Source organism: Aedes albopictus, chromosome 2 (genome assembly GCF_035046485.1).
Source record: "Aedes albopictus strain Foshan chromosome 2, AalbF5, whole genome shotgun sequence".
NCBI lineage: Eukaryota > Metazoa > Arthropoda > Insecta > Diptera > Culicidae > Aedes > Aedes albopictus.
In genome coordinates this window covers 277,168,654-277,240,742 of record NC_085137.1, presented here as the reverse complement: position 1 = coordinate 277,240,742, position 72,089 = coordinate 277,168,654, and the positions used below count along the sequence as shown (strand labels likewise).

Below are 72,089 nucleotides of genomic sequence, written 5' to 3'. Positions count from 1 at the left end.
TTTTCTAGGAGTTTCTCTAGGAATTCCCCAAAGAGCTCTCTTGAGATTGCCTCTAAGAGTTCCTCCAGAAGTTTCTCTAGGAACCTTCAAAAGTTCAAATGCATATTTTCTAAGAGTTTGTTCTGGAATTCTTCGAGAGGTTCTTCCGGATATGCCTATAGGAATTTCTCCGGGAATTCCTGAACGAGTTCCCACCCTTAGTAATTTGTCCAGCAGTTTCTGCGGGGCTTCCTTCAGAAGTTTCTCCAAGAGTTCCTATAGTCTCGCCGGGAATTCTATTAGGATTTGCTCCAAGAATTACTCTAGGAGTTCATCCAGGAATTTCTGTACAAGTTCTTCTAGGAGTTTCTCCGGAAACTCTTTCAGAAGTACCGATTGGATTTTTTATGAGATCATCCGACAATTTCTCTAGAATTTCTCTGAGAGATTCTCCGAGGATTCCTCAAGGAATTCCTCGAGGAGTTTCTCCGGTTAATCCGCTAGGTGGTCTTCTGGGAATTGCTATAGAAGTTCCAAGAGGAAATTTTTTCTAGAAGTCTCCCCGAAAATTACTCTAGGAGTTCCAATAATTTCGCTAGGAGTCCTTCCGGGAGTTTTCTTGGGAGTTCCATCAAAAATTCCTCTAGGAGTTCATCCGGAAATTACTCTTCGAGCTCCTATCGGATTTCTTTCTAAGAGCTGCTCCGGGAATTCCTCTAGGAGTTTCAATTTGATTTTATTCTAGGAGTTCCTCCAGGAATTTTCCTAGGAGTTCTTTTGGAAATTTTTCAAATGTGATTTTTTTCTAAGTGTTCGTACATAAATTTCTCGAGAAGTTCTCCAGGAAATGCCTATGGGAGTTTAACCGGGAATTCCTGAAGGAGTTCCTACCCCAGTATTTTCTCGATGGGTTTCTCTGGAAATCTAGATCCTAGATTCCTCTAGGATTTCCTCCAAAAATTCCTCTAGGAGTTCCTCCGGAAATTCTTCAAAAAGTTCATCAGAATCTCGTCTAGGAATTCTTCCAGGAATTTATCTAGACATTCTTCTATAAATTCTTCAGGTAGCTCCTCCGGAAATTGATCTTCGAGTTTTTATAAGATTTCTTTCTGGGAGTTCTTCAGGGAATTCCTCAAGATTTCCCTAGTCAGTCCTCCGGAAATTCCTCTAGGAGTTTCAATCGGATTTTTTTAGGGGGTCCTCCAGGAATTCCCCAAAAAGTTTTCTCGAGATTTCTTATAGAGGATCCTCCAGCAATTTATAAGGAGGCCTCAGCGAAATTCTTCTAGAAATTCAAATGGGATGTTTTCTAAGAGTTCGTACGTTCGTATCTCTGAGAATTCCTGTAGTTTTGCCGGGATTTCTACTAGAATTCCTTCAAGAATTCCTCTAGAAGTTCCTCCAGGAATACCTCAAGAAGTTCCTGCAGAAATTCTTCCAGGAATTTCTCTATAAGTTCTCCCGGGAATTCTTCTAGGAGTGTCTCCGGGAGTTCTTCTTGGTGGTCAACCAGCAATTTCTTCAGACGTTCCTCCAAAAAATCCTTAAGAAATATCTCCTGGAATTCCTCTAGGAGTGTCTCTCCCGAGAATTCCTCTACTCAACTTAGGATTCCACTTGGAAATCCTCTAGGAATTCATGCTAGGATTCCACCTAGACTTCCTTCATTGATTTCTCTCTTTCTTCCTGGCATTCCTACTGACATTCCTCCAGGAATTTCTCTTGGCATTCCTCTAGGAATCTTCTGGGATTCTTCCAGGGATTCTTCCTGGAATTCCTCCAAGGATTCCTCCAGGAATTCCTCTTGGAATTCCTCATGGAATTCCTGCGTGAATTTCTCCTCAGATTCCTCCATGAAATCTTCCTTGGATCCTTCTTGGAATTCCTCCTAGGACTCCTCCAAGAAATCCTCCTCGGGATTCCTAGAGGAACTCTTCCTAGGATTATTACATAGCTTCCTTTTGGTATTCCACCAATAATTCTTCCTGGGATTTTTCCAGGAATTTCTCTTCGGATGCCTTCAGATACTACTCTAAGGAATCCTCTAGGAATTCTTTCAAGAATATCTCCAGGAATTCCTTCTATGATACTCACAGGTTTTTTTCTGAGATTTTACCAGCAATTCTTCCTGGGATTCCAAGAATCCCAATCCAAGAATTCCTCTTGGAGTTTCTCCAGAAAATTCTCCTATGATTCCCCCAGGAAATCCTCCTGGGAATCCTTTTGGAATTCATCTTCGTCAATCTTCCTGAGCTTCCTATAGCAATTCCTCCTGATATTTCTCTAGGAATTCCTCCTGAGGTTTCTCCAAAAAGGCCTTCAAGAATTTCTCCAGAAATTCATCCAAGCCATTCCTCTTGGGAATCCTCCGGGAATGTCTTCGGAAATCCTTCAGGAATTCCACAAATATATCTTCTGAAACTCCTACTAGGATTCCTCCTAGTATCAATACAGGAATTATTTCTTGGATTCCTTCAGCCATTTTTCTCTGAATTTTGCAAGGCTTCCACCACGAAATTTTACAGGAATTGCTCCAAGGATTCTTACATGAGTTTTTTTTTCTGGGGTTCCTTCTACAATTCGTCCTAGAATTCCTCTAGGAATTCATCCTAGGATTCCACTTGGAAGTCCTTTGGGAGTTCGTCGTAGGATTCAACTTGGAATTCCAACATGGATTGCTCCAAAAATGCCTCCAAGTATTCCTTCAGGGGATCCTCCAGGAATTCCTCTAGGCATTCTTCTGGGAGTACCTCGTGGGATTGTTCCAGGCATTCCTGCTGGGATTCTTCCAGGAATTCCAGGTATTCCTATTGGCATTCATCCAGGTATTCCTCTTGGCATTCCTCATGGGATTCCTCCAGGAATTCCTCCTGGCATTCATCCGTGAATTCCTCCTTGAATTTCTCCAGGAAATCCTCCTAGGATTCCTCCAGGAAATCCTCCTGGGATTCTTCCAGGAAATCCTCCTGGAATTCCTCCAGGAAATCCTGGGAGGTTTTCTATAAATTTCTCCTAAGATTCCTCTAAATTTTGTTGCGGACTCTTCCTTGTATTATAACTCTGGAATTTCAGAATCAATTCTTCCAGGGATTTGTTCAGGAATTTCTCCAGAATTTTTTTTGGATTCCACTAAGAATTCCTCCAGTAGCAACGCTTATGAGAAATCTCAGTAGGATTTGCTGGAGAAATCTCAGTAGGATTTCCTGGAGAAATCTCAGTAGGATTTCCTGGAGAAATCTCAAGAGGAATTCCTGGAGAAATCTCAATAGGAATTCCTGAAGGAATCCCAAGAGGAATTTTAGGAGGAATAGAAAAATTGGGAGAAATATCTGGTGGAATCCAAGGAAAAATTCCTAGAAGAATTCTAGAACGATTTTCTGGAAGAATCTTACGAGGAATTTCTGGAAGATCACCAGAAGGAATTTCTAGAGGAACCCCATGGGAAATTCCTTCAGGAACTCCAGGATGAATTCCTGGAGATATCTTGGGAGGAATTTCTGCAATAATCCAAGAAGTAATTTCTGAAAAAAACCTAGAAGGAACTCCTGAAAAAATCCCAAGAAAAATGCTTTTAAGAATCGTAGGTAAAATTTCTGAGAAAATCCCAGGAGGAATTTCTGGATGAGTCCTTGAAGGAAATCCTGTAGGAATCCAAGGAAGAATTCCTAGAGGAATCCCGGGAGGAAACCCTGGAGGAATCTCAGAAGAAATTCGTGGAATTTCTCAAGGAATCACGGTTAAAACTGTTGTGGGGATCCCAGGAGGAATTCCTCGAAACATCCCGGAAAGTATTCCTCGAGAATGCTTAGGAAAAATTCCAAGAGGAATTTCTATAGAGGAATCTCAAGATGAATTCCTGGAGGAACCCCAATAGAAACGCCTGCAGGAAATCCAGGAGGAATTCCAGTAGAAACCCCGGGAGGAATTCCTCGAAGATTACAAGAAGAAATTCATGGAAAAACCTTGGAAGGAATTCCTGGAAAATTTGTTGAAGGAATTCCTGAAAGTGTATCGTGGGAGGAATCCAAGGAGAAATTCCTGGAGGGATGCCAGGAAAAATCTCGCAGAAATCCCAGGAGGAATTCCTGGAGGAATCCCAGGAGGAATTTTAGGAGGAATTCATGGAGGAATGTATAGTTTATTGCATTGCTAACTGGGCTGCGACGAAGTGCGGAATCTCAAATAAATGTGCGATATTGCATCAAATCGTTCCGGTGTCTTCACCGCACTCATTCATCACGAGCTAATGAATAAGTGCGGAGAAGACACCGAAACGATCTGACACAAATTTGCACTTTTATTTGAGATTCCGCATTTCATTGTCGCACTTATAACCGCGCAATGCGCAATTTAAAAAATAATCCTGGAGGGATTCATGGAGGAATTTTATGAGGAATTTATCAAAAAAAAAAATCCTGAGAGAAATTCATGGAAGAATCTCAAAATGAATTTGTGGAGAAATTCTTGGAGAAATGCTTGGGAGAATCAAAGGCAGAAATACTGGAAGAAGCCAGGAAGAAACTCCTGGGGGAATCCCAGGAGTAAGTCTTGAAGGTATCCCAGAAGGAACGTCTGGAAGAATCTAAGGAGGAATTGCTGGACGAGTTCTAGGAGGAATTTCGCAAAGATGACCCGCAGGATTTCCTGAAGGAATCGCAGGACGAATGCTAGGAAGACTCCAAGGAGGGATTCCTGAAAGAGTTCCAGAAGAAGTTCCTGGAAGGAAATCAGAAAGAATCTCCGCAGCAATTTCAAAAGAACTTCATAAAGGAATCTCAGGAGGAATTTCTGGAAGAATCCCAGGAGGAATTTCTGGAAGAATCCGAGAAGAAATTCCTGGAGGAATCGCAATAAGAATCCCTGAAGTCCTAAAGGAATCTAAGACAAAATTCCAGTAAGAATTCAATAATTAATTCATGGAGAAATCCCAGGAGAAATTCGTGAAAGAATTCCTGGAGGAATCCTTGAAACAATCACTTTTGAAATTCCAAGAGAAATTCCTGGAGGAATCCCAGTAAGAATCCTAGGAGGATCCTTGAGTACTTCGGGAATTCTTATTGCGATTTCTCCGGGAATACTACCTACGATTCCTTCAGGAATTGCTTCTTGGATTTTTCCGGAAATTCCTCCTGGAATTCCTATACGAAGCTCTCCTGGGATTGCTGCATTTCTCCAAGAATTCCTCCACAAATTCATTTTGGGATTCCTCAGGAAGTCCGTAAGGAATTCTTCCAGGAATTCCTCTTAAGATTAATCCAAGAATGCTTCCTAGAATTTCTCTAGGAATTCCTCCCATAATTTCTCAAGAAATTTCGCCTGGGATTCTTCCAGGAATTTCTCTCAGGATTTTTATTTTTGATAAATTCCTCCTAAAATTCCTCCTAAAATTCCTCCATGAATTCCTCCTGGGATTCCTCCAGGAATTCCTCCTGAGATTTCCGCCAGATTTTTCCTTGGATCCCTCCAGGAATTTCTCCTTGGATTCCTCCCACGATATACTTTCAGGAATTCCTTCAACAAATTTTCCAGGAATTCCTTCCAGGGTTTTTCCATGAATTTCTTCTTGTAATCTTCGAGGAATTCCTCCCGGGGTTTCTACTGGAATTCCTCCTGGATTTCCTGCAGGCATTTCTCTTGGGATTCCTCCAGGAATTCATCTTGGGATTCCTCTAGGAATTCGTCTTGGAATTTCTCAAGGAATTTCTCCTAAGCATTCTCAAGGAATACTTTCCGGGATGTTTCGAGGAATTCCTCCTGGGATTCCCACAGCAGTTTTAACCGTGATTCCTTGAGAAATTCCTCACGAATTTCTTCTGAGATTCCTCCAGGGTTTCCTCCCGGGATTCCTCTAGGAATTCTTCTTCGGATTCCTACAGGATTTCCTTCAAGGACTCATCCAGAAATTCCTTCTGGGATTTTCTCAGAAATTCTACCTAGGATTCTTCCAAGCATTTTTCTTGGGATTTTTCCAAGAGTTTTTCCTGGGATTCCTCCAGGAGTTCCTTCTAGGTTTTTTTTTCAGGAATTACTCATTGGATTCTTGCAGAAATTCCTCCCGGGATATCTCCAGGAATTCATCCTGGAGTTCCTGCAGAAATTTCCCTTGGGGTTCCTCCAGAAATTCCTTGTGGTGATCCTCTAGAAATTCCTCATAAGATTCTTCCAGAAAATCGTTCTAGAATTCTTCTAGGAATTTTTCCTTCGATTCCACCAGATATTTCTCCCAATTTTTTTATACCTCCTAAAATTCCTCTTGGGATTCCTTCAGGAATTCCTATTGAGTTTCCTCCAGAAACTCCTACTGAGATTCCTCCAGGAATTCCTCTTGAGATTTCTCCAGGAAATCTTACTGAGATTTCTCATAAGAGTTGCTACAGGAGGAATTCTTAGTGGAATCAAAAAAAATCTGGAGGAATTCCTGAACAAATCCCTGGAAGAATTGATTCAGAAATTCCAGAATAAATTCCTGTTATAATGCAAGGAAGAATTCCTGGAGGAATCCCAGGAAGATTTCCTGAAGGAATCGCAGGAGGATTTAATGGAGGAGTCCCAGGTGGAGCTTCTGGAAGAATTCCTGAAGATTTTCCGAAGGTATGCCTGGAGAATTCCCAAAAGAAATTCCTGGAGAAATCACCTAAAGAAACCTTAGGAGGAATTTCTTTAGGACACCCCGCAGCAAAATTTAGAGGAATCCTAGGAGAAATTTATAGAAAACCTCCCAGGATTTCCTGGAGGAATACTAGGAGGATTTCCTGGAGGAATCCTAGGAGGAATTGTAACCAGTGGTGTGTCTGTCTGTCCGAGATTTGTGAGATTTTCGCGGTGTAGTGTTTCGTTTCAATGTTAAAAATACCAAGAAGATGTTTGAATGTCCTCTGAGCATCACCAAATACCACCCACCGCCCACGGGACAGCTAGCAGCCGCACCACATAGTTCCGCTACTCGCCACCAGACATCGCAGGCTCAAGGATAAGGCGGCCATGAGGGGTGGCGTATAAGGAGCCATGATGGGGCGAATTTCGTCATAGCGGGAAACCTTCGGTCGGGGAGTCTGGATTGGGAAAGCGCCATTGCTCTACATCATTGGCAAGCCAAAACTCGAAGAGTATAGACGAGATTAAGGAAACTATTCGCAAACTAAAAGTGTATATAAACGAAAGTTGAAGAAATTAGCAGAAGTCGGAAGGAGTTGAAAAGAGCAAGTTTTGTGTGAAAGATTGTGGAAGAAGCAGAGCAATAGAAATATCCAGGTAAGAACCCCCGACCAGAGTCCCAATCGTCCCCAACAGTAATGCGCCACCTACTCGTTTTCAAACTGCCCGCAGGACCCCTTGTGTTTTACCTTGGTGTAGTCCGAAGAGTGCGCGTAGTCGACCGAGACCCTTGCGTGGTCCTACCGCCTCTCAGTCAACCGCAGTTCTCGAATCCTACACCCGAGACTGCAGAAGTAGGTCGCCTATCCTGCTGGATAGAACCGCCCATCATCGTGCCGTTACCCGACGGTGAGTGAGTGCCGCCATTTTGTCTGGAGCTTCGCGGCATCGTCAAGCCAAAGACCGCGAACGCTCGGCACCGTGAAGCCAACGGAAGGGGATCAAGCGAGAGAGGAGGAAGTGAAGCCGACGTAGCGTCGCCGGTCGAGAGGAGCGAGCCAGCGACGAAGAAGGAAGGTGGAAAGGAGTGGCTGCGGAACGGAGTAGGGGCCCCGCCAGAAGAAGAAGAAAGTGATAGATAAGGTAGGAGATAGGCTGTAAGGAAGTGGGAAGGACGAATAAAGGTACCTGTGTGCACAAAGTAGGAAATAAAGTGGGAAAGTGTATTGCAATCCGGAGTTCAGGCGTTTTCTTGGTCGCGGTGAGTCAAGCGCGTATGCCGACCCTGAGGCAGTTGTAGAAGGGGGTCTCATTGATGCCGGATAAGGGGAGGCCCCATTAGTTACACTTGGCGCCCAACTGAAATTTTGCGCAGATTCAGTGCCCGGGTACACTTGAATGCCGATTGCGTGTCTTTGCGGAGGTCTCTGGGAACGTCCAGACTTCGTCGACAAACTTTTCTAAAAGCACACAAAACAGGTAACCAACTGAAGATTAAGTATCAATACAGCTAATTCACCAAGAGGGGTCTTGGATGTGAGTGGACGGTCTAATTAGCCGCCAACACTTGATCAAAACTTACTAAAATAGTACAAGTTCTTAGTTGGAGTATTTTCGCGGTTGAATTCCGGAAAGGCTCAATGTAGTGTGATTTTCAGACTGAACAATAAAACACCAAACAAAACGAAACGTTTATTGACCATAAACTTGCTAAAACTAGGATTTTTAAATTGATTGCTCCATAGGAGAGCGTGAACAAATTTTAGGTTTTTTTTTTTAATTTCATTTTTCAGCTTTCAAGCAACGAAAGTGTTTACACATTTAGGATTTTCAAATTGGTTCGAGAGGAAGTTCCTCTGAACAACATTATTAGTTTCTTTTTAAATTTTATTTTTCGATTTTTTCTGGTTGAATGTCGGCGGCAACTATGGAAATGTCCCATGTGTTGTCGAAGTACCATGCGATGAATCCAGGTCATCTCACTATCGATGAGCTGGAGCATGAGCTGAAGATCCGCGGTGCGCCGCACATTGGAGTAAATCGCATCAAAACCTGATCATAAGTGGAAAAACTCAAAATGAAGTAATTGGGTTTTCCGTTGTGTTTTTGCCAAGTGTAGTTATCGTGTAATCGTTTGACAGCTAAGCAGTGTACAAATGTTTTGTTTACGCTTATCAGAAGAGGTTAAGTGAAGCTGAAGTTTAACCGTTTTCTTTGATATAATTCACAGCGCGTGCTAGTTTTGACCGTACAAAGTGAATGAAATTGATAGTTAATCAATTCAACAATGCAGTTTGTTAAAGATGGTTAATGTTGTTATTCTGTTACTTTGAAACCCAAACAAATTGACGTTGAATTTACATACAATATATAAAAATATTGAAAAAAAAAATGATGGAATCCTTTACCGTACATTCAAAATGAAATAAGTTGATTTTCCGGCTGTTTCCGGAAAATCTGCGTTTAGTGTATGTTCCTCTTTCAAATGCAGAAAGAAAACCTTCCGGATGTTTCCGATTTCAAAAGTTGCAACACTTTGAAAAAATCGTGATAATTTTATTAATATAAAATATTAGTTGCCTTAAAACACTATTTGGCCCTCTGGACGTATTTTTGCTGAAAACTAGAACTCAACAGCTTTCAAGCAAAAAAAAGAAGTTTAAAATCGGTCAACTGGTTCAAAAGTTGTGATTTTTTGAAAAATTTTAGTTTCGAAAAATCTTGACTTTTACAATCATAAAATTGGTCACCCTAATGACGAAATAAAAAAATACGAAAACTATGAAATACGTTTCATTACTAATTTGGGTTGCATTTGGGATGTGAAAATGCGTCAAAATAATTTTGATCAGTTTTGATGTACTAGGTGCTCCACTGTGCGCCGTTGGAAGCTTCACGGAGTGCGTCTGAGAGAACCCTGAGATGTTTGCTGAAAGAGGAGAAAAATAAACCGCAATTAGAATTTCCATTTGTTAGCGAATCTGTAGTAGAAGAGTTGGAAGTGTGTGACGATAAGTTGAACGGAATTAAAAACCATTTGATGAAGCGAGGTTGGAAAAGAGCGCCGGAACAGTTGTACAAAACTCGACTAATTCATATCCTGTTACGGATGCATCGTTTAAAAACCGTCGCGAAAGAAGAGGAGGATTTAAATAGTCTAGCCGTAATCGCCGGGGAATGTGTCAAGCTTCTTAGCGTGTACTTCTCAGCTACCTCTCACCTCCCCGAAGTGGAGAGAGGCCGAGCTGGCAATCATCAATGAAAGCTTGCATCAAATGCGAAATGCCCGAATAAAAAATACAGTAGAAAAACCGAACGTTGTATTGTAACAGTACTATTTAGAACCATATTTTTACAATAGACACCACTGTAAAAATAAAAATACAAAAACAATAAGATGTAATGTAGACACCCATACCGTGAATTGTAAATAAGATTTTTACAATATATTATACAGGTTGTTAAGTATCGTAACAATATAAAAAAAATATTTTTCCCCATATATATTTTTTTGCAAAACCATACATTTTATTGTTAATGAATTGTTCAAAATACTGATACATGGGTTTAAATATACCATACATTGTATGGTACATGAATGGTTTCAAACAATAAAATGTACCGTAAATAAATTGTTTTTAATTGTAATTTCACTACTGGTTATAAATTTAATCAAATGGGTTTGGAATGGTTCTCTTTTGTTATGTTGTATTGTTTTACATTACATAAGCCATATATAGTTATATTATCTTGTCATTTTCCTTCTCTTAATGGCATCTTAGGCTTACTAGATTTATTAGAATGCGCTTTGGGAATTCTCCAGAGTGTTTTGGATAACCCTTCATATATAGGATCGCCCACGTCTAAGTCAGAGTAGTCTCTGATTGCATTAGCAGTTGAAGCTTAGGCTTCAACTTTGCCCCACCTGCCAGATAACCGAGTTTTGCAATCTAAGCATTATTTGTGGCAACACTTTGAGCGGCATGATGGAACTATGCCGAGCGCGCTAAGTGTTATTAGACCACTAATGTAGTTGCATGAAGTGGGTGACGAGGTACATAAGTATCATTACAGCGTGCTTAACCGTTATTGCAATATTGAGGCACCAGTTTGACTAAAGTTTGAAATACATAACAACTCATGAGAAAACTGTCAAGTTCGATTCAAATATAAGTTATACAAAATACGAATACAAAAAGAATAGTGTTGAACTCATCCACTGATTTACGGTAATCTGACCTGCATCTTTCCGGGTTGGCCTACATCCGTATTTCTCTCATCGCACTCTACACACCTAGCCCGCCATATCTCTTGGACCCCTGCTTGGACCTGCAGTTCTTAGGACATCTGGTTTACCACTGATTTAAACATCTTATTGCCTTTAAATTGATGTTTATACTTATTCACTTTTTTCTCTTTCCTTTCCTTTGCAACAAAAAACTGATAAACATCAACAAAACAAAGCACGGAAAAAATCTTAAACTGAATAAATAATTAAAAATTCACGGAAAAATAATGTTTCGGAAAAGTGAATGGCTCAAACGTAAGAAAAACAGTATAATATATTGTTACATAAAAATCCAATGCAAATGTATAGTATAGCGAACCATTTCATTACAATACACTTTATTGTAGCTGGTACACTGTATAGTGCAGGAATGGTTTTCACCAAACACCCTATGGTTAGTTTTTATCCGGGTGAAGAGGTTGACGAACATGCTGTTCAGGTGGAGAAGGGAAACGAGAATGAGAAGGGATCTACTGAGGAAAATCTGAATGCAGCGAGTGACGAAAATGGAGAGAATGACGAGCAGGGTGCTGATGGTGGCGAGAAAACAGTAGCGGTAGAGAGTGAGAAACTAGCTGCAGAGGTTGCAAAACTGACTGCGGTTGTAGGCGTACTACTGCAGCGCATCACGGTGTTAGAGGCTAATCAAGCAACTTGCCAGCCTGTGGATACGCATACTAAGACCACTAACAGTACTAGGATCGAAGAACAAGTTAAGGACGGTGTAGACTCAGAACAGATTCAGACTCATTCAGGAGATTTTCTGGACTGGTTGAAGAAAAGGAATGACTCGTTAGAAACCTTGAAAGTTTCAGAGGAAGCTAGGAAAGTAGATCTGAAAGGGGTTGGAAAAGTTCAGAATGTGGAAGCAAGAAATAGGTTTGAGAACAGGTTTCCCATTCACAAATGGACAGTTAAATACGATGGAATGGACAATGGACGTAGGTTGAATGAGTTCCTAAAAGAGGTTGAGTTTAACGCTAGGTCAGAAGGTTTTTCGGAATCTGAGCTGTTCCAGGGTGCTCACCATCTGTTTACGCAGAAGGCGAGATCCTGGTACATGGAAGTCTGCTGTGAGATAGGTTCGTGGAGAGAGTTGGTTAGAGAGTTGAAGAGAGAGTTTTTACCTGTCGATATAGACTTTATCTACGAGCGGCAAGCTGGAAACCGGAAGCAAGGTGCCAGGGAGAAGTTCCAGGACTTTTACTTGGACATGGTCCGGATCTTCCGTAGCATGTCTACCCCATGGGATGAAAAACGGAAATTCGATGTTCTCTTCCGTAACACCCGGGATGACTGTCGTATAGCGATGCTTGCGGCGAACGTTGACTCGATTCCTAAAATGAGAGATTTTGGGAAACGTTTCGACTCAATTAATTGGCACATGTACCAGAAAAGAGAGAATAGGTTTGCACGGAAAGAAACGATACAGATAGATGAGGTTAGACAGCAGTCGTCGTATAGAGAGGGTGGAGATAGATTTCAAAATGTAGAACACCGAAAATCGAACATGAATCAACCTTTCAGGTCAGACACCCGCCAGTCACAGAAACGTGAATGGAAACAGCAGCAACTGAACGAACATAAACACCAGAATGAGAAACCATTTCAGAAACCTAAGCCACATAATGCACCACAAGGAAGTTCCGTTCCTGGCACTAGTGGAACTAATGCCCTCGAGAGGATAGTTAGAGCCTACATTCCATTGAAGAAAAATGTTTGCTTCAACTGTCACGAGGGAGGCCATAGCTTCAGTGAGTGCAACCAGGAACGCAAGGTCTTCTGTGAGCGATGTGGATTCCCAGGTTTCTACACGAAAGATTGTCCGTATTGCCAATCAAAAAACGGGCAGAAGGCTGTCTAAAGAGGCAAGTCAGTCTTCCATACCACTCCACAAGACCTCACACTGAGCCAGCAGTTGCAGAGACCCTTGAACAGCTTGGCTATTCGCGAGTGAGTGGAGATCCACACGAAGAGGTAGAAGTAGCCACTATGATAGTCACTCTCAGCGATGATCCCAGACCATTCGTGAGAGTAGAAATGCTGGAAATTTCTCTCTTAGGTCTGCTAGATAGTGGAGCAGCTAGAACAGTGTTAGGGACAGGTAGTAGAAAGCTGATGAGTGCGTTAAATTTGAAACTGAGACCCACCACGTTGAGCCTAAAAACAGCCGGAGGAGAGCAGTTAGAAGTGTTAGGTACCACCGATATCCCCATTACATTCAACGGAGAGACCAAAATCATACCTGTGGTAGTAGCTCCGAGTCTTAATCGTCGTTGTATTTTGGGATACGATTTTTGGCAATCGTTTGGGATTCGTCCAACAATCTCTCAGTCCGTTGATTTGATCGATGAGGCTGAAATAGAAATGAGAGACTGTGTTAATGAGCTGAATGAAAACCAAAAACGGCAGCTGGAGGAGGTGAAGCGACTCTTCTTGGTAGCCACTCCAGGCCACTTAGGGAAAACCAGTCTCATCGAGCATAAAATCGAGATGAAGGACGAATTCTTGAATGCGGATCCAGTTCGTAAGAATCCGTACCCTTGGAGTCCCGAAATCCAAAAGAAGATTCACCGAGCGCTGGATGGGATGATTAGGGACGGCGTTGTAGAACCATCGGAATCAGACTGGGCTTTACCAGTGGTTCCCGTGAAGAAACGTGACAGTGAGGAGGTGCGACTTTGTCTCGACGCAAGAAAGCTCATATGCATATCCTCTCCCCCATCAGAACAGGATTCTGAGTCAGCTCGGACCGTTCAAATTCTTAACGACAATCAATCTGTCACAAGCCTTTTTGCAGGTGCCCTTGAATCGGCAGTCCAGGAGGTTCACTGCTTTTTCGGTGCCAGGAAAGGGACTTTTTCAGTTCACGAGGCTACCTTTTGGCCTGGTGAACAGCCCGGCGACACTGAGCAAGCTGATGGACAGAGTTTTGGGCTACGGTGAACTTGAACCAGCTATTTTCGTCTATTTAGATGATATAGTGGTGGCGAGTCACACATTCGAGGAGCATATAGGGCAGTGCATGAAATTATTTCTTTCTCTTTCACTCTTACAGAAATTTTGTAAACAACAAGGCCACGAAACGTCAAAATCCCATACAAAATCAAAACAGTGCAGTGCCCTATACAAAAGTTGAGAGATTTAGCGAGACGGTTGAAGGAGGCCAATTTGTACATAAATTTAGAAAAATCCAAATTCTGCTGCTATGAACTGCCCTACCTCGGATACATCCTTTCTGAGAAAGGACTGCGGCCTAACCCGGATCGGGTCCAAGCGATCCTGGGATTTGAGGCCCCAAAATCCGTGAGGTCACTGAGAAGATTCCTCGGTATGGTAAACTACTACCGACGGTTTATCAATAATTTCAGCGAACTCACCGCACCTCTAACGGATTTGTTGAAAAACAAACCGAAAAAGGTGCGGTGGAACGAGGCAGCAGAACGGGCGTTTAGAGCAATCAAGGAGAGGCTCATAACAGCTCCGGTGATGGCAAATCCCGATTTCACCTTACCGTTTTCGGTGCAAACTGACGCGAGTGATACTGCTTTGGATGGTGTGCTCACCCAGGTACAAAACGGGGTCGAGAGAGTCATCGCGTATCACTCCGAGAAATTGAAAGGTGCTGAGGTCAACTATCATGCAGCAGAGAAGGAAGGCTTAGCTGCCCTTCGCTGCATTGAGAAGTTCCGATGCTACATAGAAGGCACTCACTTCACACTAGTGACTGACTCGTCGGCTCTTTTCTTCATCATGCGAGCCAAATGGAGATCCTCATCACGCTTGAGCCGCTGGAGTATCACGCTTCAACACTACGACATGGACATCAGACATCGAAAAGGGAAGGAGAATGTGGTCCCGGACGCGCTGTCGCGGTCTGTCGAAGCGTTGGACGTGGTAGAAGCGGATAAATGGTATCGCGATCTCTTCGACGCTGTTGAAGGAACCCCAGAAAAATATATGGACTTTCGCATCCAAGATGGGAAACTCTACAAGTTCGTGGCAGCTCAATCTGATGTCCTCGATTACAGGTTCGAATGGAAGAAGTGCGTTCCCGAAGCCGAACGTCCCAGGATAATACGCGAGGAACACGACGGCATGATGCACATCGGCTTCGAGAAATGTATCGAACAGATCAAACGCAGATTCTATTGGCCGAGAATGAGCTCGGATGTGAAGAAATACATTGCTAAATGCGAAATCTGCAAAATGAGCAAACATTCCACAACATCAAAAGCTCCTGAGATGGGAAACCAGCGAATCGCGACCCGTCCCTTTCAGATTGTGTGCATGGATTACATACAATCTCTGCCCCGAAGCAAGCAGGGCAATGCTCACTTGTTAGTTGTCTTAGACATTTTTTCTAAGTACTGCCTGCTTGCTCCGGTAAAGAAAATTGTTTCAGATAATCTTTGCACAATCTTGGAGTTACGATGGTTTCGGCGATTGGCAGTTCCACAGTACGTCATCACGGACAACGCCACGACGTTCATGTCCAAAGAGTTTCAGGAGCTACTGAAGAAATATGACATCCAGCACTGGGCGAATGCACGACATCGTAGCCAGGCTAATCCAACGGAAAGGTTAAATAGGACCATTAACTCGATGATCCGCACTTACGTCCGACAAGATCAAAGGCTCTGGACACTAAGATCTCAGAAATTGAATTCGTGTTGAACAACACCGTTCATGGATCGACGAAACTTACCCCTCACAGAGTGATCTTCGGAAGTGAGATGGCAACCCGAGGATCGGACCATCGGTTGGAGGATGAGAGTGAGATCTCGGAAGAAGACCGAGCGGAGAGGATGAAGGTCGTCAGCAAGAAGAACCTGGAGTTGGTGAGACAGAACCTAAAAAAAAGCATACGATAATACGAAACGGCAATATGATCTACGTCACAAACGGTACTCAACATCTTTCACTGTCGGACAACGTGTATTTAAACGAAGTTTCGCTCTATCAGCCGCAGGGAAAAACTTCAATGCGAAGCTGGGTCCACAGTACACCCCGTGTGTCATCGTGGCGAAGAAAGGCAGCAGTTCGTACGAGGTCGCGGACCTGAACGGCCGGTCGCTGGGAGTCTTCTCTGTAGCGGACCTGAAGGCCTAGAAGATCACTGAAAATCCATGGTACAACCGATTAGTATCAACTCTGGTTCTTGAGTGATAGAAGGTCAGTAGTGAGGACGAGATCCAATCCGTCAAAACATTTTTTGGATGGATTTTCCGAATCACACTGCGTAATTCTGAATCGAGGATGGAATCAGAAGTTGAAAATGGAGTGTCTAATGCACTTAGCACCCATCAATGAATGCATTCAACCAAAGAAATCGAATTGTTTTAATTACTATGTAAATTATAATTGTTTTTTAATTTGTTATTTTCTGTTGTGTAAAGTTCAACATTTTCAAAACTAATTAAACTCAATTATGCACCTATGCAATGGGCTGACTTGAATGCAATCTTGTTAACAAGTTTCTAAGTCTGCATTTCATTCAGCAAATGGAAGCTGTGCATAATTTGAGTATGCGAGCGTGCAAAATTGCTGTGAATGGCCACTATCGGGTGATATTCAATAACACATCACTAGGTTTCGACATTTTTGGATCACACTTTCTCAAATGTCTGTAATCAATTTTTCACCATCGTAGTTCAGGTATTTCACAATACACTGTTACACCATACTTACCCTATTGTATAGAAGCATTCAATCCTCATAGGGTGAATTTTCATCAAAATCCATCGAATAAAGGGATCTTATGGAAGAAATACCAATCAAATGATCACTGGGCCCAAATATTAGACACAATGTCACGAAATCGATAAATATTCTTCCTAAGCGCGCACTTTATCCTAGTTTTTAGATGAAAATCACTTTCGCAGGTCAGCCACGTTTCACAATAGCCACGAAATAATAGAAAGGCATTTGACAGTTTGGTTGTTCACAGTAGACCGCACGTACACACTGATAAGCCGATAACGTTATCAAAAATTGCCACAGTTGATTTGACTGATATTGGCTAACTCCGACAATGCATTGTATTTTAAAAGGGTGAAGACATTGTTCTTACCGTACTCATGAGTAAATCTGTACAATTTTTGTAAATATTTGTTATTCGGGAATTCATTTAGTTGTTGTAGATAGCAATGTTTTTTTAAATTGTTGCATGTCTAAAAGTTTGATTTTGCATGTTTTAATATATAATAAGTTTTAATTTGTTCAATGTAGTTCAACTTGTACATATTTTATTTTGTTTTGTTTCAATGTTGGTTAATGTTGAAAATAGTTTAATGGGTTTGCTGGAGACCGGAATCGAAAGATGTTGATGGTCAGTAGAAAGTAATTACTTTGAAACAGAGTGGAGTTGGAATTCCAACAATGACACCTTATGACCCCAAACCATGTTTTTACTAAATTTCATAAAAGGCTATTTTTCCCTAAGCTTACAGCCGTGATTCGTTATTTCTGAATGTGTTTGAGATGTTTATGATTTGGTTTGTGTTAAAAAAAGAGTGTGTTAGTAAGTTTAGTTCTGTTGGTGAAAATTCTGGTTCAGAGGTACGCGTCACAAAGTTGAAGTTTAAGTGTATGAAAATAAAAAAAAATCAGCTTCTCTGATTTTTTTTAACCCGAGCGGGGGGAGAGTGTAACCAGTGGTGTGTCTGTCTGTCCGAGATTTGTGAGATTTTCGCGGTGTAGTGTTTCGTTTCAATGTTAAAAATACCAAGAAGATGTTTGAATGTCCTCTGAGCATCACCAAATACCACCCACCGCCCACGGGACAGCTAGCAGCCGCACCACATAGTTCCGCTACTCGCCACCAGACATCGCAGGCTCAAGGATAAGGCGGCCATGAGGGGTGGCGTATAAGGAGCCATGAGGGGTGGCGTATAAGGAGCCATGATGGGGCGAATTTCTTCATAGCGGGAAACCTTCGGTCGGGGAGTCTGGATTGGGAAAGCGCCATTGCTCTACATCATTGGCAAGCCAAAACTCGAAGAGTATAGACGAGATTAAGGAAACTATTCGCAAACTAAAAGTGTATATAAACGAAAGTTGAAGAAATTAGCAGAAGTCGGAAGGAGTTGAAAAGAGCAAGTTTTGTGTGAAAGATTGTGGAAGAAGCAGAGCAATAGAAATATCCAGGTAAGAATCCCCGACCAGAGTCCCAATCGTCCCCAACAGTAATGCGCCACCTACTCGTTTTCAAACCGCCCGCAGGACCCCTTGTGTTTTATCTAGGTGTAGTCCGAAGAGTGCGCGTAGTCGACCGAGACCCTTGCGTGGTCCTACCGCCTCTCAGTCAACCGCAGTTCTCGAATCCTACACCCGAGACTGCAGAAGTAGGTCGCCTATCCTGCTGTATAGAACCGCCCATCATCGTGCCGTTACCCGACGGTGAGTGAGTGCCGCCATTTTGCCTGGAGCTTCGCGGCATTGTCAAGCCAAAGACCGCGAACGCTCGGCACCGTGAAGCCAACGGAAGGGAATCAAGCGAGAGAGGAGGAAGTGAAGCCGACGTAGCGTCGCCGGTCGAGAGGAGCGAGCCAGCGACGAAGAAGGAAGGTGGAAAGGAGTGGCTGCGGAACGGAGTAGGGGCCCCGCCAGAAGAAGAAGAAAGTGATAGATAAGGTAGGAGATAGGCTGTAAGGAAGTGGGAAGGACGAATAAAGGTACCTGTGTGCACAAAGTAGGAAATAAAGTGGGAAAGTGTATTGCAATCCGGAGTTCAGGCGTTTTCTTGGTCGCGGTGAGTCAAGCGCGTATGCCGACCCTGAGGCAGTTGTAGAAGGGGGTCTCATTGATGCCGGATAAGGGGAGGCCCCATTAGTTACAGAATTCACGGATGAATGCCAGGAGGAACTCCTGGAGGAATCCCATGAGGAATGCCAAGAGGAATATCTGGAGGAATGCAATAGGAATACCTGAAATTCCTGGAAGAATCCCAGCAGGAATGCCTGGAACAATCCCACGAGGTACTCCCAGAAGAATTCCAAGAGGAATTCCTGGAGGATCCCCTGAAGGAATACTTGGAGGTATTTTTGGAGCAATCCATGTTGGAATTCCAAGTTGAATCCTACGACGAATTCCTAAAGGACTTCCAAGTGGAATCCTAGAATGAATTCCTAGAGGAATTCTAGGACGAATTGCAGAAGGAACCCCAGAAAAAACTCATGTAAGAATCCGTGGAGCAATTCCTGTAAAATTTCGTGGTGGAAGCCTTGGAAAATTCATAGAAAAATGGCTGAAGGAATCCAAGAATTAATTCCTGTATTGATACTAGGAGGAATCCCAGGAGGAGTTTCAGAAGATATATTTGTGGAATTCCTAAAGGATTTCCGAAGATATTCCTGGAGGATTCCCAAGAGGACTGGCTTGGATGAATTCCTGGAGAAATACTTGAAGGCCTTTTTGAAGAAACCTCAGGAGGAATTCCTAGAGAAATATCAGGAGGAATTCCCAAAGGAAGCTAAGGAAGACTTCGAAAAGGAATCCCAGGAGAAATCCGAAGATGAATTCCAATAGGAATCCCAGGAGGATTTCCTGGGGGAATCATGGGAGAATTTTCTGGAGAATCTCTAAGAGGAATTCTTGGAGAAATCCCAGGAAGAATTGCTGGTAAAATCTCAGAAAAAAAACCTGTGAGTATCCTAGAAGGAATTCCTGAAGATATTCTTGAAGGAATTCCTAGAGGATTCCTTAGAGTAATATCTGAAGGAATTCGAAGAGAAATTCCTGGAAAAATCCCAGGAAGAATTATTGGAATGCCAGAAGGAAGCTATGTAATAATCCTAGGAAGAGTTCCTCTAGTGTAGCATCTGCGCTCCACATGTCCCGCATAGCAACCATATTTTCTAGAAGGACCACACCAGTGGTACCTACCACGAAAGTCTATCCGTTCCCATAGCATCGATCTGCTTAGGCGACAAATGCAATGTTCGCATATGCAGAACGATGACCACCAACCGTTTCGGTAATTCTGACGCAACAAAAACGTGTCATACTCATATTTCATTTTCCCATGCCAAAGCCATAAAGTTATCACCAAGCGCCTTTAGCCTTGAACCCGCCTTCTCCATATCGTAACTCTCTCTGGATCTTCTCTCTCTGTCTTTCGAATATCGATCGTCATCGATCGTTTACACAAATACAAGCAAATGACATCCAGCTACCTCCAGTAGGCTACATGTAACTTAAAATTGAGAAAATACATCATTCTGATTTCAACCACCAACCGGACGAGTGATAAATCAATATCACATCCAAAGTTAAAATTAAGAAGTTCCCCTCATGGCGAACCGTGTACAAGTCCTCGAACTTGCGTAGCTAGTGAACAGTGACTAGTGATTGATACTTGAAAGCAGAGGCTTGAACTGCTTTTCCAACAGTAATTCTTCGCTAATCGTTAGTAAAAGTGAACAGTGACAATGGAATAAATGGTTCAAAGCCCAAAATAACAACAAGTGGAACAGTGATTTTTCCCTGATAGTTAGTAAAAGTGAACAGTGACAATGGGAAAAAATGGTTCGAAGCCCAAAATAACAACAAGTGGAACAGATGTTGAAATCAACAACATCTTGGAGCAGCACCAAGATCTGCATGAAAGTCACGAGTTGAAACTCTGGCTTATACTTGTGCTTATTGCAATTCAAGTGACCGTATTGTGCTACAAAGAACTTAAACGGCTTAGCCGTCAAAACGCAATAAAAGCGGCGAAAATTGTTGGTAAACATGAAAACGTGTAAACATCAAAATTCTGACTAAAGTGAATAAACAGTGAACAAAACCCCAGGGTTAACCGGCAACCTGGAGCGACCCATCATCATGCCAACCGGCAACAGGGAGCGGCCAACGGCGCGATGTGTTGCAGATTAATCGCAACAGTGGAGCAGAGTGAGTTGTATTGCAGTCGTTAATAGCGGTGATGAGAGGTAATTACCAAGAACTCAAAAATATTTACGATGACCTTAAATCAAAAGTAGGAACTAGATCTTCAAGTCGTTTATTATTACGGACCAAAAATAGATCTAAATTTCTAGTCTCAGAAATAACTCAATATTGTTTTCTTCACGATAACTCTAACATTAGAGTTCTTACCGAAGAAGCACAATATATTTTTAAAAAGATTATAGAATTAATAGATAATAAAGCCGAAAATCCTCTCATATCCTTAAAGGCAACGGTAACCGCAATTATTTTCAAAAATAGACTATTCAAAATGGCGTTAGTTGTGGATGTCAAGTTAGGAACATCTTTGATCCCGATTTATGACGGGAATACAGCAAATTTAGACGGATTTATCGACGCAGTAACACTATTTGAAACCACCGTGAATCAAGCCTTCGAGAAAGGCACAGCGGATCAAAAAACCGCGGCGTCAAACACAGTTTTACAACTAGTTAGAACGCGCCTCACTGGTAAAGCACGACAAGCATTGGCAGCGAATCAGTCGTTGAAACAATTGCTTGACGCAATACGAGTAAGGTGCGCATCTAAAGTTTCACCTGACAGTGTTATCGCCAAATTAAAAACCCTGAAACAGGGCGGGGACCTGAACAATTTTTGCGATCAGGTGGATAAATTATGTAATGAACTCCAAGCGGCATACTTGCGTGATGCAATTCCGCAAGACACCGCTAGTAAAATGGCTACGAAAAGAGGAGTCGAGTCATTAATTAATGGCACAAAGAACAGTGAAACACGGATGATTCTTAAGGCTGGGACATATGATAGCATTTCCGATGCTATTCAAAAAGTTTTGGAAAATGATGCATGCGAAAACAAACCACCAAGTGCGCAAATGTTTGCAGCACGAAGTATGCAACAACCTAATCGTAGGGGAAATTTTTCTAACAACCGTGGACATGGTCGTGGATATTTTGTACCCAATCGAGGAAGTTACAATAATTTCCAAAGGAACGGAAACTTTCGCGGAAATTTCCACGGAAGAGGTAATTTCACCAACAGAGGTTACCATCAAGGTAGGGGATCGTATCATCAACGTGGACAATTTGCTCAAAGAGGACACTCTAATCCTCATTATGGAATGTATGTAGCTCAAAACATTCCTCAACAATTTAACCAACAACAGAATCCTCCCCCAGTTCAAAGCAATATGCAACCTACTCCGTTAATTCATCATTCAGGCCAACCCCAGTTAAATTTTTTAGGCCTACCACAAGGGCAGTTTATGCCATAAACCTATCTGCAACCAATTTTGTGCTTTTAAACATTGAATGTGCCGAACAACAATGTAGTTTTATAATAGATTGTGGTTCTGACATATCAGTGATAAAAGCATCAAAATTGAGATTTCAACAAAACTATAACCCTAATGACACATGCATGATTTCCGGAATAGGCAATGGTACCATACATACTTATGGAGCACTTACTACTAATCTTCTGATAGATGAATTTTCGTTTCAACATAAACTGTATATAGTTAATGATAACTTTCCAATTTCTACCGACGGAATATTGGGAAGAGACTTCTTTACCTCGTATAGGTGTTGTATCGATTATAACACATGGATTCTGTCAATCAATGCTTTTAACACTTGCATTACCATACCAATAATTGAAAAATCACGTACAAAACAAATCATACCACCACGGTGTGAGATGATTAAAAAATTAGATTTACTAAATCTTACAGAAGATATGGTCACTATATCAAATGAAATAATACCAGGTTTAATGTATGCAAATTGCATTATAAATAATGAAAATAAATTCGTGAAGTTCATAAATACCACGAATGAAAATATAATCCTTCCTGAAGACTTCATACCTACTATGACCCCTTTAAGAAATTTTTGCTACCATGGTAAAATTTCTAACCAATCCTCGAACAATGTAAGAAATGAACGTTTGTTACGTGAATTAGAATTGAATAATATTGACCCAAAAATTAAACCTTCTCTTGAACGTTTATGTATGCAATATAATGACGTTTTTGCATTAGAAAATGACAACCTTTCCACTAATAATTTTTATGAACAAGAAATTTCGTTGAATGATAATTCTCCTGTCTATATTAAAAATTACAGAATTCCTGAAGCTCAAAAATCAGAAATTGATCTACAAGTTAGAAAAATGTTAGACCAAAAAATTATTCAAAATTCAACCTCGCCATACAACTCGCCCATTCTACTTGTTCCAAAAAAGACTGATTCAGATACTAAAAAATGGAGATTAGTTGTCGATTTTCGACAATTAAATAAGAAAATCGTACCCGATAAATTCCCATTACCTAGGATTGATGAAATACTAGACCAATTGGGCAGAGCGAAATATTTTTCGACTCTCGATCTAATGTCTGGATTTCATCAAATCCCGTTACAAGAACACTGTAGAAAATTTACCGCATTTACAGCAGGAAATGGTCATTTTGAGTTCAATAGGCTTCCATTTGGATTAAATATTAGTCCAAACAGCTTTCAGCGCATGATGACGCTGGCGCTTAGTGGTATACCACCGGAATGCGCATTTCTTTATGTAGATGACGTAATTGTCATAGGATGTTCACTAACGCACCACCTAAAAAACCTATCTAACGTATTTGAGCGTATGAGAAATTGTAATTTAAAATTAAACCCAAAGAAGTGTTGTTTCTTTCGATCAGAAGTAACATTTCTTGGCCACAACGTGTCACAAGAAGGAGTACAACCCGACAAATCCAAGTATTCTATTATACAAAATTACCCAATCCCGAAAAATGCAGACGAAACGCGTAGGTTTGTTGCATTTTGCAACTACTACAGACGTTTCATACCTAATTTTGCTGAAATATCTCACCTAGGGGTCGCAGTACCGACCACTTTTGATGAGTACCGGTATTTCGGTACTGGGGCTGACAGTACCGGTAGTACCGGTAAAATACCGGTACTGGGAAATTTTTCACTAAAATAAAGAATAATCTATTTTGCACTAGAAATCCACAATTTACCAGTTATTTGTGAATTCCGATTTTCAAGGAAGTCATATAAGCTAAACAAAATGCTAAGTTTAAAAAAATATAGATAGATAAAAAATATAGAAATAAATTAGTTGTTTGAATACTGTTTTTGGAGCTATTCTTTAGCTTCTACGCAGTTTCATAGGCAGTATCTCGGTCAGTCTGAAATGAAACAAGAACAACTATACCTAAATCAGATAGATAGCTGCAAGGTGAAAATAGAAGAAGGTTTAACTTATTTTTCCTTGATGAGGCTATCAACGGATTCTAAAAACATAAGAAATAACAAGAAACCCTAATCTAACGAGTTTTATTTCAAGCTAGTGAATTCATATCCAAAATTCAACGTTCATTAAATCGATCATTGCTATGATATCCTGGATTTTCAGAAAGGTTGCATATATGTTTGTTTGACAAAGCACTTGGTTTCAATTGTTTTCGTTTATTGGCATTGCATATTGGCTATACTAATGACCAGATTACAGCACTTCGGGAGAGATTTCACGGTACCGAAAGTACCGGTACCAAGGCTCAGTCAGTACCGGTATTTCGGTACCAAAATTTGGTCGGTAATACCGGTATTTTCGGTACCGGTACTACCGGTACTACATCCCTAATCTCACCCTTTAAATCAACTCACAAGAAAAGATGTAAAATTCCACTGGAACGAAAACTGTCAAACAGCCTTTCTTACATTGAAACACCAACTTTTGTCGCCCAAAATACTTAAATTTCCAAATTTTACGAAAACATTTATTATCACTACTGATGCTTCAAAAGTGGCTTGCGGAGCTGTTCTAGCTCAAGAGTACGATGATATCGAGTTACCAGTGGCGTTCGCTAGTCGGACGTTTACAAAAGGTGAAGCGAATAAATCGACTATAGAGCGTGAACTAGCCGCAATTCACTGGGCAATTAAATATTTCCGACCGTATGTGTATGGAAGAAAATTTGTTATTAAAACTGACCACAGGCCTCTCGTTTATCTTTTTACTATGAAGGATCCATCATCCAAACTAACACAAATGCGGTTAGATTTGGAAGAGTTTGACTTCACAGTGCAATATATAAAAGGGAAAAGCAACGTTGTATCAGATGCACTTTCTAGAGTGATTCTCGATATACATGAACTGAAAAATATGTACATAATTACTAGGTCAATGACCAAAAATAAATTATCCCCACAAATCGTTCAACCGGCTCCACCGGAACCTGATCAATTCCGAGTGTATGATGCCATCAACGGTTTAGAAACTTTTGACATACCTAAGCTAAGTTTCTCATTTAACCAAACAAATAATAAATTTAATTTACTTTTATTCAATAAAAATTATTCTAAGAGTCTAGCTCTAGCGCTAGATCTCGATTTAAATTTAATGCCAATGTTGAAGAGAGCATTCGAAATTATAGATAAAGGGATCCCTTCTACCATTAAAAATTCAAATATCAAAAGAAATACAAGAAATGCTATTAAATTTAGCTCAAAGAAGGCCAAACATTTTGCAATCGCAAACAGCGATATGATTTTTAAATACGTAGACATAAATTTATTTAAGGAACTAGGTAACAAAATTCTTAGGAATTGTACCATATTGATTTATGAAAAACCCAAATTTATTAAATCAGATACCGAAGTAGATCAAATTCTGCATCAGTATCATAATACTCCACTAGGAGGACATATAGGAATAAATCGGTTATACCGTAAATTAAGACCAATCTTTTATTGGCATAATATGAAACAAATTATTACAGATTACGTGAAAAAATGCGAACTCTGTAAAAGAAATAAGCACTTCGCACAAGTGCAAACTCCCGCCATAGTCACTTCGACACCCATTAAACCTTTCGAAGTAGTATCGATCGATACTGTCGGTCCGTTTTCACTGTCGATTAACGGGAACCGATATGCAGTATCGATGCAATGCGACTTTACAAAATTTATCATTCTAGTACCCGTTACAGACAAAACTGCAGCCACTATGGCAAAGGCCGTAGTTGAGCAATGCATATTAATATTTGGCCCGATGACAAAAATTAAAACTGATCAAGGAACAGAATTTAAAGCTGTCTTTGACGAAGTTTGTAAAACCTTACAAATAACACATACATGTTCAACAGCCTATCATCCGCAAACAATAGGCGCGTTAGAGAGAAATCATAGGTGTTTAAATGAATACCTACGAAATTTCTGTAACGATCGTGCTAATGATTGGGACAACTGGCTTGCATATTACTGTTTTTCGTACAACACAACGCCCAACCTTGACCACAACTACACGCCTTTTGAGTTAGTCTTTGGTAAGAAGCTAAACACCTTTGAAATAATACAAAGCAAAACTACCCCGTTATACAACTACGAATCCTTTGAAAAAGAAATGAAATACAGGTTACAAATTGCTCACACTCAAGTTTTAGATGCTATACAAAAAACAAAAACAAAACGAACCATCAAATTAAATGAAAACGTCAGAAATACGGATATTATTATTGGTGATATAGTTTATTTGGCTCATGAAAATAGAACAAAATTGGATCAAGTAAATTCAGGTCCGTATACAGTGATTAACACAACAGAATCTAACGCTACAATAAGAAATAGCCAAAACAAATACACTGAAGTCCACAAATCTCGATTAATTAAATTTAAAAGTTAAAAACTTCCTAAAGGGGGTAGGAGCATACATAGTTTTTCAAAAACGATAATTCTTGATTTCAAAATTTATAAATGTTGCATCTACTCGAAAAAAAAACAGCAATAGTTAGACCATAAAACCAATCTGTCATTTGTAACAAAGAGATATTTTGTGAGAGGTACTTGGAGTCATATTGCAAACATTTTCTATCCTGCGAAGATCTTCCGTTAGGGGGATGGTGTAGCATCTGCGCTCCACATGTCCCGCATAGCAACCATATTTTCTAGAAGGACCACACCAGTGGTACCTACCACGAAAGTCTATCCGTTCCCATAGCATCGATCTGCTTAGGCGACAAATGCAATGTTCGCATATGCAGAACGATGACCACCAACCGTTTCGGTAATTCTGACGCAACAAAAACGTGTCATACTCATATTTCATTTTCCCATGCCAAAGGCATAAAGTTATCACCAAGCGCCTTTAGCCTTGAACCCGCCTTCTCCATATCGTAACTCTCTCTGGATCTTCTCTCTCTGTCTTTCGAATATCGATCGTCATCGATCGTTTACACAAATACAAGCAAATGACATCCAGCTACCTCCAGTAGGCTACATGTAACTTAAAATTGAGAAAATACATCATTCTGATTTCAACCACCAACCGGACGAGTGATAAATCAATATCACATCCAAAGTTAAAATTAAGAAGTTCCCCTCACTAGGAATCCCAAGGAGGATTTCCTGGAGGAGTCCTAGGAGGAATTTCTGGAGGAATCCTTGGAGGATTTCCAGGAGGAATCCAAGGAAGATTTCATGGAGGAACTCAAGGAAGAATTCACGAATGAATCCCACGAGGAACTCCTGGAAGAATCCCATGAGGAATTCCAAGAGGAATTCCTGGAGGAATCCTCGCAGGAATTCCTAGATGAATCCCAGAAAGAATTCCTGGAAGAATCCCAGAAGGAATTTCTAGATTAATGCCAAGAGCAATTCCTGGAGGAATATCAGGAAGAATTCCTGGGAGAACCCCTAAAAGAATGCCAGGAAATATTTCTGGAGTAATCCATGAGAGAATTCTAGGTGGAATCCTAGAATGAATTCCTAGAGGATTTCCAAGCGGAATCCTAAGATAAATGCCTAGAGAAATTCCAGCAGGAATTGCAGAAGCAATCCCAGAAGAAACTCCTGTAAGAATCTGTGGAGCAATTCCTGTATAAATTCCTGGAGGAATCCTTTCAGAATTCCTAGAGGAATTCAAAGAGCAATTTGTGGAGAAACTGCTGGAGAAATCCCTGGAAAAATTTCTGAAGGAATCCAAGAAAACATTCCCGTATTACAGTCTGTTTGTCTGTGGACATAGCAAATGTTTACGTTTTTTCGCCGGTGTTAATATTTCAATTTTATTTGTGTTAATGCAATTGAATCGTGTTCTAAATATTATTTGTTTGCTGTTAATCGGATGGTGCATATGTGGTTGATGGTTGATCGCGTTTAGTTAGTGATAATATCGCGAAAATACAATTCATCAACAAACACTTTCGCGACATCGCACTGTTTTTCGCTTCGACCATTGAGTGTCTCCTTGCTGCACTTTTCGGGCTACCGTAGTTTCGCGCATTAGAGCATCTCCACCGCGCGTGTGTTGTTTTGTTTATCTTCGTGGACTATAGTATATCCGATACGAGGTGGTCTTGATTGACATTTTCGAGCGTAACAGTTGAAAAAGACCCTAATACGAAATGTCTCTAGTATGTGGTTCCTGTGCTGGTGATATCGGGGACATTCAAATAGAGTGTCAAGGCTTTTGTAAGGCAACCTTCCATCCTAGCTGCTGTGGAGTTGCTGCCGATACGTTCGAGGAGGTGATGAGACTCAATCATTTTTTGTGGTTCTATCCCTCGTGTAAGTCGCTTATGAAAGACATGCGTTTTCGGAATACATCTCTTGCCGCCTATGAAGTAGGTCAAGAGCATGCTCTCAACTCCCACAGCAATATTATGCCTCTCAAGAAAAATCAGAATTAGTGGTGGGCATTCCGCTCAGAACGGAGCAAAAGAACGGAGCAAAAGAACTAGTTCCTTAAAGTGAGTGAATGAACGACGGCTCTTTTTTAAAGAACGGTAGCTCAGCCGCTCACTTCACCCAACCATATGTTCTACATTCAACCATCCGCATCAACTCACCGGATCAAGCCCCTGGCATCAATGAAATATATCGTAGCCAACATCTAACTGCCTTATACTCATATTCGTGCAAATTGAAATGAGCGTGTAATCAACAAACGCAGCTTTTGTTTGATGTTGTGAGCCACACACGAAATCACATTCACAATGCGTGTTTGTTGGGTTGCTTTATTCAACTAATCACATGCTCCTCTTACAGTACATTAATATTAAAGCGAGTTTGAAGTGTTTGGTGATCATAACAGGTGGAAAAAATGATTCCAAAAACTGATCAACAAACCAAAATAAACGTTAACGAAAAATTGTTGATTTTCGCATTTGACAGTGGGCGCTATTTATTAGCGCCCAGGACATCCTGTCTACCATGATTCCAATGCATTGATATAGGCCGTGTCAGGGGCCTGCACCGGATAGTTAGCTGCGCATAAATACATCAAATAAACCGAATAACATACTTATTGAATGATCGAACACCATAAGCACGTGGTCTCGTTCTCGTGCTTTACGCGCCCACAGTTCTCACGTCAGCAATCACGAGTTTGTGGTGATGCGCATAGCTGCAGAAGGCGACGCGACGCTACTCAGTTCAACGCAAGCGTTCAGTCCGTTCCCGCTCTCGCTCTCGCTCTCGCTCTCGTTTTGCACTGGATTGTCACGAACGAGCCGAAGAACCAGTTCAATTTTGGCGCGTTCTTTTGCTCCTGCCGTTCGTTCACTGAACGACTGAGCTAGTTCTTTGGCTCATTGAACGAGCGGAAGGAGCAAAAGAACGCGCCAAGAACTGGTTCATCGACTCGCTCGTTACAATCCGATGCAAAACGGAAGCAGGAGCGAGAGCGAAACCTTTGAAGTACAACAGATTACGCGTAATGTTTCGCAATTACTTTTAATTAGTATCCCTTCGCACAAGTTGTTAAATGCCACCCCAAGTTATTTTATTTTCAAAATATACGCCCGCGCAGCGCTGGGAATATTTGTGAGTAAAAAATATGTAAAGTACATTGCCGGAAAACACTTTCTGACATCTATTTCCTTCCTACGCATCACATGATTTTATTTGAAATTCAAACTTGCATTTTTTCAATACTTGTGTTCAATTCATATAAAACATTCAAGTGAGCGGATGAACGGTTCAAATGAACTGACTCACTTTAATGAACGGAGTAGCTCTGAGCCGCTCACTTAAATGAGTCATTTTGCCCACCACTAATCAGAATATGGCGATTACCTGCCTCTGGCTTCTGATATTAGCGCGACAGTCACTAATAACAGCGTCACCAGATTTAGAAGTATATAATTCCACTATATGGGGTTTGACAGCAAGAACACTCATTCCACTGAGCTACTCTTGCCGTTCGTCACTAATACATTCAAAAACATCTGTCACTTCGCGAAACCCACGTGCTTTTGTTTTTGGCGGGAACACTTTTTCTTTTGTTTTGCCTTGCGACTGTCATGCGGCGGTATGCATTGCGAGCGTACGACCGCCGCAGGACTCTAATAAAAGATAAGCGCGACAATATTATGAAAAACCTGAAAACCGAAATAATGAATGAACTCAAGGCCGAAATTCGAACCAACTTCGCGATGCTGATCAATTCGAGTTCATGCACTCCGAAGTCCTCTAAACGTGTTGGGATCGATCCAAGGTTCACACGAAGTAGGAGACTGTTCAATACAGCTGCTAAACCAACCATGGATAAGCAGCCGCCCTTGCTGCTAGGGACCGGTAGTACTCCCTCTCCGTCAATAGAAATCGCCACTGTTCCACCGAATCAACCAAAGTTTTGGCTGTACCTGTCGCGGATAGCGAGAGATGTGTCTGTCGAACAGGTCTGCGCCTTAGCTAAGAAACGTCTCGGCACCGAAGACGTCCAAGTCGTCCGGCTTATGGCTAAAGGAAGGGACATACGCACAATGTCCTTCATCTCGTTCAAAATTGGCATGAACTTGGAGTTGAAATCTAAAGCTCTGTCTACATCGACGTGGCCGAAAGGTGTCCTTTATAGGGAGTTCACCGACAACAGATCCGATGAAAATTTTTGGCGCCCGGGAGCTGTAGCCGCATCCGACGATCCTTTGAGCATTTCACCAGAAGCCGTCGTTTTAATGGAATAAGCGAAACTAATATCGTCATCACCCCGGGACGCACACTTGCCACAAGTCTCAAGGAAGCTCCTATTCCTCTCACCGCAGTCGAGCTCTTCCCGCCAGCGACCAACAGCCGTCCCGGTCCTGCGTGTGAGCTGGAAGATGGAGACTTCCGAACTCCCGTTATAGGCAAGTACGATTTTTCTTCGAACACTTCATTCGCTGTAGCCCTCGCTGCTTCTAGTTCAACGTCATCAACCCTAGCGTGTTTGTCTTCAACAATTTGGATACCGGGACGCAGATTTGCCGATTCCTCTTGCCGCAGTCGAGCCCTTCCCGCCAGCGACCATCAGCCGTCCCGGTCCTGCGTGTGAGATGGAAGACGGGGTCTTCCAAACTTCAACTACAGGCAAGTACTCGACTTTTTTGATCACCTCGTGCGCTGTATCATCCGTTACTTCTAGTTTGACTTCAATAATGCAAGAACGGCCATCATCTCCAATCATGACACCGGGACGCACACTTGCCATTAGCACTAAGGAAGCCCCAATTCCTCTCACCGCAGTCGAGCCCTTCCCGCCAGCGACCATCAGCCGTCCCGCCGGTCCTGCGCGTGAGTTGGAAGAAGGGGTCTTCCGAAACCGACTTCTAGGCAAGTACGATTTGAATACAAGAAACTCGCTTCTTAAACCTTTTTCCATTTTCGAGGCCCCGGGATCTCCGGAACACGGTATTGGATATAGGCGCATCCCGAAGGACGCTCTCACCGATGCTCGATTGTACGACCAATGGAGGATAACGACTGGAGACTCCCGGTTGGCAGTAGCTGGTCCGTCATGGTCGCGTGATTACCTCACACTCCCCATTTTGGACTCCGTGGGATCGGAAAGGGGTTCCAAGGCCCCAGCTAGGCGGGGTCCTCCTGGTGCTGAAGTCATGGTCTTGCCGGAAGTAGCGACTACCTTCCGACGCCCGATGACAGGTTCCTCCAAATCCTTGATAGCAAGGCGAGATCATCACGATGGTGTATTGATCTACTATCAAAACGCTGGTGGAATGAATAGTAGCGTGGACGAATACCTTCTCGCAATATCCGATGGGTGTTACGACATCATCGTTCTAACCGAAACGTGGTTGGACTCACGAACTCTCTCGGGACAGGTTTTTGGTACGGAATACGAAGTTTGTCGCTGTGATCGTGAACCTCGAAACAGTCGCAAATCAACTGGTGGCGGCGTTCTCATAGCTACCAAAAAGATGTTCAAAACTAGAGTTTTGAACAATGACGACTGGGATAGTGTAGAACAGCAATGGGCGTGTATCCAGCTTACAAACCGCAAGGTGTTTCTGTGTGTTGTCTATGTGCCCCCTGATCGAACCCGTGACACCGCCTTAATCGACACTCATTCCCGATCGTTAGCGGCGGTTATTGAAAAGGCTAATGCGGTCGACGAAATCATAATCATTGGAGATTTCAACTTACCGGAAATCTCTTGGAAATCGTCCTGCAATGGGTTTCTACACCCCGATCCCGATCGATCTAAGTTGAATGTAGGTGCATCCAAACTTTTAGATAGTTATAGCTCCGCCACGTTACGATAAATTAATTACATTACCAACGAAAATGGTCGCTGTCTTGATCTCTGTTTCGTGAGTGCTCGAGATGTCGCCCCAGCTATCTCCATTGCTCCAGTTCCACTGGTCAAACATGTGAATCACCATCCTCCATTAGTCCTCACACTCGACGATCATTGTTCAAGCAAAATGATGACTGTCGCTCCCGTGTTTTACGACTTTCGTAATGCTGACCAGCAAAGCATTATTGAATTTCTATCTGCCATCGATTGGGCCGCTGTCCTCGACGAACGTAATGTGAACAATGCTGCTCAGACACTCTCGCACATCCTGGGTCATGTGATTGAGCGACATGTACCTAAGAAAGCTTTCCTGAACAACAAACCGTGGATGACTCGTGAGCTTCGTGTACTGAAGTCCACGAAGAAAGCTGCTCTTAAGAAGTACTCGAAATATCGGACAGTTTCGCTGCGAGACCATTACAAGAGATTAAACACCGCATACCATTTAAGTAGCCGCCTGAGCTTCCGACGGTACCAGGAAAACCTCCAACGGAATCTGAGGATTCGGCCCAAGTCCTTCTGGAAGTACGTTAACAGTGAACGGAAAGAGGCTGGCTTTCCTTCAACCATGACCTTCAACGAAAAATTCTCCTGTGACCCCGATGACATCTGCCAGTTTTTTGCCGACAAGTTTGCCAGCACTTTCAACAATCAAGTCATTCCCGATCGTCAAATTCATCAAGCCGCTTTCAATGTTCCGTTAATGACTGGAAGTAGTCTATACAGACTTGACATCGACAATGCCATGATTTTCAGAGCCGCCTCGTCGTTAAAGTCATCGAGCAACTCTGGCCCTGACGAAATCCCATCCGTTTTTGTGAAGAGGTTCATTGAAAATCTCCTGACTCCTCTGCAGCACGTATTCAGCCTGTCCTTGTCAAGTGGTGAATTCCCGTCGGTTTGGAAAACCGCCGTTATGTTTCCCGTTCACAAGAAAGTACGTGGATGCTATCGACTGTTTCGAATTCACAGGGGATTTAATCGCTTAATAGACTTCACAAGAAAGGTGATCGCAGGAACGTCTGCAACTATCGCGGTATCACATCACTGTGCGCAATCTCCAAGCTGTTTGAACTTGTAGTTATGGACCCACTTCTCGCACATTGCAAACAATATCTGAGTGACGACCAACATGGGTTCATCTCAGGTAGGTCGACCACGACTAACCTCTTGTGTCTCACCACGTACATTGCGGAAAGCTTTGCAGAGAGAGTCCAAACGGATGTCATCTATACGGATTTGTCTGCAGCCTTCGATAAAATCAGTCACGCTATAACGATTGCTAAGTTGGAAAGGCTTGGTGTCGGCGGTAGTGTTTTGAGCTGGATTAATTCGTACCTCGTCGGTCGTAAGCTAACAGTCACCGTCGAAGGCTCCGTGTCGAATGAGTTTCCGGCTCCATCTGGTATCCCACAAGGTAGCCATCTGGGGCCACTACTTTTTCTGCTATATTTCAACGACGTCAACTACGCAATTAAAGGCCCTAAACTATCATTCGCGGACGATTTGAAAATCTACTTGAAGATTTGCTCTGTTTATGATGCAATACGTCTTCAGGAAGAGCTCAATATTTTCGCGGAATGGTGCGATTTGAATGGCATGGTCGTTAATCCAAACAAATGTTCCGTAATGTCTTTTTACCACATTCGCCAGCCGATCATCATCTCGTATAAGCTTAATGGCTGTGAAATTCAACGTGTCGACCATGTGAAGGATTTGGGAGTAATCCTTGGCACTCAGCTGACATTCAAACAACATGTATCGTACGTAGTAGAAAAAGCCTCCAGAACAATGTGTTTTGTTTTTCGCATCGCCAAGAATTTCAGCAACATACATTGCCTCAAGTCGCTGTACTGTTCGCTCGTCCGCTCATCCCTAGAGTACTGCTCGGTCGTCTGGTATCCGTATCACCAGAACGGTATGGACAGGATCGAATCGGTTCAGCGCCGCTTCTTACGTTTTGCTCTTCGTCGACTTCCATGGCAGGATCCGTTTAGATTACCGAGCTATGAGAGTAGATGTCGTTTGATCCAGTTGGAAACTCTCCAGGCGCGCCGAAATATCGCCAAGGCAATGTTTGTGGCTGACACAATTCGAGGAAGAACAGACTGCCCAGCAATTCTGGCGGCAGTTGATTTGAACGTCCGTCTAAGAGCGTTACGAAACAATTATATGCTAAGATTACCGCTCCAACGAACCGACTACGGCCAGAATATCGCTATTCATGGTGCTCTTCGAGTGTTCAATAGGGCAGCAACCGGTTTCGATTTTAATTTGTCTCGTGCAACAATCAGACGTAATTTTCTGTGATATTTTGTACAAATGCTGACGAATAGTGATTTTGTGTTTGTGTTATCTGTTGTTATAGTTGGTAGTATCAAATAGTTTTAACCATCATTGGGACAAAGTTGTCTGTTGATGTAAAGTGAATAAATAAATAAATTACTAGGGAGAGTTCCTGGAGTAATCCCAGGAGCATTTCCCGGAGGAAACCTAGGAGGAATTCCTGGAGGGGACATTTGTGTTGGAATTCTTGAAGGATTTCCGGAAATATTCCTGGAGGATTCCCAAGAGGAATGGTCTGGAGGAATTCCAGGAGAAATTCTTGAAGACATTTTTGGAGAGTCCTCAGGAGGAATTCCTAAAGAAGTTCCTGGAGGAGTTCCCATAGGAAGCTCATGAAGCCTTCGAAAAGGAATCCCAGGAGAAATTTCTTAAGAAATCCGAATAGGAATTCCTGAAGGAATCCCGGGAGGATTTCCGGGGGGAATCCTAGTAAACATTTCTGGAGAAATCCTAATTCCTGGAGGAATCCTAGAAAAATTTCCTGGAGGAATCCTAGGATAAATTCCTGGAGGAATCCCAGGTGAATTGCTAAAGAAATCTCAAGAAAAATGAGATTCTGTGAGATTCCTAGGAGGAGTTCCTGGAGATACTGTTGGAAGAATTCCCAGAGGATTCCTTGGAGAAATTCCTGGAGAAATCCCAGAAAGAATTATTGATGGAATACCCGAAGAATAACATGTAATAATCATAGGAAGAGTTCCTGCATACCAGGAGGATTTGCTGAACTAAATCCTGGCCATCCGGAAGAACAACCCACACAACAGTTGATTCCAACACCAGCAGACGCCGAGCACACAAGCGCAGTACTCCCGGATGATTTCCAGAGAAACTCGTTACCCAATCATCACCTTTCCCATCCTTGAAAAATGTGACCTCCTAACCTTAGAGTACATTGGCCTCCATTCAGAACCAATCACTACAATTAAGTAGTTATTGCCTTCTATAAATTAACTAGATTAAAAAAAAAAAAGATTTCCAGGAGGAATCTTAGGAGGAATTCGTAGAGGTATCCCAGTTGGAATTCCTTTAGAAATCCCAGGAGGAATTCCTGGTGGAATTCCAGGAGGAATTTCTGAAGAAAATCCTGTATGAATCAGAGAAGGAATTCCGGGAGGAATTCTAAGTATTTCCAATAGTCAAGAATTATACATAGATTCTTCAAAAATCCTTGAAATCCTTTAGTGGACCAATGTATAGACAAAGAATTAAAGATATGGACAAAAAATTATATAAGGTTCATGTAGTTTCTTCAAAAATCCTTGAACTACCTTATAGATAAAATATGGTCAAGAATTTCAAGTAATCCTAAAATTGATTAAGTTTACATAGTTTTTTTTGGAAATCCTCGAATTACCTTAGCGAACCAAGATAAGAACAAAAAGATCTAAATATTTCTCAAAGTAGTTAATTTTTTATAGATTCTTCAAAAATACTCAAACTATCTTTGCGGACAAATAATTCCTAATATTTTTACGAATGTAGAATAAGAAATTCTACATTTTTAAAATATTCAAATAAACTTATAGAGCATTCACAAATGACGTAGCTTTTCCCATACCTATTACATGGTGCGTAGCAATTTGAGGAACTCCATTCTATCCCAAAATTGCTACGTGATTTATGGACGGTCCCTTGAAGGATCCAGGTATGAACAAGAAATTCCAAAAGTCAAGAATTTTACACAGATTCTTCAAAAATCCTTGAACTTCTCTAGCGGACCGAGATGTGGACAAATAACACTAGTTTACAAAATAAATCGAAAGTCGTGAGCTTCTATCAACGACCAAAATTTTTTATGCATAACTATGTGCTGATATCAAGATCGTGCAGCAAAAAATTTTAAGTAGAACAGTCCTAACGATTCATAAACTATTTATAATGGGAATTGCCTCTACTTTCATGTGCTTAGTGTTATCGTCGGGCCTACAACACGATATAAAAGTACAGAATGGTCATTGGAAGAGAAAAGTCAAAATTTATAACTATGGAAGAGCTCATGGATGCAAAAGCCCACTAAAATGATGTTTGAGTAGTGCCGCATTTACAGAAAATTAACTCTTTTCAATGGCATAGCACAAAAATCAAACGTGGGAACACGTGCCTTGATTCACAGAACAGCAGGCTGAGCAGCAGGCTTCGTCTTAGTGAGAACAATACTCAAAAAAGAAGAAGAAGAAGATATTAAACATCTCATCAATATTTTAGCAGAGTAACCATGCACTATCAAATGATACTTGCTTCCCTGAAATACTCAACTTTTGAGAATATCTATAAGTTTACTAAATTATCCAACAATGAATATGATATAAATGATTGTGTTCATAATCGTTTTTTTCGCTTTGCTGTTTCTACCATTGCATTGATGTTATTGTTTTTCATTTGGTTTATAAGCAAAACAGGAATAAAAAAGAAAAATTGAAATACGGTTAAAGTTTTTTGTTACAAATTTGATAATAAATGGAAAAAAAATTATCTGTTTAGATTCGAGCACCTTAGAGGTGAACAACTAAACGTACCGCAGTCGTAAATACAGAGCCAACGATGGAGAGCGAAAGTAAACCGCGTAGGGTTGCCAACAATGCCTCGACTCTTCTAATTTCCTCACAGGGTGAATGGGGGTGGAAGCTCAGGTAAAATATTATCTCCTGGGCGCCCATTAAAAACACCACCCCCGGCGAAGACTGGCGCTCGAGCCTAGCTATTTAGCACTGTAGTTGGAGGAAATGCCAATGCAGAACCCGTAGCTTCCGGGAAGGTAAGCCCAGCTCCTTGGGTTAGTGGGTTGGTGTCAGGCCGTGCGAGCCAGCCGTAAAAAAGACTAGCACCGGAAAATCAACAAGAGAAGAATGCGAACCGATACCAATGGCGACGACCACAGCGACGAAAAGGGACTTGCGATTGGAAGCTCGGTACGTGGAACTGCAGATCTCTCAACTTCATCGGGAGCACCCGCATACTCGCCGATATACTGAAGGACCGCGGGTTCGGAATCGTAGCGCTGCAGGAGGTGTGTTGGACAGGATCTATGGTGCGAACGTTTAGAGGTAATCATACCATCTACCAGAGTTGCGGCAACACACGTGAGCTGGGAACAGCTTTTATAGTGATGGGCGACATGCAGAGGCGCGTGATCGGTTGGTGGCCGATCGACGAAAGAATGTGCAGGTTGAGGATCAAGGGCCGATTCTTCAACATTAGCATAATAAACGTGCACAGCCCTCACTCCGGAAGCACTGATGATGACAAAGACGCATTTTACGCGCAGCTCGAACGCGAGTACGACCGCTGCCCAAACCACGACGTCAAGATCATCATAGGGGATCTAAACGCTCAGGTAGGCCAGGAAGAGGAATTCAGACCGACGATTGGAAAGTTCAGCGCCCACCAGCTGACGAACGAAAATGGCCTACGCCTCATCGATTTCGCCGCCTCCAAGAACATGGCCATTCGTAGCACCTTCTTCCAGCACAGCCTCCCGTATCGTTACACCTGGAGATCACCACAACAAACGGAATCGCAAATCGACCACGTTCTGATTGATGGACGGCACTTCTCCGACATTATCGACGTCAGGACCTATCGTGGCGCTAATATCGACTCCGATCACTACCTGGTGACGGTTAAACTGCGCCCAAAACTCTCCGTTATAAACAACGTACATTACCGGCGGCCGCCCCGGTACGATCTAGAGCGACTGAAGCAACCGGATGTCGCCACCGCATACGCGCAGAATCTCGAGGCAGCGTTGCCGGACGAGGGTGTGCTCGATGTGGCCCCTCTAGAGGACTGCTGGAGTACAGTGAAAGCAGCCATCAACAACGCAGCCGAGAGCACTATCGGGTACGTATAACGGAGTCGACGAAACGATTGGTTCGACGAGGAGTGCAGAGCGGTTCTGGAGGAGAAGGATGCAGCGCGGGCGGTAATGCTGCAGCATGGAACCCGACAGAATGTGGAGCGATACAGACAGAAGCGGAAGCAGCAGACCGGTCTCTTCCGGGAGAAAAAGCGTCGCCTGGAAGAAGCGGAGTGCGAGGAAATGGAACTGCTGTGCCGTTCACAGGAAACACGCAAGTTCTACCAGAAGCTCAACGCATCCCGCAAAGGCTACGTGCCGCAAGCCGAAATATGCAGGGATAAGGAAGGGAGCCTCCTGACGGACAAACGTGAGGTAATCGAAAGGTGGAAGCAGCACTTCGACGAGCACCTGAATGGCGAAGAGAATGTAGGCACGGAGGACCAAGGCAGCGGAGGAAATGACTATGTTTTTTTATTCTTCATCACTTAACCTAATTTACAGCTCTATTGTCCACTGGGGCACTACGTGAGCAATTTCAATTGACAGCTGCACTTACATTTTGTACAGCGCCTAGATTCTATTCTACTTTATCGAACTGGTTGCCTTTCTGCTGCTTTCACTTTTTCTACTTTATACCCAGTAGAATGATGAGCACAAGGATGATGATGGATGGCCGTTGTTCCTTTCCAGTCCGATTGGGGGTCCATTATGAGTAGCAGTTCGCCGATGTCCAGGTATCCGGGTTCGTTTGAGCCATGGGGCTCAGAAGAGGGTCAGTGTCAGTTGCTCTTGGGGGAAAAGCAACTGACGAAAAATTGCAAGTGCCGGGGCTGGGAATCAAACCCATGACCATCCGCATATGAAGCGAACGTGTGACCAACTACGCCACGGGCCCCGGCTGAAATGACTATGTTGGTGCAGCAGAGGACGGGAACGAACCAACTCCCACGCTGAGGGAAGTTAAGGATGCCATCCATCAGCTCAAAAACAACAAAGCGGCTGGTAAGGACGGTATCGCAGCAGAACTCATCAAGATGGGCCCGGAAAAGTTGGCCACCTGTCTGCACCAGTTAGTAGTCAAGATCTGGGAAACCGAACAGCTACCGGAGGAGTGGAAGGAAGGGATAATCTGCCCCATCCACAAGATAGGCGACAAGTTAATGTGTGAGAACTTTCGAGCGATCACCGTTTTGAATGCCGCCTACAAAGTGCTATCCCAGATCATCTTCCGTCGTCTTTCACCTAAAGTAAATGAGTTCGTGGGAAGTTACCAAGCCGGTTTCATCGACGGCCGGTCGACAACGGATCAGATCTTCACCGTACGGCAAATCCTCCAGAAATGCCGTGAATACCAGGTCCCAACGCATCACCTGTTCATCGACTTCAAAGCGGCATACGACAGTATCGACCGCACATAGCTATGGAAAATTATGGACGAGAACAGCTTTCCCGGGAAGCTGACTAGACTGATAAGAGCAACGATGGACGGTGTGCAGAACAGCGTAAGGATTTCGGGTGAGCTATCCAGTTCATTTGAATCTCGACGGGGACTACGACAAGGTGATGGACTTTCCTGCCTACTATTCAACATCGCCCTGGAAGGTGTTATGCGACGAGCCGGGCTCAACAGCCGAGGTACGATCTTCACGAAATCCAGCCAATTTGTCTGTTTTGCGGATGACATGGATATTATAGCCAGAACATTTGGAACGGTGGCAGAACAGTACACCCGCCTGAAACGTGAAGCAGCAAAGGTCGGACTGGTGGTGAATGCGGCTAAGACAAAGTACATGCTGGTAGGTGGGACTGAGCGAGACAGGACAAGCCTTGGCAGCAATGTTACGATAGACGGGGATACTTTCGAGGTGGTAGAAGAATTCGTCTACCTCGGTTCCTTGCTAACGGCTGACAATAACGTGAGCCGTGAAATACGAAGGCGCATCATCAGTGGAAGTCGTGCCTACTATGGGCTCCAGAAGAAACTGCGGTCAAAAAAGATTCACCCCCGCACCAAATGTACCATGTACAAGACGTTAATAAGACCGGTGGTTCTCTACGGACACGAGACATGGACGATGCTCGAGGAGGACCTGCAAGCACTCGGAGTTTTCGAGCGACGGGTGCTAAGAACGATCTTCGGCGGTGTGCAGGAGAACGGTGTGTAGCGGAGAAGGATGAACCACGAGCTCGCTGCACTTTACGGCGAACACAGTATCCAGAAAGTGGCCAAAGCTGGAAGGATACGGTGGGCAGGGCATGTTGCAAGAATGCCGGACAACAACCCTGCAAAGTTGGTGTTTGCTAACCATCCGGTTGGTACAAGAAGGCGTGGAGCGCAGAGAGCACGATGGGTGGATCAGGTGGAGCGTGATCTGGCGAGTGTTGGGCGTGGATGGAGAGCTGCAGCTGCAAATCGAGTATTATGGCGGCAAATTGTTGATTCAGTATTATCATGAATTGGATGTGAACTAAATAAATGAAAATGAGGGTGAATGATTGAAATAAAATGATAAATGTGTGCATACGTCTTTTGCTATATTTTCATTTTATTTCACTGCTACTTGCACTTGTGATATGAACCATTTTTATACTATAAACAAAAGCGTTTTCAGTATGTGACATAATTTCAATTAGTTGGTAATGTATCCTACCACCACAAGACATTTTTGGTAACCCTGAATCCTTGCGCTACCCGCTATGCTCTTGCTCTTTATCTGGATGAGAGACAGGGTTCCTGATTTCCACTTTTCATCTTCTTCCACATTCGAAGACAGTCAGCAGCGAACGGTTGTCGCTTTAGTTCGTGTGTATGCTTGTCAGCGCCGACAGCAAACTCCGGCGAACGGTGGGAAGCCACACTTGGAAATTACTCATTCGTCCACATTCGCATCGCAAGCGAATGCGATTCGTGAGTGATGCGATTGATATTGTGCATACGAATTTTTGATGTTTTCGAATTATTTTCTTTGCTAATCTAGCATTTCAGCAACAATACAGTAAAAATGTATGCATTACATGCAGAAATTCTCTTCTACTTCTGATAATAGCCGCTTGGATCGCTCACCAGCATTCTTCACCATTCGCCATTCATTCATGCGCTTGCGATCCAAACTGCGACGAATGGCAACGAATATTCATGTCAAGCAGCTAGCTCATCGCTTCCCAGGGGTTGCGTGTTTGATCACGACTAGAAATCCTCTACATAGAGATGAGCGGAAGTTACATACGTCGATTCGGCAACGCTGTTTGTTTTTACAACAGCTGCCAACACTTGCTACAAAGCTAGATGTTCAAACTTTGTGCGTGACTTCGTTGTGGTTCAAGTTGTTTTGTTTACATTTTCTAATAATGGTAGAATTTTTTTTTTCAAAATTTTGTTGAAATAGCGGAGCAATCGAAGAAATCTAAAATTCATTGCAAAAGTGTTACGCTAATCATATCGGCAGAAGTGAAGCAAGAAGCAGCAATGGAAGTTTTTTCGACAAGTTCAGCAACAAAAGTGTCGTCATAAGCATGAGCTTTTGAAAGCAGAATTAATAATTTTTTTTTATCTTGTTACTAAACATACATATGCCGCCAATATCTTGATATTAAAAATAAATAATTTTGATTCATTTAGTTCCGATTGCAATACCGTTCAAACGACGGTATTCATGGTTATGGTGTAAAAAGGACAAAAATAATATATCCCTGGGCTTGGATTATATCTTCCAGGAAGCTTTAATTTCAGGCATGTGGTCGATGGCCTTTGCAGTAATGATTAGAATAGCTGAATGTATAATCAATGGCAAACAATTCTGTAAGAATCAGATCTCCAAGTCATCTGATATAGTTATACTGATCATGACGCTGCATAGTATATCGAATATTTGTCGAAGTCATTTATGTGCCGGGAAAATATAATTCCAAGTTGGAGAGAATATTACAAACTGAGGGAGGGTAATAGGCCCAGTCAGACCCCTGAATGGGCAATGTGGGTTAGTTTATGGGAATGCCATTGAAGGTTTGTAATATTCTCCGAGGCTTTTGAAATCCAACAGGGCGCGTCCCCGGGTTGCGGATAGGGGGAAAAGGGAGATTTTTCACATTTGTACTGTAATCAGCCAATGTGGTATTATCTCCTATGGTGTTGTAGTGCGAATGAATGATCTCATTCTATGGGAATTCGAACCTTGTAATGTATTGTTTATCAACTTCAATTTTCTAAGCTTGATAAGGTTTTGAAGACAAACATGAGATGAGAGAATTGCCTAATAGGAAAGTCACATCAGCAAAGCTTTTACATATGCAAATGCTATCCATGGGGTCATGTCTAGCATTTAATATGTATGGCAATGACTGATTCTTACCTAGCACAATGGTCGGAAAAAGATAAAGTTCGGCCAAAACTCTTTTTATGTGTTTAATCGAAGTTATAGGTTGTCTAGATATGATATATAGTATTTTTAGTGTTTAAAAAGGGGTATTCAAAAATTACGTAACTTCAATAATTTCAAAAACGGTAAAAATCAGCAAACCCCACATTTTTTGGGTTTTTTTGTTAGAAAATCAATTTGAATTTAATAAAATGATCATCTTTCGATCGAATCCAATCAAGTTTGTTCAAAACGTGTAAAAAATGTGGGAAGATAAATTTTATTTCAGTCAAAAATGGAAAAATAACGTAAAACATATGAAAAAACACGACTTTTTTAAATAGCTCTAATTTGAAAAACTGCAAATTTCTGCAAAAAGTTTAAACGTTTTTATGCAGCCCTAAGCATGATGTTTAAGATGTACTATTCGAAATTGCGGCGACACGTGACGACACGAACCGTTTTTTAACTTAAAAATTACCAAAATTCCTAAGGTACAATATATGAAAATTTGAAAAGTTTTGTGGCTTATTAATTTTGCACCATATGTGCATTCAAACAGTCCAATAACAAGCTATCATATGCTGGATAACATAAAACATATATTCCATTCTCAAAATATTATTATTGCACTTTTTTCGAATAATTCATTTTTCAATTTTATGACTTAGGCAACTTTGGCAGTGAAAATGTCATTGAAATACAAAAGCTGGTATGCTTTTAATTAACACTTATGTGGCCGGCAGGGTACCCGGGTACCTTTTTCAATTTCAAATCTCGATATTTTAATGGTTATTGAGACTAGGATTTTGAAACTCTGTTAGATCTTAGAACTCGTCAATATACATCTATTAATGGGGTTGACCGAATTTTAAAGTGAGGAGGGGCAGGGGGAGGGGCTCCTGCATTTTTTTATTACGTGGAAGGCCGGCAGGGTACCCGGGTACCCACGAAATTGAAATGATCATATCTCCGTCAATTTTTCATCGATTTTGGAAATCTTTAGCTCATTCAACTCAGAAACTCATCATCTATCGGGAAAATATTTGGTTAGACCGATCTAATTACCGTGGTTTTCGGAAAACCCATATTTTTGGGAGCATGTCCTTATACCATATTGAAACCCACATTGTTAAGGCTAGGATACCTTAAAGTGTTTATGGTCAACCATGGCCCCACGGGAAGCGTGTTCCGAAATCACAGTTTCAAGTCAACACGTTTTATGATTCCAGGCCGGTCAGATACAATATGCCAAAGCAATTTTACGATGCTTGGTACCGAAATTGCTACTAACCTACCGAAAATCCCGTATATTGTATTGTATAAAAACATGGATCCGGAAATCCAGATTTTCCGGTACCTATGGTGATCGGACCGGTCCAACCAAATACGATCTCGATAGATAATGAGTTTCTGAGTTAAATGAGGCAAAAACTTTTAAAATCGGTGGAAAAATCGCTGAGATATGATCATTTCCATTTCGTGGGTACCCGGGTACCCTGCCGGCCTTCTACGGGTGTTTTTTTTTTGCTGGCCACACTACGGTTAAGAATCATAAAACTACAATACATTATCTTTGTTATAAGGCGAAAAAAAGTTTAAAAATATCAATTCCGTTTTTTTGTGAGTTTTGGCCGCCCCTTTGTATGGAGCCCGACCAATGTGCCTAGCAGGGATACTACAAGACCACGCGGACAATTCGGTTAAAGGCTTAATTGGGGATAATATATTTTCCAGAACTGAAGGGACATTTTTTCCGGGGTGACTGGCGAGTCGGAGAGGGTAGAAGTTTCCGTTTGTTATAATTGACAAAATAAACAATCGGGCGCTTTTTCTTTCTATGACTTGCTTGGTATTTTGTGGATTATTGTTTTTTGGTTTTGGAAGGTATGCGATTCACTGTTGAGCCTTAAAATTATTTTGCATCTGAATAGCATTGATATCGTCAAGTCTGCATCAACACCCTAATCCCACACCAAAATACCCTTTTCCTATCCCATGGCGTTTTTGTGGTCAGCAAAGACTATTCAGCCATTACCCACCCTTATCATCGGCTTTGGACTGACTTGCGCTCTCATTGCCCCACCAAATGCTGCAAAATGAAAATGAAATTTAGTTCCGATTGCAATACCGTTCAAACGACGCCTTCCTACGAACGATAAGCATGTTCATTTGGCTCACACTTTGACAGTTCTCTCTGCACGATTGGCTCACAATGGCCGCCTCCGCAGATCTCTATAATGTAGGATTACTAGTTCTATACTAATACCATAGACTAATTTCAAGACCTCGATGTACCAAAGAAAACGATCAAATTTTCGGTGACCAGTCCGGTACCCAATAAATATTCCTAACCGTGTATTTTTTTCCGTGTCAATTGCCTTTTGTGTAAATTTTATTTAGCGTGTTACACTGATCTGACAGCTCTGACAGTAAGGGACTAAACATAAATTACGTAAAGTGAGTACTGTGACGACGAGTACCCCTCGACAAATACCCGTTGTAATGAACCACAGGGATCGTTTGCAGCGTATTCTTCCACGCGACTCCCACGTTTGACAACGACAGACGATGAGATGGTAGATGTCAGTGAGGATGACGTGCAGAATTGATAGGAGGTGCAAACACTAATGAATGGTTAATTTGATCTTTTTGCAAAACCTTAAAAACTACTTATATCTACTTATCATCTAAGTTAATTTGTGGACTTAATAAGTGACTACAGGTAGGTGATTTGGAGGATTGATTAGGATTTATTTGAACTTAAAAATGTGTAAATTAATCTACAGCCTAGTCTACGAGTACGGATTGAGCCTACTAAATCTAAAGATAAACAAAGGAAAAACTGAAAAAATGTAAAGTAAATGAATTTGATGTTAGTCGATAAGATATAAACGATTAAAATATATTTCAGCTAAAGCTTTTCCCAACCCTACAAAGTGTTTCGGAGCTGCTTTTAGATTCAGTTCAACAAACTTTAGATTTTTTCATGCCATGGCAGAAGGCGGGATCGATTCCCAGGCCCATAGGAGCTGACATGGTTGCGTGCGATTCGTGTCAGATGTGGTGTCATTATACGTGCGCCAAGGTGGAAGCTGAAGTCAAGAATCGGGAGTGGTACTGCTCGACCTGTGAACCCCTGGCAAAAGAGTTGCCACCGACTAGACCGGTGAAACTGACAGTCTCCGAGAAGGATTCCAAAAGATCTGGTAAGTCAACCGCGGGAAGCAAGACGTCCAGAAAGACGAAGAAGACGATTGGTGATAAAAGTGTTACATCGAGTGTGCGTGCACGACTGGCGCTGGAAATGCAGGTCTTGGAGGAACAACAACGTATGCAGGAAGAAGTGTTGGCAGCCGAAAAGGAAATTAAAGATCTACAGCTGCAGCATGAACGAGAAGTAATGGAGAAAGAAAGGGCCTTCGAGGCGAGGAAGCTTGCTGACGAAAAGGCGTTTCTAGAGCGGAAGATGGCTGAAGAATTAGAGTATCGGAAGCAACAGATGGCTATCAAAAAGCAATCGCTGGAAGATAAGGCTAAGCTAGTTCGGCAGATATCACAATGCGGTAGTAGCCGTACAAGCGAAATTTCGAGTGTTCCGGATTCGAGGAAACGTGTAGAGGAGTGGCTGGAGAAGTCAGATCGGCAGACAGAGGGAGTCGCTGGAGCATGCACGTCAGTCGTAGTTCCTGATGCCAACATCGAACGCAAATTACGAGCAACTCCTGAAATATCCGCGCTCATTCTTCGAAAAAGCAGCGACCAACATTGCGAGAATACACACATGTTTCCGATAAAAAGCCTACACAACACGACCCAGATTGGAACCGTTCCGGACATGACACGGCAGTTAGCTGATATGGATTTGAACAGAAGCGGTGCCGATGCAGTTGCAGATGCCAGGATCGGTGCTGCTAATATTCGGGCGCAACGGGAGTTTTATCTGCAGAATCAATCCAGAAACAATCGGGAGAAAAATGTGTTGCTAACTGAACCACAAGTTTCCAGATCGTTGGGCAGTGGTTCTCGTCAACCTGTAGAGGAGTATGATGGGCCAACAAACCGTCAATTAGCAGCCCGCCAGGTCATGGGAAAAGACCTCCCACCCTTTTCTGGTAGACCGGAGGAGTGGCCATTGTGGTATAGCAACTTCCAGCGTTCGACCACTACCTGTGGGTTCTCGGATGACGAAAACCTTATCAGACTGCAGCGCTGTTTGAAGGGTGAGGCGTTGGAAACTGTGCGCAGTAAGTTGCTGTGTCCTAGCAGTGTGCCTCATGTTATCAGGACGTTAGAGATGCGGTATGGACGACCCGGGACGCTGATACGCGTGATGACGGAACGGATTCGTCTATTGCCATCGCCCAGGACAAATGATCTGAACAGCATTATTGAATTCGGATTAGCGGTGGACAGTTTGGTCGAGCACTTACGTAATTCAGGGCAAGGATCGCATTTGAATAACCCATCTCTGCTCCACGACCTGGTTACCAAGCTTCCCGTGGATCATCGTTTGAAGTGGGCAGCGTACAAGGGTTCACTGCACGAACCAAATTTAACCGCATTTGGAAGTTTTATGTCTACAATGGTTGAATTGGCCTACGAGGTGGCAGATGATATACTTCCCGAAAATAGCAAACAGACGAGCCAGCAGAAACCCAAAGAACGAGCATTTCTACATGCGCATTCTGAATCACAAGTCCCGAACGAACGAGCGAAGAAATGTTGCGTAGTCTGCAACGCAGAAGGACACCGGATTGGGGACTGTTCCATGTTCAAACAAATGGGCATCGACGAAAGATACAAAGTGGTGCAGCAGAATGGACTTTGTAGGACATGCTTGAATCAACACGGAAGATGGCCATGCAAAACTTGAAAAGGGTGCGAGATTGGAGACTGCAGGATGAGACACCATACTCTGTTGCATCCTACAAGCGGACTGCCAAATGTGGCCGTCATGAACAACCATTCAGAAGAACTTCAACCGATGAGTGGTCCACTCTTCAGAATCATGCCAGTAACTTTGTATGGGAACGGCTGCAAGGTCAACGTGTTCGCGTTCATCGACGAAGGGTCACAGCTTACGCTTCTGGAAGAGGTCATCGCTAAGCAGCTAGGAATTGATGGTCCCGCAGAACCTCTGAGTCTACAGTGGACTGGAGACATCAAGAGGAATGAGTCGAAATCCCAGCGAGTCTCTATGGAAGTTTCGGGAACAGGATCACTCAAACGTTTCAAACTGTCGGATGCTCGAACCGTTGGAGGTCTTTTACTACCGTCGCAGTCCATGCGTTATGAGGAGTTGGCTTCGAGATACCCGTACCTAAGAGGTTTACCGCTGCAAAACTATGTGTACGTTATGCCGAAGATCCTCATCGATCTTGACAATTTGAAACTCACGGTGCCACTGAAAGTTAGAGAAGGAGGATGGAAGGACCCTATCGCGGCTAAAAGCCGCCTTGGGTGGAGCATTTATGGTTGTTCACAGGCACCGGCGCCGTCAGTTATCTGTGGGTTTCATTTTGGAGGATGGACCGATCCGGATCGACAATTGAGCGATGTCGTACGAGATTTCTTTGCTCTGGAAAATGCAGGCATCGCATGTCCACAGAAAATTCTGGAATCTGAGGAGGATAAGAGAGCCAGAATGTTGTTAGAAACGACCACTCGTAGAGTTCCAACCGGGTTCGAGACGGGCCTCCTGTGGAAGACCGATAAGGTGAGTTTTCCCGACAGCCGAGGCATGGCTTCTCGACGACTTCGTGCACTTGAAAGTCAGCTGAGCAAGGATCCTGAGACATACGAGAACGTTCGTCTTCAAATAAATCTGTATCTCGAAAAGGGATATGCCCACGTAGCATCCGGACCAGAATTAGCAGCGATACAGCCAGATCAAGTGTGGTATTTGCCCCTGGGTGTTCACAAAAACCATAAAAAGCCAAAGAAAGTGCGTTTGACGTGGGATGGAAGAGCGTCAGTACAGGGAATTTCCTTCAACTCTGCTCTTTTGAAAGGACCGGACATGCTATCTTCGCTCCCAAGTATTCTCAGTCATTTTCGCCTATACCGCTTCGCATTGACGGGAGACATTAAGGAGATGTTCCATCGCATAAGAATCCGGGAAGAAAATCGCCAATACCAAAGATTTCTGTGGAGAAACGATCCTGAGCATCCTCCCAATATTTTCGTAATGGACGTTGCAACATTTGGGTCGACCAGCTCTCCGTGCTCGGCCCAGTACGTTAAAAATGTGAATGCTGAAGAGTTCGCCGATGAATACCCACGTGCTGCGTATGCAATCCATTATCATTACGTGGATGACTATTTAGATAGTTTTGTTTCACGCGAGAAGGCCATTTTAATTGGCAAGCAGGTGAAGATGATACACCGCGAAGGGGGCTTTGAGCTGCGCAACTTTCAATCTAACGATGCTCAAATAGCTGCAGAAGTCGGGGAACTGTCAGAGGAATGTGACAAATCGCTGTTTCTGGACAAATCGGAAGGTGTTGAGTCCGTTCTTGGGATGAGATGGACTCCTAGCGATGACTGTTTCACATACGACCTAACAATGCGCAGAGATTTGGCGATCATCATACAGGAGGGACACGTTCCAACGAAGCGAGAGGTGCTAAGAGTGGTCATGAGCCTCTTCGACCCTCTTGGGCTGATCGCATTCTATCTTGTGCACGGAAAGATCCTCATGCAGGAAATTTGGGCTTCCGGGGCTCAATGGGACGATGTGATCAACGAGCGACTGTACGATCGATGGGTGCAATGGAAGAGACTGTTGCATCAATTAAGCTCAATTCAGGTACCACGTTGCTATTTTCCAACGGCGGAGGCGGAAGTATACCGCTCACTTCAAGTCCACGTATTCGTAGATGCTAGCGAGTCAGCTTATTCGAGCGTAGCATATTTCAGAGTGGAATCTGATCACGGCCCTCTAGTAGCTCTGGTGGGCGCTAAATCCAAGGTGGCACCGCTGAAAATGTTAACAATTCCGCGTTTGGAGCTTCAAGCTGCAGTATCAGGAACTCGTTTGTTGAACAGCGTGATTTCTATGCACGGGCTACCGGTTGCTCAGCGATTCCTGTGAACCGACTCGGCGACGGTATTGGCGTGGCTTCAATCCGAACAGCGACGCTATCACCAATATGTGGGATTCCGAATCGGTGAAATACTTTCGAGTACGGAAGTTCGAGAGTGGAGGTGGGTTCCTTCGAAGCAGAATGTTGCGGATGTTGCTACCAAATCGGGCCCCGGACCACAAATCGATTCGTCCAACCGATGGTTCTTCGGACCGGAGTTCCTTCAGCAGCCAGAACAAAAGTGGCCACAAAGATGTAATCCCATCTTGTCTACAGAAGAAGACCTTCGTTCGTGCAATTTGCATCATTCGACAGCAAACGAACTGGTGGATGTGAATCGATTCAGTAGATGGGACCGGCTTCTTCGATCAATGGCATATGCTCATCGGTTTGTGAACAACATTCGACGATGCCAGCGAGGTGAATCATTGGAACGTGGTGCTTTGATACAACAGGAGTTGAAGACCGCAGAAGAATCTCTATGGCGACAGGCGCAACGAGCGTTCTACAGTATCGAAATTCCCCTGCTTCAGAAGACCAGTGGAAGACCAGAAGCTTTCCATGAAGGAATTCCGAAGTCAAGCAGCATACATAAACTATGGCCGTTCATGGACCAGGACGGCATATTACGTAAGCGAAGTCGTCTTAGCGCAGCTTCCTGGATACCGGAGGAGTTCAAGTACCCTGTCATTCTTCCTCGGGATCACAGAATCAGTTTTCTTCTTGTTGACTGGTTTCACCGCCGCTTCCGACATGCTAACCGAGAAACAATTGTAAACGAAATGAGACAACGGTACGAAATTCCAAAACTACGTTCGCTTATTGCAAGAGTAACCCGCGATTGTATGAAGTGCCGTGTACACCTCGTTGTTCCTCGTAATCCTCCAATGGCACCCTTACCTAGAGCGCGGCTTACGCCTTTTGTACGCCCCTTTACGTTCGTGGGTGTAGATTATTTCGGGCCAATCTTGGTGAAAGTTGGTCGAAGCAACTGCAAAAGGTGGATAGTACTTTTCACCTGTTTAACCATCCGGGCCGTGCACCTGGAGGTTGTGCATAGCCTAACGACCGAATCTTGTGTAATGGCAGTTCGTAGGTTCGTTTCCAGGCGTGGTTCTCCGGCGGAGATATACTCTGATAATGGGACGAATTTTCACGGGGCGAACAACCAGCTGAAACGCGAAATCGAGGACCGGAATCATCATATGGCGACCGTATTCACCAATTCCAAAACACGTTGGATGTTCAACCCTCCAGGTGCCCCGCATATGGGAGGTATATGGGAACGGATGGTCCGTTCCGTGAAAGCGGCGATCGGAACTATTCTGGAGACTCAACGTCGTCCAGATGATGAAGTGCTTGAGACGGTAATAATAGAGGCGGAGGCGATGATCAACTGTCGTCCTCTAACGTACATCCCTCTTGAGTCGGCTGAGCAGGAGGCGTTAACTCCAAACCACTTTCTGCTCGGCAATTCAAGTGGAATCAAGCAGTTACCAGTCGAAGCATTGGAATACCGTTCGACACTAAGAAGTGGATGGAAACTGGCCCAGCATTTGACAGATGGCGTATGGAGACGATGGCTTAAGGAATACCTTCCGGTGATTTCCCGACGTTCGAAGTGGTTCGACGAAGTGAGGGAGTTGCAAGTCGGAGATTTGGTTTTAGTCGCGGACGAAGCCGTAAGGAATCAGTAGCTGCGAGGAAAGGTAGAACGAGTAGTATGCGGACGAGATGGACGTGTACGTCAAGCGTGGGTACAAACTACGAACGGGGTACTGCGCAGGTCGGTTGTTGCGCAAGCTGCGCAAAGCACCTCCGAGTCCATTGTGCTTCTACCTTCTGCAACACTCAATGCAGGTTGTGTGGAACCAACAGAAAACGGATCAAATTAAATACCAATAGACTTAGTGCAGTAAGCGGTATAGACCTAACACAATTACATATGTCTAGCTATAGGGAAAAAAAAAGTTTGTTTACAAATCGAGTTCAAGTTGAATTAGCTATTCACTCTTTGCCAACTTTATTAAAATTAAATAATATTTTGCCTAAAAGTTAATAATTAGTTTCGACTCTTTAAGTACAACTAGCTTCAGTGAATTAGTGCATCTAAAAGTTCTAGATCACAGTTAGTTGCTCGGAAATCACAGTTAGTGCCAAATCAAGGCCTCGTATCGGCAGTTAGGACCGCCTACTATAAACTAAGATAGGCATAGCAGAAGCTACCGTGCGGGACCGCTTTCCGGACCTAACGGTTATAAAGATACACTAAACGTAAGTAAACTAATGACTAAATTCGAAAAGTTAAATTGAGTTAGATTATCCTTATACCTTTAATTGCATGCTAAAATTTACAGGGAAAATTTAACATACGAGTCAAAAATACACATTAAAACAACGTATTCGGCGAGTGTGTTCAAATTACTGGAAATTGAGTCTTGTTACCGTTATTTGGGAACAGATTAAATTTTCCGTTTAGTCCGGAATGTCAAGCGGAAGCGTAGCGGGCGCGGGAATGAATACGGATGGTTTTCCGGGTGAGGGGGCAAATTGCGGAGTGTGTCGTAGAAGCGATAAAGACTGCACCAACGCTCGGATGGTGCAATGTGACGAGTGTGACTTGTGGTACCATTACGATTGCGTGAATGTGAATGACAGTATCCGTGATTGCGATTGGAGCTTTAATGTGTGCGTGAGGACATCGCTAGAGAAGCAAAAGCGTGCTTTAAGGGAGCAGATGCAGAATTTCGAACGGCTGCAGAAGCAGTGGCAACAAGAGCAACAGAAGCGCCAGGAGCAGACTGAGGAATAGCAGGAAAAGCTTAAGCAGTGGCGAAATCAACAGAAGTTGGAGCAGCGAGAGCAGGAGCAGTTCAGTCAGTTGCAGATAGGACAGTTGCAGTTGCAGCAGCAGAGTTCGCCGTTGGAAGCAACAACATCGCAACCCAAAGCGGCTTGGAAAGTGATAAGCGGTGTGTCAAAGCAGCAACAGCAAGTGAAAATCGTGAATCCGGTCGTTTTTGAAGGTGTAACAGCAGGTGATACGGATCCGTTAGCAAGTTCCACCGCCAACAATGTGGGATCGTCGAGTAGAAGCAATGAAAGCGTTCACTGAAGCTTCGAGAGCTGCAAGCGAAGGCCCTTGAAGCGAGACAGGCGCTGGAGAAGAAGCAACTGGAAGAGCGACTGGCATTGGAACAAGAGATGCTAGAAGCCAGTGATTCCGAAGCGGAGTCGACCTCAAGTCTCGCCAAAATCAACGAGTGGTTGGAGAAGACGGATAATGCAGGGAACGAAGCAGGAATCTCGATAGATGGAACACCGCTTCCGGTGTACAACGAACTTTTGCGAAAATCGGTTGTCGGTTACCAATCGCGTTTCCCTTGTGTTCCTTCCCCGGTAGTGCCAACGACTGTGCAACAACCTAGCGGATATTCGGCTCCGCATCTCCCGCGTGTCTCGCAACCACCTGGTGGAAATCTAACTCCCGGTGTCAGATACACTGAACATGTGGGACCCAGCACGAACTTCCCAGGATTTCTTCCGAACTATCAACCACCTCTGTGCCGATTTCCTGGAATGGCTTCTGAATTTCCATCGATGCCGGCGCACAACGCGCCACCGCAGCATCCAATTAGGACGACAGGGTATCCAGCAACGAGTTATCAGCAGCAAGATACACAAAATCTCCCGTATTACGGTCCCATTCCTCGAAATGTCGACAGACCGGTGATGACCTCATCAACACCCCGAAAGGGCTTGGCTGCATCGCAGCTGTCGTGTCAACCACAAATGCATTGTGATTCAGTGCCACTGAACAGCGGTCACCTAGCGGCACGGCAGACGGTAAAGGAGCTCCCGAGATTCGGCGGGGATCCTGAAGATTGGCCGCGGTTCATTGCTGCGTACGAGCGGACGAGTAGGATGTGTGCCTTTAGGAACGACGAGCTTCTCGATCGTTTGGAGAGGAGCCTACAAGATAAGGCGCTCAACGCTGTAAAAAGTTTGCTGCTACATCCCGACAATGTTCCGGTGATCATGAACAGACTGAAAACCCTCTTCGGAAACCCGGAATCTATCGTAGAGACAATGGTGCAGAGAATCCGTATGATGCCACCACCGAAGGCTGAGAAGATGGAGACGATTGTCGACTTCGGCGTTGCAGTGCAGAACCTGTGTGCTACCCAAGGTGCTACCATACAAGTGTGTCAGATGGACGAACGGTTGTACAACGTTGCATTGCTGCAAGAGCTCGTGGACAGTCTTCCGTCAACATTGAAAATGAAGTGGGCGTTTCATCGGAAGGAGATTGGAGCTGCTACGCTGTTGGAGTTCAACAATTGGCTGGGAGAGATGGTTGAGGCGTTCAGTCAAGAAACACTAGTTTACAAAATAAAACGAAAGTCGTAAACTTCTGTCAACGACCAAAGTTTTTGAAGTACAATTTAGCACTGATTTCGAAACCGTGCTTCAAAAAATTTTAAGTAGAGCGGTTTTTGCGTTTTAGCTCAATAAAGCCTGTATCCGCAATAATCGGGACACAGAAGTACGGCAGTAGCTCTGTAATGAATCGGTAAAATTTGCCAAATCATTGACCAAGAACTCTTTGATATATGTTTATTATGTGTGCCAAATTTCATAAAAATCGATGCATTACTTTTAACTGTGGATGAAAAACAAGCAGACGTGGTTTTAGGCATTTTGTACAATCATGACCAATTTTCATTCGCATAATAGATGGTTCTATTACGCTGCAGTTCAAAGTTCTGTGATGATAGTTATAAAATTTCGTTAGCAGTTATGATACTTATAGAGACACTTTCTTGCAAAATTTCATCAACGTTGATCAATTGGTTTGAAAGTTACTGGTGTTGATAGGGGTGAGTGTTAGTGAAAATTTTTCGTGTTTTTCATGTGTGATGTTTGCCTATTCATAACTTTTGAATTTCTCTGCCAATTTTCATGAAATTTTTACAGAAGATAGTTGATAACGTGTATATTATGCCTGCAAAATTTGATGATTATTGATATAGTACTTTCATTAGTACAATCGGAACAATAAAGGGTGCAGACTGTTTGCTGTCTGAGGAGCTAAAATCACGTTTAGTCCCAATACATGTTTCGACTATAACATTGTTGATAGTGCATCGATTTTTTTGAAATTTTGCCTAAGCAACAAATGTAGATTGAGAGGTTTGTGTTCAAAATTTCAGCCATTTTCTTCGCCAAATTCAAACGTTACAGCGCTGGCAAGCAAAACTAGGGTCTGTACAAAATTCAATGGCGCACATTTCACTCTTTCATCGCTACAACAAAAAGTACTGCAACGATCCACATGATATTTTGCAGGTGAAATGAACACATCTCAAGATGTTATGAGGCCAAATTTGAGCAATTTTAATGTATCTATTGCAGAGTTACAGGTGTATTTCTGTGTCCCGATTATTGCGGATACAGGCTTTATCAAGGTTTACAACTTAAAAAAAAAATGGAATTTGTTAAAATTCAAATAATCTTCCGTTTTGTTCAACCAATTACAAATATTTTTAAATAAATTAAAAGCTGAATACAATACCATTCGATCACCTGAATGCAGGTTTTGCGTCAGATCAATTAAATTCAAGATATTGGCGAGTTTTAGGGACGATCTCCTTAAATTTTAGCCAAATTTCCAAAAATATATGAAGAAATGTATTTTTTTCAATAAGAAAAAAATAATATAAAAATTCTTAACGTTTATTAGACATATCATATGTAGGCGAGATACAGTAAAAAATTCAGCTCAACCGGAGTATTGATTACGGAAAATGAGGTGTGTGAAGTGAACGACTTTGCTTAAAAATAGAACAAAAATCGATTTCAAATCATCAACCTTGTACGGAAAGTCGAAAAAATTTCCGCTCTACTGTAATTTTTTTCCTTCGCGTTTTCAAACTCAGGGCATGATTCTACACCAAAAATGATCATCAGCTTACCGAGTTCAAAAATGCTGTAAACTAGTGTAATCAGACCGGCGGCTTGGGCCAAACCACAGAAGACGGAGACCAGGGTGGACAGGAAAGTCCGAAAGGACGAAGCCTACGTACACGCGCACTCCGTTCATCCGCAAGAGCAGAACTATCGCAAAGCATGTCTTGCATGCGGCAATGCGTGTAGTAGTCTCGAGAAGTGCAGCAGTTTCCTGAAGATGTCGACGAACGCAAGATGGGCTTTGGTGAACGACCTGAAAATCTGCCGGAAGTGTTTGACGAAGCACTTCAAAACTTGTGAGAGGAAAGTTCCGTGCAACCAGGGCGGTTGCAGTTTTTTACATCATCAGTTGCTGCACGACGACAGCAAACACAAGAAGCCGTCATCAAGCGCTCCAGCTCAAAACGCGTCGGTGAACGCGCATCACAACTCGTTGCCAAATGTGCTGCTGAAGTACGTGCGCGTCACACTGCACGGAAAAGGGAAATCGATTACTACATACGCCTTCTTGGACGCTGGATCGACTTCGACACTGGTGGAGCACAGTCTGTGGAAGGAGCTGAATCTCAACGGCGAGAAGTCTCCACTTTGCATTGCGTGGACAGGGGGACAAGGCCGATACGAACAAGAATCAGTACCCAAGTAACCACGAAGCCGTATATAAGTGCATCAATTTTGCCATATATTGATAATTAAAATTATGAATATAATGCTGCATTACTTTATACACCTCATTGAAGCAATATTAAAGTCGAAAAGGGCCCCACTAAAATCAAATTAGTGCCACATATTGCAGCACGCTGACAGCCATAACTAAAGTAATATAAATGCATGTGCTGTACATTTGCATTGCACATGCTTGATACGTGCAACACGAAAAACCAAAACAAAAATCTATTTTTAGCACCGTTTTGTTATCGACGGTACTGATGCCCCCACACATGAATGTTTTAACCATTATTTTTTTGTCGTCAGATCGGGAGTCGAACCAGAAGTGTTGAAGACCGCTAGATGAGTTCCATACGCGCTGGCGCCTTGGACCGTTTCTGCTGCAGTGATAACAACAGATATTTCATTAACTAAAAGGAAACTGTTCTTCTGTCTCAATCATTGTAGGAGGGTAAAACGAATATGTCATATGTAATAGAATACAGTAAACTATCACATTCCGATAAATTACTGATAAATACATAATGCATTTTAGAAGATATTTAATCAACATAAGAACATTAAAACCTCGACTAAAACACCCTTCGCACACTGCTCATATGCGATTTGCTATTTCCATCGTTATTGGCATGAGATAGCAGCCTACAAAAAAGAGAAAAGTTCATCTCTAAATAGGTTTTGCTGTCGTCGATCGGTGGCTCAAACGGGGATTAAGTTGGTCGGGAGTCGAACCAGAAATGTTGAAGACCGCTAGAGTTGACCGTAAAGTTGTTCAATCTTCTTGATTTCATTTGTTTACCATTAGAGTCAAGCTTTTATAATTGTATTGTTAGAGCAAACTTTGCTAGTTTGTACATTGCATTTATTCAGTTTTTGCAGTGTTGAATTATTGAACTATCTTATAGCACCTTTTAATAAACCCGAATGTAAAGAAAAATGCAATGCATCATCACATTGATAATGCTAATCTAAAGGATTATTGCATGACAAGTGTGGAATTACTGCATTTCGCATTGCAAAGGTTGATATTCAGTCTAATTCGTGCAATGTTATAATGCTTGTGGTTACTTGGGTAGTTTTCGCGGCCGAAATAGCCAGTGCAGCGAACGCAGGACAACGTTTCCACCTTTCGGAGATACACACGATACAAAGCCTAGATCTTCCCGAGCAGTCAATGTCAGTAACCAAGCTAGCGAGGCATTTTCAGCACCTGAAAGATGTGCCGATCGAATCTTACGCTGCAGCAAAACCTCGGATCCTGCTGGGTGTTGACATTTCTAGACTCGAGTACCCGCTCGATTCCAGAGAGGGCAGAGAGAATCAGCCGACGGCTGTACTAACACGACTAGGTTGGGTAGTCTACGGTCCGTGCTCGACGTCGGGACAAACGGTTTCGAGAAGCGATGTTTCGTACAGCTACCACATCTGCCCGTGCGAAGGACTACATGCAGCCGTAAAACAGTACTACTCTCTCGACAGTCTCGGCATACAACTCAACGGAAAGCCGCTGTTGTCTAAGGATGACGAACGGGCGATGAAGCTGTTGGAAGAAAACACGGTTCTGCAGAATAAGCGATTCGAGACCTGTCTGTTATGGCGCTACGAGGATGTTCGGCTACCATCGAGCAAAGCCATGGCTCTAAAGCGGCACGACTGCTTGACCAAGCGCATGGTTCGAGAGCCGCTGCTGGCCAAGGCTCTTCAAGAGAAAATCCTAGACTACCAAACGAAAGGATACATTCGGAAACTTTCGACGCAAGAGGAATCCACGTGGACTGGACGTTCGTGGTATCTGCCGATCTTCCCGGTGATGTACCCTAACAAACCCGATAAGCTACGAATTGTCTGGGATGCTGCCGCAAAAGTGGGAAAACTCTCATTGAACTCGTTTCTGTTCAAAGGACCAGATCAAGTGACGCCACTGCAGCATGTCGTTCAACGGTTTCGTGAATGCCGCATGGCAATCTCAGGAGATATCCGTGAAATGTTTCACCAAGTCCGGATCAAGCCTATCGATCAGCACTGTCAGCGGTTCCTGTGGAGTGATGGGGTCCCCGGAAAGGCTCCTTCGACGTACGTGATGGAGGTGATGACGTTCGGTGCAAGCTGCTCGCCAAGTAGTGCACAGTATGTCAAGAACTTGAATGCAGCTCGATTCCAGAATCAGTATCCGAAAGCTGTGGAGGCGATATGCAAGGGGACGTATGTGGATGATATGCTCGATAGCGTTGAAACAGAAGCAGAAGCCGTAAAGCTCGCGCAGGACGTACGCCAGATACACGCTGAAGGCGGATTCGAGATCCGGGGATGGCTGTCGAACTCCAAAGAAGTACTAGACTGTATGGGTGAGCAGAGGATTCTCCATAAGGATTTAAACAAGTCTACAGAGCTGGCGACCGAGAAAGTTCTCGGAATGTGGTGGGATACGATCAGCGATACCTTCACGTTTAAGATTCCTAAGCGGTGTTGCCAAGAGCTTCTTTCCGGAGAACAAGTTCCAACCAAGCGCGAAGTACTGCGAATTCTTATGTCAGTCTATGACCCTCTTGGACTCCTCGCCAATGTGCTGATGTACCTAAAAGTCCTACTACAAGAGATCTGGATTTCCAAGATTGGCTGGGACGAGCCGATACACGAACAGCACCAATAAAAGTGGAAAGTTTGGCTCAGTGTACTGCATAAAGTTGACACAGTTTCTTTTCCCCGGTGCTACCGTACGTTGATCTCTTCATCAACCGTAAGCAACCTAGTCCAGTTGCACGTTTTCGTCGATGCGAGTGAGAAAGGGTACGCAGCAGTCGTCTACTTTCGGTTCGAGGAAAGAAATACCATAGAGTGCGCTTTCGTCACGGCCAAAACACGCGTCGCCCCTCTGAAGTATATGTCGATCCCACGAATGGAGCTTCAAGCAGCGGTAATTGGAACCAGGCTAGCGAAGATGATAGGAGACACTCATAGAATTCCAGTACGCGAGCGGTTCTTCTGGTCCGATTCTAGAGATGTGCTCTTCTGGATACGTTCTGATCACAGGAGAGTCGACAAATTCGTCGGCGCCAGAGTGGGAGAAATTCTAGAAAATACCGAAGCATCCGAGTGGCTGTGGATACCGACAAAACTGAACGTGGCTGATGAAGGTACGAAGTGGCAGAAGATCCCTGACCTCTCTCCATCGTGCTGATGGTTTGCGGGTCCAGATTTCATGTGGGAGCAACAAAGCTCCTGGCCAGCGCAGCCGAGGCATCATGAAGAACTTATCGCCTCAGTCAATTCACACGCAGTCTACGAGCCCGTACTCAACTTCGCCAAATATTCCAACTGGCGGAAGCTTGTACGGATCACTGCGTATGTTCTCCGATTCGTGGGTAACCTGCGTACCAGACTCCAAAGGCAACAATCAGTCAGTGGTATACTCAGGCAGCCAGAGCTGATTGAAGCGGAACGCTGTATCTACCGTCAAACTCAGCTGGACGCATACGGCGAAGAAATATCACTTCTACGAAGTACCGAGGAGAAAAATGGAAAAAAGGGAACAACTCTACCTAAAAGCAGTTCACTCTACAGGCTTTCACCCTTTCTAGACGTCCACGGAGTGCTATGCACCCAAGGAAGAACTGGCGGTTGTCAGTATGTTGACGCTGAAGCTGTCCATACTATCGTGCTACCGAGAAAGCACCCGATTACAATGCAGGTGGTGCAATTCACCCATGAGCGCTACCACCACCTCAATCACGAAACAGTTGTTAACGAACTGCGCCAAAAGTATTGGATCCCTCGGCTCCGTAGTGTCTGCAACAAGGTTCGTCGACAGTGCCAGCATTGAGAGAACGCTAGGGCTCAACCGCAGCCGCCTGTCATGGCCGATCTCCCTCCAGCTCGGCTAACTGCTTATTCTCGACCGTTCTCTTTTGCTGGGATCGATTATTTTGGCCCAATTCAAGTCGTTGTGGGAAGACGTATCGAGAAGAGGTGGGGTGTGCTAATTACGTGCCTGGTTGTACGCGCTATCCACATAGAAATCGTACACTCGCTCAACACTAGCTCCTGCATCATGGCCATGCGGAACTTCATGGCCAGACGAGGAGTCCCGTTGGAGTTGTTTAGCGACAGGGGTACGAATTTTATCGGTGCCAATCGCGAACTGACCGAAGCTGTTCGACGCTTGGACCATGATCAGCTAATGCAGGAATTTGTGACACCGGATACCAAGTGGTCTTTCTTGCCTCCAAGCAGTCCACACATGGGTGGAAGTTGGGAAAGGCTGGTACAGTCGGTGAAGAAGATCTTAGGCAAGATGCAGCTTCCGAGAACTCCAACCGACGAGGTCCTTCGTAACAGTCTGATGGAAGTTGAAGGCATAATAAACTCCCGCCCCCTCACCTACGTTCCAATTGATGATGCCAGGCAAAAAGCATTAACCCCTAACCATTTTTTGTTGGGTTGTTCCGGAGGCTCAAAACCATTGGTCGCCTACGATGATACCCCCGCTACGCTGGTAAACAACTGACGAACTTCGCAAATCTACGCCAATATATTTTAGAGACGTTGGTTGCGAGAGTACTTGCCAACAATAAGTTGTCGAACAAAGTGGCACTACCCAACGAAACCAATAGAAATCGGTGATGTAGTGGTCATCGCCGATCCGGACCTACCAAGAAATTCGTGGCCAAAGGGCCGCAGTTTTGGACATAAGCTGCAAAAACGGCCAAGTGCGCAGCGCCACCGTGAGGACACCGAGTAACATCTATGTACGCCCTGCAGTGAAGCTTGCGGTGCTGGACGTCGGTGCAACCAAGAATACACAAGCTTGTGAACCTGAACCTTGTGTACTGGGGGGGGGGGGGGGGGGGGGACTGTTGCGCAAGCTGCGCAAAGCACCTCCGAACCCATTGTGCTTCTACCTTCTGCAACACTCAATGCAGGTTGTGTGGAACCAACAGAAAACGGATCAAATTGAATACCAATAGACTTAGTGCAGTAAGCGGTATAGACCTAACACAATTACATACCCAACTAACAATCACTCATTTTACAAGCACCTTTACGACGAATTGATTCAGCATGATGCTGAATAACATTTGGACAATTTTCAGGCACAACCTTTGTTCGGGTTTTGTTCACACAAATTTGGAGAAACTGTAAAGCATAGTGTTGTGTACCAACTGAAATGTTTGTTGTTAAATCGTTTTACAAATATATAGTAAAGCTGTTATTCAGCTTCAGCAAAAATGATTAAAAATAAAAAAATGCAAAATTTTTCAATTTCCACGAGAGTTTATGATTGGATCTTAATGCTGTGAACAAATATTGTGAAATAATAACTACACATAAATTTACCTAAATCCAGATTCGAACTCGAGACCCGTCGATTGCCAGCCGCATGCCTTCCTATCTGTGCCATCCTAGAGATGATGAATTGCAGCGCTCAAATCAAAACATAAACTTCCCGTGGTTTTATAATGATCAGACTCTGACTTCTATACAGCAGTGGTGAATTAGCACAACATTATGGTTAACGACTGAACAACAGAATTATTCAGCTGTTGTTCGGTAAAAAACACGTGTTTTTCATCATGTACTCTGAGTCGAAGTATGATGAAACGAAAGCGCTTATTTAACTTGTGAAAAACACATTATTCAGATACATGTCCTAATTTTTACATGAACTTAACAAGAAGCAGAAAAAAGTCTTGTTAAACTATGTTGTAAAGGAATTACTGCGAGTCGAATAAAAATCTTATTAAACGCTTGAAAAGTGTTTTAAATTATCATTATTAATACCAATACGAAAAGTTGAACATTGGCTACTTTTTCAATTGAAAAAGCATTTGTACAGTAATATGTACAGCATATTTTTAGTTCAGCTATAATTACTATTATAAAGCAACAATTCAGCATGCATGCTTGTTTGCGGCTGGCGATTGTTAGTTGGGTATGTCTAGCTATAGGGGGAAAAAAAAAGTTTGTTTACAAATCGAGTTCAAGTTGAATTAGCTATTCACTCTTTGCAAACTTTATTAAAATTAAATAATATTTTGCCTAAAAGTTACTAATTAGTTTCGACTCTTTAAGTACAACTAGCTTCAGTGAATTAGTGCATCTAAAAGTTCTAGATCACAGTTAGTTGCTCGGAAATCACAGTTAGTGCCAAATCAAGGCCTCGTATCTGCAGTTAGGACCGCCTACTATAAACTAAGATAGGCATAGCAGATGCTACCGTGCGGGACCGCTTTCCGGACCTAACGGTTATAAAGATACACTAAACGTAAGTAAACTAATGACTAAATTCGAAAAGTTAAATTGAGTTAGATTATCCTTATACCTTTAATTGTATGCTAAAATTTACAGGGAAAATTTAACATACGAGTCAAAAATACACATGTTCAAATTACTGGAAATTGAGTCTTGTTACCGTTATTTGGGAACACCGGTAGTTTAACTGGCGTTGCTCGACGTCGTAGAAGAGCGTAAACCTGACCAAGGGAGTGCTTTACGGGCGGGGGAATGTGAGGACGAGTACCCCTCGACAAATACCCGTTGCAATGAACCACAGGGATCGTTTGCAGCGTATTCTTCCACGCGACTCCCACGTTTGACAACGACAGACGATGAGATGGTAGATGTCAGTGAGGATGACGTGCAGAATTGATAGGAGGTGCAAACACTAATGAATGGTTAATTTGATATTTTTGCAAAACCTTAAAAACTACTTATATCTACTTATCAACTAAGTTAATTTGTGGACTTAATAAGTGACTTCAGGTAGGTGATTTGGAGGATTGATTCGGATTTATTTGAACTTAAAAATGTATAAATTAATCTACAGCCTAGTCTACGAGTACGGATTGAGCCTACTAAATCTAAAGATAAACAAAGGAAAAACTGAAAAAATGTAAGTAGGGTCTTGTACCATTTGGGCAGGTGTACCTATTTTGGGCACTTGCCGCTATAACTAAGTCAAATTCAAACAAATTGATTTGAATTTTTGCATAGAGTTAGATACTGCGCATGCCTAACTCTAAACAACAATTCAGATCAATCGGTTTGAAATTGCCTTAGTTATAGCGGCGAGTGCCCAAAATAGGTACACCTGCCCAAGTGGTACAAGACCCTAAATGAATTTGATGTTAGTCGATAAGATATAAACGATTAAAATATATTTCAGCTAAAGCTTTTCCCAACCCTACAAAGTGTTTCGGAGCTGCTATTAGATTCAGTTCAAGGATTTACCGCATTTAGTTCACCACTGAACTGCGAACTGCGACTTCATAAGTGCGACAACGTAAATAAAAGTGCGCGTTTGCATCAAATCAGGTTGATGTCTTCGGCGCACTATTTCTTCAATCTATGGTGAACAAGTGCTCTGAAGACACCGAGTTGATTTGATGCAATCGCGCACTTTTATTAACGTTTTCGCACTCGTGAAAACTAGTGCGATAGTCCAGTGGTGAACTAAATGCGCTATACTCAAGTAATTTACTGTTTTCTAGTAACTGTTTTCGCAAATAGTTGAAACCAAAAATAAATTTTATGAGCAAATAGAAATGTCTGTCAAAACAATCGTTTCATTTTTGAATAAATTAACTTATTTGCGAAAGCAGTAACTAAAAAAAAGCAAATTACTTGGGAAATGAAAACTAAAAAACAATCAATTTAGTGATTATATATTGATAACAAACATAGGTAAAATATTGGGTAGAATAAAAATCATATAAGCACAGACAAACAGACGTATCACTTGGAACAAATTTCGATAAAAATCATCGTCACGAAAACATAATCGCTTAATGCTAATTAAGCTGTGATACGCAAACCGTTCAATAGGTGGCGGTAGTGAGCGAACGTCAAGCAGGAGCAAAAACAATGCGCGCGCCGTGACCGAGTGATTTGCGAACTACAAAATATTTGAACCAACCGTTAAAAAGGCTAACGATGAGGAGCAAGTAGAGTGAGACGTCTGTTTGTCTGTGATATAAGTATACCGTGTAGGAGGGAGCATCCATTAAGTATGTCACGCTAAAATTGGGGATTGTCAACCCCTCCCCTCTTTATACGGGTTGTTTCTATAGGGCACTGCATGATATTCTCTCCTTCTCTTTCAATCTTATAGAAATTTTGTAAACAACAAGGCCAAGAAACATCAAAATCCCATACAAAATCAAAACAATGCAGTGCCCTATACATAATACATTGCTTGTCATACTTTAACACCCCCCCCCCCCCCCCCTGAGCGTGGCGATCCCTGGATGGATGACCCCTATCCGACTAATTTAACTAATCACTAACAGAAATTCAAGTGCGCGGAATATTGAAAATTGGCACCTCCAGCTGTAGCCACTGAATCTAAACGGAAATAATGCATTCGACAGCAGTTCGTCCATACCGCGAAAATCGGGAGGCTACGGTGGGCGGGTCACGTCATCAGGATGTCGGATAGCAACCCGACTTAAATGGTTCTCGAGAGTCATCCGACCGGTACAAGAAGACGTGGAGCGCAGCGAGCTAGGTGGGTCGACCAAGTGGAGGACGATCTGCGGACCCTACGCAGAGTGCGGAACTGGAGGCAAACAGCCATGGACCGAGTGGAATAGAGGCGGCTACTATGTACAGCAACGGCCACCCCGGCCTTAGCCTGACCGGTAAGGTAAGTAAGCAGTTCATTTACGCTCCAACTCCCCTGACTGTTTAAGAAACTGTCGCCAAAGTAGCTTCACGTTGGAGCACCTCATACAGTTGCCAACGCTTCGTTCCTTGAGTATCCATCCGAGCTGTCTAAATCCACCCACATGTTCATCACATCCGGTTGTTTACCTTCGCATTCAAGCGAGCCTCCTGCGCCGCTTGGTTATCTCGGTTCATCGTCAGCTCCTCAGTTCCTTCCTGAAAACAACGAAAAACGGGCTTCACTCATTTAAAACATTCGGAAAATGAAAAAAAAACTATCAAATTACTTACCTTCAAGATTCTATTCCTTCTGATGCTGAATTGCTATTGGAATTGCTGTCCGTAGCTCTCGGGTTTTCTCGGGTTCGCACGTTCCGTTGAGGAAGAATCGTCCCAATTCCTGGTGGTCTTATCCGAGTAAATATGGTAATATGATGAAATTACCAAAAATCAAACAACGAAAATAATCAATAACATTTTACCAATTTATCCTCGCGAAAATTGCATGCTAAAAACTTCAATGCAAATAATGAAAAATAATAGTGTATCACGTAAACAGGCGATCGATATTATGTTTCCAGTTCAAAACCGAATTAGCGACATTTTTTCTTTGACTTCCGCTGCCTTTGCCCTGCGTTAAACATAATGTCGGAAGTGGGGCGCTGTATTGTACACCTGGTGCACTATACAGCGCCCCACTTCCGACATTGTGTCCAACGTAAGGCAAAAGCAGCGGAAGTCACAGAAAAAATGTCGCTAATTCGATTTTGAACTGGAAACATAATATGTAGCAAAGTAACGAAATGTAAATTGAAAATTTGCACAAATATTTATAAATGGTTGCGCTCGTGAAATAAGCTCTTGTGAACAATTGGACGACAAATGAAGCAAACTCATAACTCACAAATACAATGCATACTACTGTATGCCATATTGTTGAACAAAATTTATGTATAGTTAATTGCACAGGTGTGAGTGTGCTGCTCGAATATAAAAACTAACAATTAGATATATTGTGATCCTACATTGCAACCATGCACTACTAGTTTTTATTCCCTTATCATTAAACAACACCTTGCCACTATGGCAAATTGTCACTACTTGATATGTTTTCTGCAAACTGTTGATTACAGCACAGTATTGTGGATTTGGAAGAAAACCGAAGAATGAGCATCGCTCAAACTTCACTGCATTACTAGCGAACTTAAGGGGAAATGATACGAACTCACCATGGTAGTCAGAAGCATTTTTCCATGGTGAAAACAAAAACTAATTTCACACAAAATTCCGAACTTGCTAACCTATTGTACCCGTGCGCTTACTATTTTCAATAAATTAATACTTTTCAGTTTGCGTTTTCGCAAAAAAAAGCCGATCGACCAAGCGATCGACATTTGCGAAACAATTTTTCTAATTAATAGCGGCTAGCGTACCGTTTCACCTTAACCACCAACACCACATGCTCACTCACGAAAAATTTGGCGCGCTCGCACTGACAGACGCCCAGGTAGGATAAAGTCGTGATTGTCGACACGGCGTCGGACTGAAAACGAAAACATCAGGGATGCATGTCGGGTCGAATGAGGAATGACAGAAAGTTCGCTGAAAACTTCGCTTCGCTAGTGCAACTGGCGAACTCCGATTTGGTGCTGCGAGGTCAATATTTGGTTTTGATTTCATATTGTTGAACATAAAAATACCTCTTTGAGATAGAGTTACCTCACCAGTTGGAAGCAATTTATTGTTTGGAACGTATGACAAATTGTATTTTTCTATGCGGGCAGCTCGTTGGTTTGGAGATGGAGCGCTGAAGGAAAAGTGTTTCTGGTACATGTTTGCTACCGGGTCGCCTGCAAGTGTTCCGTCGACCGACGGTGTGAAGAAGCCAGGGGTGGTAGATCCTACCCTCTACGCCCACCCAAACATGCCCACCTGCGCGCCATCTGCTGTTGGTTCTAATTTGTAAACATCTTTTGTTAAGTTGTTTATAAACATCAACAATAGTAAAAACATTAGCGTTTTTCTCTTCCTTTCGGTGCTGATGCTCAGTTTTTTAGGTAATTATCGAAATTTCTTGAGTTGTAGTGTTAAATTATCCTCATATTAAAGCACCAGCACCGCTCTGGAAGTTTTCAATTTTCAACCGATTTCCACACTCCAAACAAAAAGAAAACAAAAACAAGCGAGAGTAGAGGCAAATATTTCATAATGGCAAAAACAAAACACTGACTTTTTTCGGAATAAAATTTTTCAATATAATCTAAATAAAATGTGTGGGATTATGCTTGAATCACATGCTGACTTGCTTTTAGCATGATAAAACGGTGTTAAAATCAATTTCGCGACCGAAAATAGATATTTTCTTGGTTGACCGTTACGTCCTTCTAATGGTACTAAAATTGAATAGAGGGTAGGCGCAATTTGTTCCCAGTTGACAGCCAGCTTACTCCCCTGGAAGAAGCCGCATTGTTACCGACTGGGAACGGTAGCTCTGCGAGAAATCCGTCCAGTATTTGGTGCGTTATTATTGCGCAGGATTTCAAGATGAATCTGCGCTTCCAAAGTGCGCCGTTGCTGTTCTGCAGGAAGCCAGCGAAACATACCTGGTCGGATTGTTCAATCTGTGTGCGACTCACACCAAGCGCGTCACAATCATGTCGAAGGATATCCAGCTGGCCCGGTGAATCCGTTGCGAGCGTGGGGAGAGGGGTTCCCGAAAGTGTGACAAGCAATACGAAAACACATGCGAAGAGGGGAAGTGGATTGGAAATTTCCAAATTTTGCATGACGTACTTAATGGATGGGGGCATCCATGTTGTGTTTTTGCTATTTTTGTTATATGCTTGCATGAATAAAAAAACTTCAGCTTCAAATTCAATTCATTTTTTGTTTTATTTTACTTCTTCTTATCGATAGCCATGAAAGAAAACAAACATTTACTGAATTTCGGTAATAACGTATGCCGAACATTTCGGCACTGTATTGCCGAGCAGGGTTGAAAAAATCTCATTCAATTGAATGAATTTCTGCTGAACTGAATGCTTTTGACATTTATTTTCAGCTCCGCTGTGAGATACTTGAAAGTGAACGCAGAAAAATTCAACTACTTTGTGGAGGTAATGACTGCACCATCATCAACACACGCTCTGCGCTGATGGATGCTTCATGTCAACACCGGCCGCATGAATGCGACTCGCCCATTAGCAAGCGTGGTGAATTTTTGCCGTTTGAGTGCCGGTCACAGGAAAAATTTTGCTTTTGAACCTCGCCGTTTCCCCAGTGTGAGCGACGAGAGAATTTTTATTCTCTTTACAATTGCCTCCGTGAAGGACAGGGACTTCAACGTCAGAAGCGGTGTGGTGAAAAGACAAAAACAAAAACTCACGTTCGTTGGGAGCTTCGGAATTTTTGCAACCGTGTTACCGAGCCACTCGTTAAAGTTTGACAGTTGACGTTTGTCAATTTTGCAGCCTAGTCGGCAGTTTGAACTTTAACCGAGATTTTTACCGAGCTCTCAGCTGTTAGATTCTCGGTGATTTATTTTGCCGGCCTTGGCAAATTAAATTAAGTGTGTATACATGGGCACCATGAATGCACATGGATTCATGTTTATCCATCTGTCAAACAAAACAAAATAAAAGAAGTGGTTTCTCCCGTTCCCGAAGCAAACGTGAATCGACACAAACGAAAAGGTGAAAATTTGGGTTGAAATAGTAATCTGCATGAATTTATGTAATATTTCATCTACATTGCAGGAAAGAGTAGTGTGCGGTAGTTCGGCAGCAGCAAAGTTTCGCGTGCTCGCTTTGCTAGATTTTTGCGATTTTCTTTCCCTCTTCCCTCTGCGGGGCTCCGACGACGGGACGCCAAGCAGTCAGTAGTGTGCGGTAGTTCGGCAGCAGCAATGTTTCGCGCGCTCGCTTTGCTAGATTTTTGCGATTTTTTTTTCCTCTTCCCTCTGCGGGGCTCCGACGACGGGACGCCAAGCAGTCAGTAGTGTGCGGTAGTTCGGCAGCAGCAAAGTTTCGCGCGCTCGCTTTGCTAGATTTTTGCGATTTTTTTTCCCTCTTCCCTCTGCGGGGCTCCGACGACGGGACGCCAAGCAGTCAGTAGTGTGCGGTAGTTCGGCAGCAGCAAAGTTTCGCGCGCTCGCTTTGCTAGATTTTTGCGATTTTTTTTCCCTCTTCCCTCTGCGGGGCTCCGACGACGGGACGCCAAGCAGTCAGTAGTGTGCGGTAGTTCGGCAGCAGCAAAGTTTCGCGCGCTCGCTTTGCTAGATTTTTGCGATTTTCTTTCCCCTTCTCTCTGCGGGGCTCCGACGACGGGACGCCAAGCAGTCAGTAGTGTGCGGTAGTTCGGCAGCAGCAAAGTTTCGCGCGCTTGCTTTGCTAGATTTTTGCGATTTTTTTTTCCTCTTCCCTCTGCGGGGCTCCGAAGACGGGACGAGTGTGCGCGCGCCGTGGTTCGAGTCGGTTCCGAATTTTTCGCTTCCCTTCGGCGCTAGTTTCCAATACACTTTTAGTTGATAATAAATATTTTCTTTCATTTTTTGCATTTACACAAAAGAGTGAAAAATGTTACTTCGGGTTCGCCGGTCGAGAAAAAATCCGGGCGCCGACAAGTGAGTCGCGTTCAGTGTATTTCTGTGTGGAATAGACTAAAGGTTTCTGCTCCCTAGTGGAGTGGAGACGCGCGATAGAATTTTCTTTTTGGCTAGTTCTTGCGTCGAAAAGTGGTCGGTTGTTAACGGCGGTTTGTGTATATTGATCCATTGTCAAATCATATCACCAACCATAGGTGACTCCCGGACTGACAATGTACCTTACCCTACTAACAAAAAAATCCTTCCTGAGACAAACGTGGGGATGCAGCGATTCCCGGTCTTTATAACAACGTTTGTCTTACTAACATTCCCTTCCATCCTCGATGACCGTAAGGACGTGGCCGGCGCCGTTATTGACCTTATTAAAGTTGAGAGCTCTCGACCTGTGTACATTGAGAATAGTAAGCTAGTCCCAAGCCCTATTCATTGGTTCCTTGTGCAATTTCGATTGCTCTGGTCAATCACGGAGTAGCAACTACGAATTGTGCGGTCATCTATGCTCATGCTCATGCTCATGCTCATTTCATCTACATTGCAGGAAAAAATGTGAGCGAAAGGTGCAAACGGTGCGTTCCGGAACACCATCTCCGCCAGCCAACAATCTCCATCGTCTGCGGAAGGAAAAATGTGCGCTCTGACGGTGACAATGAAACGTGCCTCTCGCTGGAGCTGCAATCTCAGGTTTGTATTTACATTAGATTCTTGGGAAATCCAGAGAGATTTGGATTTCCATTTGTAAGTGTTTGGTTTGTTAATTGGTTGTGTCGAAGTGATTTTGTGTTTAATTATGCAAAAAAGGATATAGGACAGGTAGACTTTGCTCTAGTGCAGGTTTTTCCCTAGCAGACCCACCTGACATAGAAGTAGGGCGTTAGTAGGCGAAACCACCCTGACTACCACCACCTATCTCCTGGCTACCACCGAAGGAGCTTCAGAAACCCACCACCAGATGTCTTGAAGGGTATCATTCAGGCGGCCATAAGGAGGGCGAATTTGGGGCCATTGCAAGAACCCCGAATGGAAGGGCAATGACCGATGCCTCAGGTCAAGAACCCCGAAGGCAGAGACTAGAGTTCCACTCGTTCACTTGCTCGAATACTGTTGGAGAGATTAGAAGTGACCAAAGTTCGAAAACCAATAAAGTTTTGAAGTTGAAAAGTCAAGTGTTAGTGGAAGAGTATAGGAAGAGGACAAAAGGAAGCGGAAGTGGACATCAGGTAATGCCGTGAACCACCTTTGCCCTAGAACTGTGGTTTGAAATATATACTGTTTAGTTTACATCAGGACCCCGTCGTTTTTTTATATAGAAATCGCCAGATTTCTATTATAAGCCCTACGTCGTCCTAGTGCCCCATTTCGAGCAAATTCCGGCATCGTTGTTGGCCGACGACCGATCCGCTAATATCGGTAGCCTAGGACGCGTAGGAAGGTCCGAGAAAGCTGCAGCCCAGAACCCCTAGAGCCGTGCGGAAAACGAAAGTGGCCAGACGTGGCCGAAACCGTGAAGTACAAAAGGAGGACATCGGCGGCCATTACCAGGCCGCGAGCATCAAGAAGTCAGGTGGTTGGAGGAGAACAGAGGGGCCCCGAAGAGGAAAAGATAAGGTCAGATTAGTGAGTAAGAAAGTGGGAGAAAGTGAAAGATAAGGAGAAGCCAGGAACATTGTTAAAGTAGGAAATAAAGTGGGAGTTGTAAAAGTGAAGTGCTTGTGGTTTTCCTGGGTCTAGTGCGAAATTTCCCTGTCCCGCGGTAAATTAAGGGTAGGCGTGCCGACCCTGAGGTAGTTGAGTCGGGGAGTCTCTAAGACGCTCCCGATTAGCTGACCCGATACTTACACTTTGGCGCCCAGCATAAAATTGACTTACCCTCAGTTTGTTGCAGGCTCAGCTTGGAAATTTGCATTTTGATAACTGGTTTCGACGGAGGTCTCTGGGAAAACATCCAGGCCTTCACAGGACGGTTGCCATTTTGGGCTTTACTCCTTTTATCTGACACAGAACGTGGAATTATTTCATTTTGAAACCGAGGGGTTCTGATTGTCCATTCATCAGTAACAAAGAACGATTGTTTAAAAAGTGAATGAGAGTTGAATTGAATTGGAAGGAGCACAGTGTTAAATCGTGTGGTGTGATTCGGTAGGAGGAACTGAAAACGCAAGAGCAGAATCGTATTTTATTTGCGGATTCGTAAACTAGGATTTTCAAATTAACAGTTTTTAGGTTT

The 72,089-nt window shown here is 43.1% G+C and overlaps 2 protein-coding genes and 2 long non-coding RNA genes across 4 annotated transcripts; 3 read left to right on the top strand and 1 right to left on the bottom strand.

Annotated features, from left to right (window-relative positions):
• Positions 1-39,568: 39,568 nt before the first annotated feature.
• LOC134288101 (uncharacterized) lies at positions 39,569-47,750 on the top strand. The gene is made up of 2 exons (XM_062851834.1): positions 39,569-45,729; positions 45,789-47,750. Exon 2 carries the CDS (start codon positions 45,864-45,866, stop codon positions 47,748-47,750), a length of 1,887 nt encoding a protein of 628 aa, XP_062707818.1. The 5' UTR covers positions 39,569-45,729; positions 45,789-45,863.
• A 27-nt stretch (positions 47,751-47,777) lies between these two features.
• Positions 47,778-49,970, top strand: LOC134286582 (uncharacterized). The gene has a single exon (XM_062848215.1). It carries the CDS (start codon positions 47,778-47,780, stop codon positions 49,968-49,970), a length of 2,193 nt encoding a protein of 730 aa, XP_062704199.1.
• Positions 49,971-62,984: 13,014 nt separating this feature from the next.
• Positions 62,985-64,102, top strand: LOC109398148 (uncharacterized). Its single transcript, XR_009997749.1, has 3 exons — positions 62,985-63,360; positions 63,425-63,490; positions 63,764-64,102. It is a non-coding gene; the product is annotated as an uncharacterized LOC109398148 (long non-coding RNA).
• A 144-nt stretch (positions 64,103-64,246) lies between these two features.
• On the bottom strand, positions 64,247-65,669 carry LOC134288103 (uncharacterized). Its single transcript, XR_009997750.1, has 2 exons — positions 65,554-65,669; positions 64,247-65,478 (listed from the first exon to the last, which is right to left on the bottom strand). It is a non-coding gene; the product is annotated as an uncharacterized LOC134288103 (long non-coding RNA).
• Positions 65,670-72,089: the final 6,420 nt, after the last annotated feature.

Coding starts and splice junctions, on each gene's coding strand:
- LOC134288101 (XM_062851834.1), top strand. CDS start 45,864: ATGCCATGGCAGAAGGCGGGATCGATTCCCAGGCCCATAGGAGCTGAC.
- LOC134286582 (XM_062848215.1), top strand. CDS start 47,778: ATGAGACACCATACTCTGTTGCATCCTACAAGCGGACTGCCAAATGTG.